Here is a 71,696-nt window from a genome sequence, read left to right as displayed (position 1 = left end):
CCGACCCCCTTTAGATCCGCGCATGTATTCAGTCCTACTATTCTTGTACGACGACCCATCTCATTTTTTTTTAAATTCCGCCCACTTGAATCATCACTGAATTAATGTGGTTAAAAGAGATGAAAATAGTTATTACTAATTTTGATTTATTATTAATTCAAATATAATCCTGAAATGCGAAGGCAAATCTCTAAGGAATGATTTTAATAATACCTATAAATTGACGGGTTTTTTTTTTCGTCGCCAGAGAGACCAAGCATTTAGAGGGATCACATTTTTGGCGAAAAGTTATGAAGGAGCTAACAATTAAGTAACTTATTATTACTTCATTGAATGGGATATTTTTTTGAGGTGGAGCCTGAGCAAAATTGAGCGGAAGTATATAATCCCTACCTTTATTTCTTCTTCTTGTTTTTTTAGAGTTGCATAAAGCAGACTGAGGTAGAGTACGAAAAAAGAAAGGAAATAACAGGTAAAAAAATATAATTAATTGCTGGGGATCATAGCAATAGGAAAGTTATTTAATAAAATACTTGACATTCGACTTGATAAATTTTTAGAAAAACATCATATAATGAGTGATTATCAGATCGGCTTCACTCCAAAAGCAAGAATATCAGACCATATGTATATACTCAAGACAATTATTGATACGTACTGCCTGCTTTGTTGATTTTCAAAAAGGCTTTGATACTGTTATACACACAGGAATCAAAATTAAACTCCTCAAAATAGGGGTAGGAACAAATTTTTATGAAGTAGTGAAAAGTATGTATACATCAAGTAAATCCTGTGTCAGAGTCGATAATAAGATTACTAACTTTTTTCCAATAACTTTGGGAGTGAAGCAAGGGGACAATCTTATTCCCAATTTATTTAAGATTTTTATTAATGATCTTCCAGATTACCTGAACTCAGCTACTGACCCTGTTTCTATAAATTCATATTCAGTTAAATGTTTGATGTATGCTGATGACATAATTCTACTCTCCTCCACAGCGGAAGGTTTACAACAAGAACTTAATATTCTACAGCAATACTGCAACGATTGGTGTCTCTGTGTTAATGCATCTAAAACAATGATAATTGTTTTTAACAAAGCAGATAGACTCTCCAAAACAAAATTTTATCTCGATGATGTCGAACTGGAATGTGTGTCTGAATACAAATATCTAGGTGTGACATTTTGTTCCTCGGGTTCTTTCTCCCTTGCTCAAAAGCAGCTTTATCAAAAAACATTACAATCATTTTTTAAACTCAGAAAATATTTCATTTCCCTGAATCCTGAGGTTAAAACCACTATTCATATTTTTGACCATACAATTAAACCTATGTTATTGTATGCATCTGAAGTTTGGGGTTGTTTTATTCCATTTGCTAAAAAAAAAAATAGCATACCCAATTGTACTATTGATAAAATATACTCCAACTTATTCTGTGAAAAACTCCACTTGAAATTTTGTAAATCAGTACTAGGTGTGCATAAAACTGCAACTAATTTTGCTGTATTGTCTGATTTAGGTAGATTTCCCCTGCTCTTTGACATTGTAAGATCAATGATAAGGTACTGGTATTGGTTTGAAAATCTAGGCCATTCTTTCCCAATTTTAAAAGATGCATATTGTGAATCCAAATCATTGTTTGAAAAAAAATCCCTTCTTGGTACAGCTCCATTAATTTTCTTATTACCAATATCGAGGGTATTCGTTATTTAACTTCAGTCAAAATGCACAAATTCAAACGTGAACTTAAAGATTGTTTATTTAGATATTATATCCAAGAGTACAATTCACAACTTAAATCACACTCTGATAAAAAGCTGAGATGCTATAGCACCTTTAAACAAAATTTTGGTCAAGAAAAGTATCTTAACTTAATTAAGAATTTTGAGCAGAGGAGAAGTTTTACTCGTTTTCGCATATCAGCTCACAGACTTAATATTGAAAGGGGTCGATATATAGGTATTCCTAGGGAAGAAAGACACTGCAATAGATGCAATAACAAAACAGTTGATGATGAGAAACATTTTCTCCTTTCATGTAATCACATTAAGGATGAAAGAAAAGTCTTGTATGAATTAATAAACAAATCCTGTAAGAATTTCCACAATTCGGACAGTAATAATATGTTAAATTGGCTCATAAGTAATGAGGATTTGCAAATACTGATTCAAGTCAGTAAAATGATTATGAGAGCTGAAGTATGAAAAGTATTAGTAAACCTAGGAAAAATTCTTTTTTTTTTCTTCTGTAAATTAAATGTGCCCCCCCCCCCCATTCACTTCTTAAATGTACAGAACCAGTCAGAATGGGTGTCTTGGATACTTAGAGTACGGGTTTGCCAGTATAATCAACTGTGCAGAGGCATCGTCCCCTGGTACCCTCTGTATCCAAGTTACCTTTTCCTTAAATTAATTGTATGCTACCTTTAAGATCACATGCAGATTTACATTTATACACGATAGTACCATCTGTTTATATATATACTATATATACATATATTTGTATGTAAATTATTATTTTTGTATGCTTGGATATGTGTAACAATAAGTGTATGTTGTGTATGTGGGTATGCATATGTCAAATATCTATTGAACTAACTCCAAGAGATTAGTTTGCATCAAGTCTATAATTATATGCTAAGTACTTATTAATTTCTGTTTATATTTATTACTTGACCATCTTCAATACTTAGGGTCTGGCTCTGGCGGTGTATAGGTATTATTCCCTGGTGCCCCTTGTATTCAAGATGCATTTTTTATATATCAAAGTACTGCCATTACTACAAGAATTTTCCCCTTTTTTATTTACCTTATATCTATCATTTTTATATAATGTGTTTTCTTCTTATCATCCTATGGTTTTCTATGCTTTTGATCCAGTGTGGTGATGCACTTCTCAATGTCAAACTTAATCACTAGTCATGTACATTATCCTATATCCTAATATAGAATTGTAATCAATGTTATCATTTTGTAATAATTGATCATGCCCCCCGTGGGCCCTTGTTTGGTGAATAAACATATAGACTTGTTGATTAGAATTTACAGAAACTGCAGGAAGTGGGATATCGTAACTTTTCATTATCTTAAATTAAAAGAGGTTTTTAATAGAAATGTTCCCCCCTCCCCTCCTAAAAAGCCTAAGTCTGCAGAAGTTTCTTTTTTTAATTCACTGTAATATTGTTCTTTTTAGCTGTATTTCGTATTTTTGTGCCCAAGAAATTCAAAAATTTAATCTCTTAGACAGCACATCCCTGTCTTGGTGAATAGAAAATGCAATACTTAAATCAAAAGATTAACGTTTCTGCAATCCTCCCCCCCCCCCCCCCCCCGGATCTCTCTTTAGAAAGGGACACAGATCTATGAAGACATCCGGTCGATTAAAAAACACATTTGAATAGGAAGAAGAGCAGCAAAAATAAAAAATAACCGGAAAAATATATATACTGATTTATTTTATATTTTCCCTATAGTTTAACGATGAAGAGTGCTTGTAAATGCACTTAATACTGTGATGGTGAGTTTGTTGATTATAACACCCCACTTCAGAATATTTCACTGATAACTGTACACATCATTCGCCGCGGAGAGATTCAATTTGAGCAATGATCATTTTCGTGCCAACAAGGAATGGCAGCAACCTGACATTCAACTTTTCTTGCATTCAGCAGCTAGTCCATGAAAGGATTAAGATGAAGCTTTTGAAATGAGGGTAGGAATATATGTATATTGCCTTAGGAAAACGAGATAACTCGTGCGTATTCTGGAGAGATAACTCATGCCGGCCACCCTGTGAGCGGTACTATAAATGGTAGCAAAAACGATTTAGAATATATTCAACACCTTTCACAATAAATCATGCGGAATACATGTACACTTACATACAATTGAAAAATAAGCAATATAAATCATGTTTAAGAGAAAGGAAAATAGTTTTAATTTGGATCAATCTTGACACAAATTTTACAGCCTTTAGGGAGAGAAAAAGATTTATACTTTGACTGACATTTTGATTTACAAAATACATAAAATGAAAGTTCTAATTAAAAACAAGAGGCCCAGGGGCCACAGTGCTCACCTGAGCACATCAGCTAGGAAAATACACATATCAGATCAGAACTGAAAGTTAACTTAAGTTGGGGGGGGGGGGGGGGGGGCTTGAATTTTAACCCCCAAGGGGATCATAATTTAAATGGACTAGAATCTACATTACCTGAGGATGATTCCATATAAATATTACTAATCCTGGCTTTGAAGTACTTGAAAAGAAGATTTATAAAGGTTTCCTTATACATTTCTATGTAAAACTTTGGTCGGCCATAATGGCCACACCCTTACCCCGGGGTCATGATTTGAACAAACTTGAATCTACACTACCAGAGGATAATTTCACATGAGTTTCATCTTTCCTGTTTCAATGTTTCTTGAGAAGAAGATTTTTAGAAGATTTTTCCTATATATTCCTATATAAAACTTTGATCGACCATTTTGGCCCCGCACAACCCCCCGGGGGTCATGACTTGTACACACTTGAATCTACACTACATGAGGATAATTCCGCATGAGTTTCATCTTTCCTGACTTAGTGGTTCTTGAGAAGAAATTTTTTAAAGATTTTTCCTATATATACCTATATAAAACTTTGATCGGCCATTTTGGCCCCGCCCTACCCCCCGGGGGTCATGACTTGAACAAACTTGAATCTACACTACCTGAGGATGATTCCACATGTGTTTCATCTTTACTGGCCCAATGGTTCTTGAGAAGAAGATTTTTTTCTCTATATTCCTATGTAAAACTTTGATCGGCCATTTTGGCCCCGCCCTACCCCCGGGGGTCATGACTTGAACAAAATTGAATCTACACTACCTGAGGATGATTCCACATGAGTTTCATCTTTACTGGCCCAGTAGTTCTTGAGAAGAAGATTTTTAAAGATTTTTCCTATATATCCCTATGTAAAACTTTGATCGGCCATTTTGGCCCCGCCCTACCCCCGGGGGTCATGACTTGAACAAATTTCAATTTACACTACCTGAGGATGATTCCACATGAGTTTCATCTTTTCTGGCCCAGTGGTTCTTGAGAAGAAGATTTTTTAAAAATGCTAATATTTTTTCTCTAATTCATGATTATCTCCCCTTGGAAAAGGGCGTTGCCCTTCATTTGAACAAACTTGAATCCCCTTTACCCAAGGATACTTTGTGCCAAGTTTGGTTGAAATTGGCCAAGTGGTTCATGAGAAGAACATGTAAATGTGAAAAGTTTACAACACCGACAACGACGACAACGACATACAAAGGACAAATTTTGATCAGAAAAGCTCACTTGAGCCTTCGGCTCAGGTGAGCTAAAAATTATTGCGTCGGAACAGGAGATAAGGGGGGGGGGGGTACTTTTTTAAAACGATAATCAGGTAAAAAAAACATTGGGACGTTCGTTATCCCCCTCTTCCCAATTTCAATACCTACGCTGCAGTGTATTTAGAGTTGAAGAAAAGTAAGTGGTAGTGTGTGAAGAAAATAAATATGATAATGAAAGAACTTCTATCTCCACGAAAACCACTCCCTTTTTAAGCAGAAAAATTTGACCTCCGTCATTTCTTAATTTATTCAGAATACTTTAACAAATTGGGCAGCGGGTAAACTGCATATAAATTACTTTTCTATACAAGGTCACGGGTAACAAATATATAATGAACTAATTAAAAATAGATTTATATTATGATATGAAATAACATTTATTTTACTTGAGTTTTTCTACAAAATCAAACTTGTCCATTCTTACTTGTCTTTCTGTGAGATTTGTTGTCGATGATGTAGATGTCACAGTGTGGGTGTAGACCTATACAGGATCTCACGATGTCAGGTCTACCGTATCTGTGGAGCCATGTCACGTGATCTATACTGTCCTGTGATCTTCTTCTGTAATGTACAGCCTCCCCCTCTCTTCTTAGTTCCGTTAAAAATTCTTCTCGTTCAACTTTACCCCTCTTGATTTTATTTTTTGAGATATTCACTGCAAAAAGAAAGATTAAACAATTTACATATAATCATTTAAACTTACTGTAGAAACGCTTACATGTATATATTTGTAAAAATACAGCTTAAACTATTGATTTAGGCACGTAACAAAGGAAAAAAGTGGCTGCCCTCATTTTTTTAAGCATAACTTTTTGTTAACCTTCCTCTACACGAAGTGGGATGCTGGGCTAATGCTTTCCTTTTTTATTGTTGATAACTTAAATTTCCTCTCAGGTAAGTATCTTTTTTTTCTCTGGCTGCCCTTCCATTCCCCACTTTCAAAAACGATGCTACACTGTAAGTCACTGGGATAAATTACGTATGTTCCGTCAGTTTAAATTTCTTTTGATATATAGTTAATCTTGTAACGTTAAATTATAATCTAGGAATCAAACAAAAAAAAAAAAAAGAAAGAAAACAAGATGAAAAGAAATTAATATCAAGGTTACTTTTTTCTCCTTATATACTTTATCACTTTTTAAAATTTCAAACAGATATTCAAAGAAAATCCGAGAAAACATTACAGTTAATCACAATTATTTTACACTGACTTACATATCTTGTGTATCCATTTATATATATTCGTGTCCTCCATGGTGACGTGAGTCAGTATGTTCATCTGTAAACGGAGTATCAGTAAGTGATCACAGTTACTAATGACACACATGTGTAGTCGTCTTCTTTTGTATCCTGATGATCTCAGGTACACCCTGGCTGTGTCATAACTACTGTAAAGGAATGGTATATCACTGTTTATTGATGCTATCCTATACATTGTCTCATCCTTTGTGTCCTCCGTTATCTTGTCCTGGTCTTCCAAAAAGTAATCACGTGACTTCAGTCTGTCCAGAGTCTGCTGTGCTTCCTCGCGTGTTACAGGATTCTCTTTACCGTACATTTTCTGTCGTATCCTATTAAGCATGTCCAGCCATTCTGTGTCAGTGAAGTCAGGAGGACCGGAGTCAGAACACAGAAAACAGAATAACACGGACACCTCGTCATCAGTCAGTGTGGAGAACTGATCTACAGCATAAACGGACTAGTTTTATTATTCCATGAAGATTTCCCCTTAAGATAGCTTTATTTTGTAGTGTAAAAGTGTTATAAATTAAAAATTACATATTCATAATTTTTTGTACAATTGACTAATTTCATTTCATTGCTATGTCATAATGAGAAATGCAATTACATGTATTTTATATAAAGAAGAAAAAATAATCGTTTTAAAAATTCTCAAATAAAAGAAAAAAGAGAGCGGTAATGTAACTTCAAACTTTCCTTTACCGAACTAATATATATATATATATATATATAAAGGATATTCCATGCTTTATATAAATTGCATAAACTGTGAGTTCAGTCGAAGGTTTGTAGCCGACACAGGTTTAAGTTAAAGTAACATTTCTTTCAATAGATAGCAGTTGTAATATTTTAAACTTACAGAGAGTGGGGGTCTGGGGGTTATGACGGTCGTAAATTACTTTTTTACAATAATTATTGTACATACAAGATAGTCTTGTCTTCCATGGATTGTAATCTCCCACAGAATGTAAGCTGTAACCTGTAATAAAAAAGAAAAAATAATCGTTTTAAAAATTCTCAAATAAAAGAAGAAAGAGAGCGGTAATGTAACTTCAAACTTTCCTTTACCGAACTAATATATATATATATATATATAAAGGATATTCCATGCTTTATATAAATTGCATAAACTGTGAGTTCAGTCGAAGGTTTGTAGCCGACACAGGTTTAAGTTAAAGTAACATTTCTTTCAATAGATAGCAGTTGTAATATTTTAAACTTACAGAGAGTGGGGGTCTGGGGGTTATGACGGTCGTAAATTACTTTTTTACAATAATTATTGTACATACAAGATAGTCTTGTCTTCCATGGATTGTAATCTCCCACAGAATGTAAGCTGTAACCTGTAATAAAAAAGAAAAAAGCTGTTTCCTAGAATAGACAATTTTAATATTCCCATTGCAACCTTGCAACTTAAATCTAAATAATTTCTTAGAAGCTTGAGCTTTAATTTTAGACATGAGAGTCCTAGCTATATTCTCTTTTCCTACATACATATATACGTATTTAAGGGGGATTAACGTTCATTGTAAACAAATAAGAATAAACAATTGCATAGAAAGCGCGAGGCCTAGGCCCATAGGCTAAATCGCTAACCTGAGCGCTTTGGCTGTGAAAAAAACACAAATCAATATTATATTGAAAAGGCTCCAGGGTAATTACAAAGTAATTCCAAACCACCCTCGGATGCTTCCATTTTGATATAAGAAATGTTACACTTAACTACATGCAAAATTGATCAATTATACTGAATGTTTTTATAAATAAACATATAACAGTGAATTGTACGTGCATAATTTCTGCACAGTTGCTATTTTTTGGAACATCAGCCGTCGTCAAGCATTGTTGACTTTGCTACGCTGGAGGGTGTGACTTCATTATTCAACGGACTGTCCCTCAGTTGACATCCAAGGTTTTTTGTTTTTTGTTTTGTTTTTTTTTGGGGGGGGGATTTTCCATGTTACCCTCATCTACATGCAATATTTTTTTTAATATCAACCTATCCCCTACTCATGCCATGACCTGGCCAGAAAAAAATCTATATATGTACTCCCTGAGAATGTTTTCATTTCACTATGATTAAAATGTATGGTGTCCATTAGGGCCACATGATAAAACTCAACAGCGCAGATCAGGAGAACACGGTGTCACGCTAACACTCAACACGCCTCCGCGCTAACACTCAACACGCTGCCAACCTATAATACAATTTCCAATAACACGCTGAGGCGCTGTCATTCCAACACGAGTTCGCACATTACGCATATTTTCCAGATTTTCACTATTCTCTAATTATTTCCCCTTGAATTCAAATGTGACCCTTCTTCGGAAAAAAAAAAATCGATTGTTCTTTACAAAAGGATTGGTTGATAATGTCCCATTGGTTCTTGAAAGGAAGTAAAACTGTGAAAAGTTTAAAGACAGATGGACAGACTGCTAAATAGAACGAAATGTTTTTATTCTTACTTTAAAAAAATTAAAACCCTAACAGTAACACAATTAGTTTGGGGTATTTCCCTTACACTTTTATGTCTTTAAGCCTCATTTTTATGAAAGTTCCTACTAATTAACTTTACTTTACAGGGATCTCTTTTTATCTTATTGTACATGTAAGTACAAACATAACTCCGAAAACTCTAGGAGTGTGTGTAGAGGAGATAATGGAACCCTCGGCCAGTACTTATTCCTCCTCTGTATGTGCGCACAGAGTCAGTCTAGACATTTCCTTCACAATATAGCGACTTCAGCTGTATATTTTACTTCCAGTGTCTTTTTACAAGATATCAAAGTTTTGCATAGGGATTAAGGTAATATTTTCTGGCTTTTCAATTCGAGGTTGTTTCGACTTTTGGTGTTTTTATTTTTGCACGAAAAGAAATATTTAAATAGTATTAATTGAAATCAAAATAACATTTTCGGCAAATTAATTGTGATATAAACTATGTATTTAAAAAAATTATATTTTTCCACCGAAATCTTTATTATTTCCTCAAAATCCATTGCCATGTTTCTTTTTAAAAAATATATTTTCATAAAACACTGATTCCTTCATATGGCAACAAAGCATAATTATATAAAATTTTCTCAAATGCAAACCCATCATGTTCTGACCAAAAGTAAGGCTTTCTTACAAGAAATACAAAAATTAATGTGAAATATTAAACCCCTTTCACAAACTCTTCAAAATCTATGGAAAGGGTTAACAATTTATAAATGTAAGTCATGTGTGAAGTATGAAAGTTCGCGTATTCGAAAGTTCCAGCCATTTCAGTTCAAAGTCAGTTTTTAATAGCCATTCTCTGTAATCACTTTAAATTCGTTGCCACGCATGGTCACCGAATTTGATGAAACTTCACCCATGCTTAGTATTTGACACCCGAAACAAATTTCCAATCAAAATTTCGTTGCTAAGTGTCTCGGTTGCTATGGCAACAGCCGGAAATGTTTGAAAAATCGAGATTTTCAGCCTCTTTAAATCTTTACTCTGGCTTAATAAAAACTAGAGAAAGCAAACAAACCATTCTCACAAAAGCATGACACTTTGATGCCACTTATACTGTAATAAAGAAACTTTTTAGAATATATCTTTAAGTTTCTGGTAACCAAGGGTACATTTGGAATACATTTAAAATGCGGAAATATCATATGCTGAAAAACACTCTGTGTTCAAAAATGGTAGGTGTTACATGCTCAAACTCAATCAATGACTTCAGAAAAACAATAAAATGTTTGACCTTAAGTATATAAGTATAAGCAATATTAGTCTATAAATAACTTTTATGGTTGCCACAGTGTAGCCATGCAAAACCATTAACTAAGATTGGGTTAATGCTACTGTCGTGAGGAAAACCATGAAAATTCACGACAGACAAATATGCATCATTAGGACATTGCAACACCAAAAGCATAAGGAAAATTGGATATAATTGCTACTTTGCAGTATTACCATGGAAACAAAGTACCAGTGCCTAAAAAAAATTATTTTTCGCTGCATTAAGAATTAAATTGCCATAAAATCAAGAAACAAATTAAAAGACTCAGCTTGAATAGTACCTATCTGTTAGAACTGAAGTTGAATGTCATATATTGATAAAATTTGATGAAGAAAACAACACTGTTGCTATGGTTACCAAGAGGGGAAAATGTTCGATTTTGTGAAGTTTATATCAATATTAGAACCTGTGTGCCAACATCCACTACGAGATTGGAGGATAGTCAAAATTTAAAGTCAGGTTACCTGTTAATAAATATTAATCATAAAAGTTTTGGGAATCTACATTTAAAGACGTACAACAAACTGGGGAGATAACTCTTGCGATTTGAATTGAACGTTTGACGTGACGTCAAATTTAACGTAAAAAATAAAGCGTCAAAATGACGAGTAAAACGATCCCAATGTGTATCAATCATAAAAGAGAAATGGATGTAGGGCTTGATTGTGATTAAGAGTACCATACTCAATCAATAAGTTTTTTTTTTAATTAAACTCCGTAAAAAGACATAAAATACTATCCCTTAATGTTTATTTCATTTCATATATAATAAATTGTATTCGTCTTGATCAAAGCATAATTTTTTTTTATTTATTTTACAATGCCGAAATTCTCATTATGCAAAACTGGCTACTAGTATATAATAACATTCCGATTAATGGTCCTTATAATTTGTGCATTTATCATGTTTACGGTATATATAAATATAGTTTTTCTTCTTTAATTAGAAAAAACAACAATTATCAAACAATTTTTTTACAATAGTAATAAAATCGATGTTGTTCTCAGACCCTTACTGATCAAAGAGGAACAACGCTAAAAATGTAGAAGATGTTCGTTTTCCTCGCTTTAGTCACTGTTTTCCGCATACATACAAAGAATCAGATACATTTACAGCAAGACCTGATTGATTACTATAGACATCATACAAACAACGTAAGTATAGAATTGAAAAGAATTGTTTAAAGTCCTGAAATTATCTGAATTTATGAATTGCAGCAAGTCGTTTGACTTTCTGTCACTGTCAACAATGTCGGTTCGCATTTCCTCGAATCAAAACAAAACTTAGCCTAGGCCTATAAATTTTTTATCTTTTTTAAAAAATCAATGTGCGATTTGATATAAATTGAAATAGATGAAGAGTTAAATGTTTAATATTTTGAAGTTAATGTGGACGAATACGGAATTTTCATTTTAACTTTAGAAGCAACGACATTGAAAATATGCGTACAATATCGTGAGGGGTGTACATGTACGTGCAAATGTCGATCATGTCGATGTATCCCCACGGGCACATACTGTCTCGTTTTAAATAATGACATGAGAGAATTTTTAAACTATAATTATTCCATTTATATCACAGGAGAGTTGAAAGTATACCATTTTTGATATATGAAATTAAAGAAATCAAATTAAACATATTCAACATAACTTCATGTGATACATCGTCGCATACCACGGGTTTTGGGTGATATGGAATGCATACATATAGGCCTATGTGCTAAACACTAAAATCCTACAGTATTTTTTCCTGATACATGTAAAACCAGTAGTCAATGTTTATTTTGCATCCATGAATTTAATTTAACTAATGCATACACCCGGGATTCAAATGACGAAATAGCAAAATATTTCACAATTCCAAGTTGTAAACGACGTTTCGTCAAACGCTATTTATACATGGTCTGCGACGCAAAAAAGGAAGGGGTGGGGGGTGGTAGGGGTATTCAAAACCAAACATTTAAATACGCTTTACATATGAGAACTTTTAAATATGTAAGTTAATATATTTTTGAAGCAAAAGCAATATTCCAATTTGATTTTTTTTGAATTGTGTATTTGTAGATTCATAGCAAAGCGATCGACCCCCGTCTGAAAGACGCGCGGGAACGTGATTAATTTAGAAAGGGGAAGGGGGTAATTTTCCGCTATTAAATCAAAACTGGTCCTACAAAAACTACACAAAAAATTATGAAGATTATTTTTACTACCAACTACCTAAAAAAAGTTTTTTACGAAAATTAAACGACAGGTTTTTTCACAAAAAAATTTTATATTTGAAAAATACACAATTTTCAAGGCTTAGATAATTAATAGTTTTTTCAGTTTAAGGTCTTTAAAAATTGTTTTGTTGATATGTATATCAAAAAGATGACAATGTTTTTGTGTTAAATGGTTAAAAGAATAGGTCAAAGAAATTTGAGAGTTATAGCTAACCTGGCTTTTTTAAAAATCAAGGTTTAATTAGTCCATTGATTAAATATTTTCGCTCCTCGAAATCAACTAAAGGGGGGTAACTTTTGGAATTTCCTGCCAAAAAACCACTCGAACGATTTTGTACAAAATGTGCATACATGCAGTAGATATAGTCAGGTACTAAAAATACAAAAATAACGAAAATTAAACAACAGGAAATTTTTGGGGTAGGTGTGTTGTACATCCTTAAGGGTACGTATCCAAGGAAAGAAAATATTTTTTTTTAGGTTTCTAAGCATATATTTTCTGGCAGGCTTATTTCCATAGCACCACTCATTTTATAGAATATAATCAGAATTTATTCAAATGGGAGAACTAGGAATACACCAACATCTTTGAGGGCTCTCTGTGGTATAAAAAACTTGGCAACCATTGCCAACCAAAATAAAATATCATATTCTGTTCTTGGTATATGTTTCAAGGCCCTTTTTTCTATTATTTGGTCACAATTCATCCTATAATTATTTTTTTTTATTTAAACGTGTATGACTTTATAAAGTTCAATGAATATTTTTTTTTTACTTTTGAATACTTTGTTACCATAGTATCGTTAAAATAGTTGATTTACCAAACATGTTTATCATGCATTTGAAACATCTGACCTTTAACTTTTGGAAGCAGTCATTGCCAATTGTTTGCTTTGCCGCAAATGTTAAATGCGGGGCTCTAAACATGCTAAAATATGCCATTTTTTAAACTTTAGGACATGTTGCCATGGTAACTATAAATCATAGCAACCAAGTTTTGCCTGATTTCAGTTTAGGGTATCAATGACTTTTATCATAGAGAGTTTGGAGAAATTCTGAGACTATGCGTGTCACAGCACCTATATAAAAGTTGAAGTCATTACAGAGAATGGCTCTTAATAGGTCAATCTCGAAGATCAAAGTTATTGGTGTCCTAAGAATTTTTTTTGTCACAAAAATACGTATGTGATGTATAACAGTTCTAGACCTTACAGTTTAAAAGTTATTGCCGAGGTTAATTTTTTTGAAAGTAGAAAAAAAGTCAAGGTCAAAAGGTCTAAGTTGTTGGTATCCAATAAAAGGCCTTTTCACAAGGACTATATTTGTGAAGTATTGAGGCCCTTACCATTCAAAGGTTATGATCAAAGTTAAAGCAGCTGATAAAGTAAGTCAATCTCCAAGGTCAAGATCAAAGTGTCAAGGTTCTTAGTATCAATTGAAGAGTCCTTATACAAGGATCACTCACAAGAATCAAGTTCGGGAAATATGAAAGCATTAGCCCTTACCTGTACCGTTCAAAAGTAGTGGCAAATGTTAAAGTGTTTCGTACGTAGAAATATATTCACGGTCAAAAGGTAAAGAATGTTAGCATCCAAAGAAAGCTGTTGCCACAAAGAATGTTAAGTTTGGAAACCCTAGCGCTAACATTTCAAATGGACATAGTAAAAAAAATTTAAAAAGTAGATCAAACTCTAAGTTCAAAGTAAAAGGTTCAAATTTGGTGGTATTTTGAAAAAGGTCTTGTCACAGGAAATACTCATTTGAAAAATAAAATTCATAACCTTTAGAGTTCAAAAGTGAAAACAAATGTTAAAGAACTTTTATAAGTACGAAAATCTCAAAGTCCAAGGTCAATAGGTCAATTCAGTGTGTTGGTATCCAGTGAAAGGCTTTGCTAAAAATCCATATATGAAGCATTAAACCCCTGGTACATGTACATGTATCTACTGTTCAAAACATATTGCCGAAGTAAAAGTCCGATTTAAAAAAAAAAAATGGATCAAACTTCAAGGTAAAAGTAAAAGGTCAAATTTGTTGGAATCGTATGAAAGGGCTTGTCACAAGGAATGCACATGTGAATATGAAAGTCATAGCTTCATTAAATCAAAAAGTTATGGGCAAAATATTTGCAAACAAATAGATAGAAAGACAGAGACACACGGACAAAAAATATATAGCCTTGAATTTCCACGGGGCATAAAAAGCATTATTTAATACCTATAGCTAATACTATTAAAAACAAGATGTGATTGTTAAACACCGATGCACGTGCACCCGAAAGGTACATGTAACATTGCAAAGATATTGAACCTTTCTCAAATGTCAATATAATACATGTATGTTGGTACCAAATGTAAGGTACAGTTTTAAAATATGAAAGTATGCCAAGGTTAATTTTTTTATAAGTACAAAAATCTCTATGTCCAAGGTAAACAAGAGGCCCTTGAGCCACATCGCTTACCTGAGCACTGTGGCTAGGAAAAAGTAGAAATTGGTTTATAATCGAAAAGTTTAAATCCAACAGTAAATCTTTGACCAGTTATGGTTTTGCTTTTCTTTAACGGAATTTTCCAACATATTTCTATTTAAAACTTTGGTCTGTAATCGTGGCCCCGCCCTATGCCTAGGGGTGATGATTTGAAGAAACTTAAATCGACAATACCTGAGGATGCTTCCATATGAATATAATCATTCATGGCTTTGTTATTCTTTAGAAGATTTTTATAGAGTTTTCCTATATATTTCTATTTAAAACTTTGGTCTGTCATTGTGGCCCAATCTTACCCCCGGCGGTCATGATTTGAACGAACAAAATTTGACCAAACTTGAACCAACATTACCTGAGGATGCTTCAATATAAATTTGATCAATAATGGCTTTGGTATTCTTGAGAAGAAGATTTTAAAAGAATGTATCTATACATCTCTATGTAAAACCTGGCCCCGCCCTACCCCTGGGGGTCATGATATGAAAAAATCGAATCTGCACTACCTGAGGATGTTTCCATATAAAAATGATCAATCATGGCTATGTTATTCTTCAGAACAAGATTTTTAAAGAACTTTCCTATATATTTCTTTGTAAAACTTGGCCCCGCCCTACCCCTGGATCCGGAGGTCATGATATGAACAAACTTGTCTACACTACCTGAGGATGCCTCCATATAAATATGATCAATCATGGCTATGTTATTCTTGAGAAGAACATTTTTAAAGAACTTTCCTATATATTTCTATGTAAAACTTTGGTCGGCCATTGTGGCCCCGCCCTACCCCCAGGGGTCATGATTTGAACAAACTTGAATCTACTCTTCCTGAAGATGTTGCCCCATAATTTTCATTTTTCCTAGCACAGTGGTTCTTTAGAAGAATATTTTTAAACATATCACAAAATTTTCATAAATTCTCAATTATCTCCCTGAGGGAATGGCCCTTCATTTGAACAACCTTGAATTTCCTTCACCCAAGGATGCTTTGTGGCAAGTTTGGTTGAAACTGTCCCAGCAGTTCTTAAGATGAAGTCGAAAATGTGAAATGTTTACAGACAGACGAGCAGACAGCTTGACAGAGGGGCAGACTGACGCCGGACAAAATGTGATCAGAAAAGCTCACATGAGCCTTCGGATCAGGTGAGCTAAAATGTTCAAGGTAACTGTTATCAAATGAAAGTTTTTTGCCATAAAGAAAACATATGTAAAGTATAAGAGGCATTGCACCAACCCTTCAAAAATTATAATCAATTTTAACAATTTCAAAAAGTAGATCAAACTTAAAGGTCGAGGTAAAAGGGTCAAAAGTCTTTATATCAAATAAAAACCCTTGTCATAAGGATTAAATTAGTAAATTATGAAAACAGTAACACTAACTCTTCAAAACGTGTTGTTATGTATTTTTGAAGTAATTCAAACTCCGAGGTCAAGGTCAAAGACTCGAAGTTCTTGGTATCAAAGCACAACCCTTTAGTGTTCAAAAGATATGACCAAGGTTAAAGTTTTTTTTAATAAGTATGGAACTAGCCAATGTCAAGGATAAATGGTAAAGGTAATTGGTATGCAATAACAAGAGGCCCATGGGCCACATCGCTCACCCGAGCATTTTTGACTAGGAAAAGATTAAATCTGAAAGTTCGGCCCCTCCCTAACCCCGGGGGTCATGATATGAACAAACTTGAATCTACACTACCTGAGGATACATCCATATAAATATGAGCAATTATGGCTTTGCTATTCTTGAGAAGAAGATTTTTGAAGAATTTTCCTATATATTTCTATGTAAAACTTTGGTCGGCAATTGTGGTCCCTCCCTACCCCCGGGGGTCTTGATTTGAACAAACTTGAATCTACACTACCTGGGGATGCTTCCATATAAATATGAGCAATTATGGCTTTGCTGTTCTTGAGAAGATGATTTTTAAAGAAATGTCCTAAATATTTCTATATTAAACTTTGGTCGGCCATTGTGGCCCCGCCCTATCCCCGGAGGTCGTGATTTGAACAAACTTGAATCTTCACTACAAGAGGATGCTTCCATATAAATATGAACAAATAATGGCTTTGCTGTTCTTGAGAAGAAGATTTTTAAAGAATTTTCCTATTCATTTCTATATAAAACTTTGGTCGGCCATTGTGGCCCGCCCTACGCCCGGGGGTCATGATTTGAACAAACTTGAATCTACACTACCTGGGGATGCTTCCATATAAATATGAGCAATATTGCTTTGCTGTTCTTGAGAAGAACATTTATAAAGAATTTTCCTATATATTTCAATATAAAAAGACAATGGCCGACTAAATTTTTATATAGAAGGGGCAGACGGACAGACAGACGGCTGGACAGATGGACAGACGGACACCGGACAAAATGTGATCAGAAAAGCTCACTTGAGCCTTCGGCTCAGGTGAGCTAAAAAGTCTTGCTTCAAAGAAGACTTGAAATACCATCGTGAAACATGAAAGCCCTATTTGCATCTGTTACCAAATTATGGGCAGGTTTCTCAATAAGTAAAGAAATTATTGATATCAAGCTCAGAAGGTCAACGTTATTGGTATTGGATGAAAGGACCTGTCACAAAGAAAACATATGTGAAGAATGGAAGCCCTTGACTAAATAGTTATAAATAATGGCCAAGTTTAAAAAGATTTAAAAGTAAGTCAATTTTCAGGATCAAGGTCAAAAGGTCAATGATATTTATATTCAATTATTGTTTTTGTGATAGAGATAACACAAGTGAAGAACGAAAGTCCTAGCCTTTAATATTCAAAAGTTACTGCCAATGTTAAAGTTTGATTCATAAGTCCGGTCATCTTTAAAGTCAAGGGAACAAGTCAGTGTTATTGGTAGCCAATTAAAGTTCTCGCCACAAAGAAAATATATGTGGACCATGAAAATCTTTTCCTACCTAACCGTTCAAAAGTTATTCCAAAATAATTTTCATAAGTAAAAAATTTCCAATGTCAAAAAGGTTAAGGTTAGTAGATGACATATACGGCAATGCAACAAAGGATACATAGTTGAAGTATGGAAGCCTCAGCCATAACCCTTCAAAAGTTATTGCCAAATTTAATGTTTACCCTCTAAGTCCAAAATTCTCTGAAGTCAAGGTCAAAAGGTCAATTTTTTTGGTACAAGTACCCAAGAAAAGGTCTTGCCACAAAAAAGACATTATGTTTAAAATGGGAGCCCTATCCCTTACCACTCAAAAGGTATTTTAAAAATTTGTTAAGAGAAATTTGATATATTGATGCCAGATTAAATGTACATTTTCGAAAAATGAAAGTAAGTCCTCAGCAAAAATAGTTCTTGTTCGTCGGACACGCGCGCTCGTATTTCAGAGAAATGTAAAATATAATATTATCTTAAATTTTACGCTTCCGGAAATTTTCGTTCCATTTCCTGCTCCATTTTCATTTTATTTTAAATACTCGGTACATGTAATGTCTACGCTTGGAATTAAGAAGAAAACTTCACATTTCCTTAAAAAAAATACAAGACAACATTCAATTTGCATGAGAAAGTACATTTGACATTTTAATGTTTTATATGCATTGACTATTGAATTAAATTGACAGTATATGCCGTTAAAAATTGGTCCGAAGAGGTGATTGGGGTGAAACCACCCACATTCGTCATAAGGTCCAATGATGCACAAACTTTTTAAAGCATGCTTTTAGAGTAACGACACGCAAACAAGTAAACCTTATAACTAACTCCAACGTGATCGTGTTGATTTTTGAAGATTGGATAGAGCAGATCTGTTTTGTTTAAGCAGAAAAGCCTATCATGGACATAAACGAAATTCTGGAGATGCCATAATGTAAATTCAATGTAAATGTATTAACATTATTAGCATTATTATACCCGCACTTTCGAAAGAAAGTTCGGGTATATTGTTGTTACTCATGTCCGTCCGTCCGTCTGTCACACTTTTCTTCCCTGAACTCCTCCTACATTTTACACAGTAGCCTAATCATCTTTTGGGAGATGGCTGGTGGTGTCATTTAGATGTGCAGTAAGGTTTCTGAATTTAGATTTTGCCCCGGGGGGTCAAATGGGGGTCGAAAAATGACGTTTTTTATGCTAAAAGCCCCGTCTTCCCTGAACTCCTCCTACATTTTACAAAGTAGCCTAGTCATCTTTTGGGAGATGGTTAGTGGTGTCATGTAGATGTGCAGTAAGGCTTCGGAATTTTGATTTTGCCCTGGGGGGTCAAATGGGGGTCGAAAAATGATGTTTTTTATCCTAAAAGCCCCGTCTTCCCTGAACATTTCCTACATTTTACTCAAAAGCCTAATCATCTTTTAGGAGAGGTAAATATTTAGAAAATTTGGTAAAACATCAACGTCCAGGGGTAAAAAAGCATCACAAGCTGGGAAACATCTTGAATTCTTATGAGTAATTAATGAACATGTCAAATGTGAAAGTCTGACATATCTCTTCTCTATCAAAAGTTATAAGCAAATGCAACATTTTTGAAAAGTAGGTTAAGCTTCAAGGTCAAGGTCACAGAGTCAAAAGTCATGATTTATTTGGAATGGTCTTATCATAGGTAATAATATACATGCATGTATAATAATGATTAACCTAAGTTTTCTCACTCAAAATGATGAATTAAAAAAAAAATGTTTTTTTTGCAAGTAGATCAAAATTCTAGGTGACATTAAAAAAAAATCATGCCATTCTCACAAATAAATACTTATACATAAGTTTAATATGAATGCCTTGTCTCTTCTCATTCAATAGATATGACCGTGATGACCAAGGATAAATTTATTGAGACAGATGGACAGATTGACATACAAATGTACATATATTTCTATGTGAACTGGGTAAAATTGGTCCAGTGGTTCCAGAGAACTTAAAAATGTAAAAAGATTTCAGATGAACAGATGGACAACAGACGTTATTTTATAAGGAAACCAGAAAAGCTCATATGAGTGTTTTGAAAGGGTTACAATGGTTACAGTATTTAAAAAGCTGGGTTTTTTTCATGCAGAGATATGACCAACATATTCCTGTTTTATATTTTCTCATTAGTAATTAGTTTGTATGTTGTGAAAACATCTCTCTCGGGAATTTTTCCCTCATACATGTCATATGGAGACGCCACCAAATAAAAATGAAGACAAGATGTGTTTATGAAACACTGATGCCCCTGTATGGAATCCTATGGCTTTGAAGATTCTCAAATATATGTTAAACTCAAAGGTCAAGGTCAAGGGTTTCAAATTTTTGGTATCAGAAGAAAGTCTTGTCACAAGGAATACACAATCATGTGAAATAAAAAATCCATAGTACTTCCTGTTCAAAAGTTTATTGCCAAGGTTAACATGTAAGTGGTTCAAACTCAAGGGTCAAGGTCAAACATATTTATATCTGTTGACAGTTCACAATGAATCCGCGTCTTAAGCATGAAAGCCCTTGCACCTACTGATCAGTTTTTAGGTTAAGTTAACTTTAAAGTTGGGTATTTTTCTTGTAAAAATGTTTAAAAACCCAAGGTCAAGTGTTCAACAGGCCAAAGTTCATGGTACTACTCAAATAAAAGGTCTTATGTCACAAGGAATTAACCTATGAAATATGCAAGCCATGTGTATAGCCCATCCCACTTAACTCTTATAGCAGTTATAGGGAAGGTAAAAGTTTCTGCAGACAAAAAGACAGACATGATGTAAACACAAGAAACAAAATATTTATATGTAATTAGGCAAATATATTGGAGTCATAGAATTTATTGTAATTTCAAGGACAGGGAGTGACTAGGGAGATTGGACCCCCCCCCCCCTTGACTTTGCATTGTTATTTAAACAAGACTATACACTCAGGCGCAGATCCTGGAATTAAAGTTAGAGGGTGCACCAAAGTTAGCCTTGAGGTCCCCAGTGGGTCCAGAGCAAAGCCCTGGTGAGGGCCTAGGGTCAGGGTTATGGAAGCTCTTGGATTCTAGAGTTTTTTGTAGGGTGAAAATGAGGTATACCAAGTAGAAATATTTACTTTACATTTTCCAGACGAAACTGTGATCCCCCCTTAAATCCGCCACTTACACTGAAACAAATAAAAAAAATGACTCTGGAAATCATTCCCTTAACTTAGAAAAAATTGAGCCCACGACCCCACTACAATTGTTTTTATTTTGTTTATTTGTTTTCAGTTTTTTTCTCCTGCTTGTCAGGAAATTCTGGGCTGGAATATTTTGACTGAGATGTGAACTATCATCCCCACTCCTGGAAAAAAATTTCTAGATCTGCACAAGTAACATCGTCGCAAACCACGGCCAAAATGTACGCTTGTCTCCGGTAAGAGAGAGCTACATGTATATGCAGACTCCGGACCGTGGCTTGAGACGATGCTCAAGTAATGACAGTCACATTGACAACGGGAGATAACTTCACAATATGACATTCGTCTATTGTGGCAAGCGATGATCTTTGACCCGTTTTGAACTTTAACCTAATCCTTTTGGTTTGTTTTACCCCACTATACTTACATTTGTACTTACCAACTGTTATAGGTCCTGTCAACTTCATGAAATATAATCCAATTATAATAACACAAAATGAATTAATCCATTGCACATCAAACTGCAGAATGCTAATGCTATCTCATTCGAGACACCTTGGTCGATTCCCTCGCCTTATCGGATAAAGATGAAGATGATGGAATAGGCCGAGGAGTCCAAATGGCGCTTAATCTAAAAATATGATAATGGGTGACGCAACCCAATGTGATGTAGAAATTTTCCATAAGGTGGTTACTTGTAAACATGTATAGTACAAGAACAGATTTTAAATTATTTCATGAAAAACGATGTTTTAACATAACTTTTCCATCTAGCCTATTCCAAAAAAATTATGTGCCGTGTTTTTCTTTTTTTTTTTTTTTTTTTTTTTTTTGCCGAAGGGGGTATTAGTAAATTTAAACATAATGAACGATGTTTTAACATAACTTTTCCATCTAGCGTATTCCCAAAAAGTACGTGCCGTAGTCTTTTGCTGTCCAGGAGGGGGGGGGGGGGGGGGAGATTAGTAAATTTAGAAAGGTCCTATTATGAGCAAAACAATTTTATTAAAATCTAATTTACATCATTGATTAAATTCAAACTGGTAATGAATCGAGCATGTGAAATACATATAAGAGATCCTTAGTCATAGATCACATGGTCACAGGGACTGAGAATTTCATAACTCAAATTTGAGGAATACATGTAAGTTATAGAATTATTTTGACTTTTTCCTTGGAAAACCGCCCAATATGTAGGAGTGTGTATTTATAGGCAAACACCTTAGTGCGGGTATTACTGTCTCATGACAGCATCTAGTTAAGATTAGTAAAAGATGCATATATACTATTTTTTTCTGAATAAGTATTTATCAAAAACTTTTAACAAGTATAAAGTTGCCTCTTTTTTTTTTATTTTAGGGAGACTTCTAAGCTGTTTGATGTACAGCGCTATGACAAAAGTATTCGCGATTTTTTACGGAATGGCGTCTTTCTTGCGCTGCAGCTCGCTCGGGGAATGGGCAATAACTCTAATTAGATGCCGTGTTGACATACGAAATTTTTACAGAGTTGTCTTCACATTGGAAGTGACGTTATATGTATAGTCTGTCCCACGACCGGAACGTCACTACTTTTTGCAAAATATCTCAAAATAAATAAATACCTTAGCTTTCAACCTATGTCCGATTGGTAGATTGATTTTTTTCCAAACTTTCTGCATTTATCCGAACCCTCGAGGTCAACCGGTGTAAACACACGGCGGCAAATTCATAGTCTACTGGGATTTAACATGGTAAACTCGTCTATAAGCGTCTAGATCACGGGGCCGCGAACCAGTTTTCAAAGGGAGTAGTCGTTCTTTGCACAATAAATTTCAGAAAAATCTTTAAAAATTAAAGGAATAAATTTAAATTGTTTTTATTGGTAATTTAACTTTTACTTTCAATTAAAATAAATTTTAACAGCAATTAACAAGTTTGATTATAAATTTCGAGAAAATAGTCTTGTGGATAATGGATGGCTGACATGATGATGCAAGCTCACCGGTGTTTAAAACGTATGTTGTTTATTGATCCTATGGTATTTCTGTGCTGTTGTTGTTTTACTTAAGGAATGTTTTTCAGTTTTCTGTGAGTTATTGGTGTGTGAATCACACAGACTTGTCACGTGGGCATATTTCATGAAGCGCGCTAGCGCTTCTTGAAAAAAAATGCCTACGTGCAAGTCTGTGTGATTCATACACCAATAATTCACAATAAACTGAAAAACATTCCTTATATTTACATTTTACATGTTCGGAAGCAACTAAAATATGCTAAATATTTGTATTTTTTGCTGCCCTATATCGTTGCATTTTTACTAACGTCGCTGAAGCTTCATTGTGACATCACATTAGCGCACGTTTCTCTGTGTATATTTCTACGCGTGAGTATACACGAAAATGTTTTCAAATGAATTTCACAGTTGGCTTAGTAGAAAAGCACAGCGAATGTAAATATTAGCTCTTATACACACAAGAAAAACGTGTCTACTATTGTGTACTAATTTCAAAACGCGTGATATTGATGACATTAGATACAACGATTTCAGCTATTTGGTTAGTCTTCATCAGTTCATGGTTAATGGTTTTAGTGCTCTGTAACGGTCTGTAAGTAAGCCTTTGTGTGAAAAATACTACGGGGTATTTCAATGATTATAATAGAATAAGAAGACAGGTAGGTGAAATAATACCAAAAAGAAAACAACAGCTGATTATCATAGTGACTATATAAAGTTTTAAAATTTTATTTCTACTTTCATTTTCTGTATACATTTGGCAGATATATAACATGTATAAGTTATAACAAGCTAGAGATCTAACGTGGATTTTTACTTTTACAATTATGTGTAGTATCAACACCTTGGGGGTATCAAAACAGTTTTCAATAGATAGCACATTTTAGTATCATTTTTCAAAACTTTATATGAATACTAAGATACATGTATATGTGCATGCATGTATTTTTTTTTTTAATCAAGTCTTTAATTTCAATTAAACAGGCTTGAGTTCTAATGGTCATTTATGTACATGCATGCATATTGATGAATTAATTAGCAGAACCAGACATAAGGTAGATGAATATGCATGTACTAGCTGTTTCAGCCAGTTCGATCGGGAAACAATTTTCAGTTTGAAGGAGAAAGTAATTAAGCAGTATTCATGAAAGGAAAACAGAAAGAACATGTCTGTACAATTTGATCAGCATATAAAGTTAGTATACTGGCTGAATCGTTTCATCTGAGTATAGACTTTAAAATAAATTTTATATACATTAAAAAATTTTGTACATGTACGTATTACACCAGAGACAAATTTCCAATGATACTGTCAAGCACATAGAGTTTCAATTCTCAGTCAGGCCATCTTTAAAAAATGTTTGATTGTCCTGTCCCAATCAGCTGGCTGAAATGACCCAAAACTTTTTTTTTTAAATCACCAAGACTCATTTTTTTTTTCGGGGGTATTCTGGAGAATAAAATTTATTATTAAATTTTCGGAGAATAATTTTCTCATCTACAAACATGTATCAACCTAATCCTGAGTTGGGAGAGGAAGTGTCAACACTATTATCAAGCTGCACATAGCTTCAACAGCATATCTGTAAAGTCTTACACTGCTTCAATGTGAGCATAATTTAAGAATTTCCGTTTCCTTAATTCTTGGAAGATTATCAACCAAGTATTTCTTTTTAAAAACTGACCACTCTTAGATTAAGATATATCTTAATAAAGAAGCTAAAAGCAACACATTTGTTCCTTGGAACACTCTAGTTTATAATGAAATTGATGTCCTGTTATACACTTTTATGACACTTTATTTTATCTTCTTTCAGCAATATTAGCTTGGTTTACTGTTTAGACACTGCAGTTTAAGGAGAGAAGCAGACCAGAGACATTGGGTGAAACAAAAATGATATGCACATAAAAAAAGAAGTAAGTCCACTATAAAATTCAAGATAATCAAAATATCCTGTCTCTATTAGATATACAGTGGAGCCTCATTTATCCGGTTACTTTGGTTTCTAGTCAACTGTTCCGGATATGTGAAGCGTCCGCATATCTGAATTATCTGCTAAAGAAGACAAAATATTAAAAAAATTCGTTCCGATGAAAAATCCTCTGGATACTGAAGCACCCAGTTATCTGGCGTTTGGATATCTGAAGGTCCACTTTACATGTATTGAGAATGAATTTTTGACTCTCTGAGCAACTGATGTCTACATGTTACAATTTTCCCTCTAATCTTTTGAGTGTATATTTTTCTCTCAGTATCCTGAATTTTGTTAATTCTTATGAACCACTGTAACAGAAAAGCTGAAACTTATGAGGAAGCATCCTGGGGTAGAGAAGATTCTAATTTGTTCAAATTATGACCCCTGGGGGTAGGGTGGGGCCACAATAGGGAACCCAGCATTTACATTGAAATATCAAATTCTATATAAAAAAAATCTTGGGAATTACGGGTTAAGCAAAGCTGAAACTTATGCAAAATTATTGTGGGGTAATGTAGATTTTAAATTGTCCAAATTATGACCCCGGGGATCACACAAGGTATAACTGCATGGTCAAAGCCATTCAGGTAAGCTATGTGGCCCATGTGCCTCTTGTAATATTTTTGTGTGAAATGCTATTGCAATATATAAGTGAGTCTTAGAAAAAAATATGTTTGTTTCTGCTTTCAGCCTGAAAAAATATAGGGTAGGTAGGTACGTAGGCAATTTTTTTTTCAAACAATTTTTTTTTTGGCTTCTTTAATCAAAACATGTTTAGAAGTAACATTAATGACAAAAGAAATAGGTTTTCAAGCATTTCTGTGACTTAAACTGATAATAGAAAGGTGACCTAAACATCTTTTCTGTCTTGAAAAGCTTGCAAAGTTGGAGACTATATTTCCCTGGGTGAAATCTTGCACATCAAGGGGAAAAAAAAGCATTAAAAAATATTTACAGTCGGCACTATAAATAAGGGTTGTTCTGGAAAGCAGAAACAGACATTTTTTTCTAGGCCTGATAGTCATGATATTTTAATACAGAATATATGAGAAAATATTAACTGCAAATTTGTGTTGAAGCACCTTTAATAACGCACAATTTCACCACTTAAAAGAACAAACAAACATTGATCAAAAAATGTAATAATGACTGAAGTATAGAAAATATTTGATTATACTTTTATTACTTACAAAATGATGATTTTATAGGTTACATAATTCACAAGTGTGCGAAGTTATGATGACCATGCATAGTCGAGATACTGTATTGTAACAAAGACATGCCTGCATGAAGAAGACCGTTCACTCGATTTTGCAGAATAATGTGTCAGATATAAAATCATCTCATGTCGGACAAAACAAGGAGGACATTCTTCTGGATCACATAAAGCAAGTATTTATATGAATGAAAAAGATTTTGCTCTTCCCATGTATACTTCAGATTGGAACCTGAAAATGAGAATTAACCAAGTATATGTATTTTTGATAGGTAAACAATTCATGTTAATAAGATGATCATGATCTTAATTTTTAATGTATCTTTCAACCCTTCACTTTGCACAAATTTAGAAGTATTTTTATGCACTGAATCTATTACTCTTACAACAAAATAAAATGTTTTATCTTCAATTATTTCAGGCACAAATTAAAGTATTGACAAAACCAAAGATTACCAGTTATTCTGTCAATGAAGTTATCATTGGATGATATAGACAACACCATTTTCCTCAGAAATTTAGGATAGAGATTTGATTTCCATCTTCATTCCTAGACGACTGATGTTGACATTTTCTCACTTCTGTTTCATGTCTTTTGTACTACATGGACTCCACACTCCAGCATCAGTGGGCACTTGACTTTTAAAAACATTTATTCCTCTGAAATTCATTCATTTAATATCCTTAAATTTAGGACAAACAAATCATTCATCTTGTAAAATTTTTTTTAATTTTATTTAATAAAGCAATGAAAACAATTCAAACAAACTGGTTTATCCTATAATCTAAAACTGTTTTATGTTTGAAGCAATTTATACATTGCAGACAGGAAGGATAACTCTTTAATTTATAATTTAATTCAGTCTCAAATTCAATTTTTTTGTGCAATGATTTTCATTTTATCATGATAATGTTCATAACTTCTCAGTGTCCTTTAAAGTTGTTTGAAGTTCTCAGAAAGGTCTAATAAAAAGTTGCAATTTTTAGTTTTAACTTATAACTTGGATAAATAGCGAAGTCAATGGAACCTATGAAAATTCTTTGCTGTAACCATAATTTCTTTAATCCATATAAGGAATTCATTATATACATTTACATAGCTGGGATCCAAGATAACTTCGCTATATCCATGAACTCGCAATATCGGTGTTTGTACTAAACAAGTTTTACTGTTACAGTTATGATATATATCAAAATTACTTAGCCTACTTTATAAAACATGTAAAATAATTCCAAGGTATTTTACAGTTTTAGAAACAGTTTTCTCAATGTTCTAGCACAATTAAATAATTTCTAAAGATTTCAGTCAATTTTTTTTAATCATTAAAATCTGTCTTTAATTATTTCTTAAATATAAATCTGATTCTTAATTCACAAACGTAATATACAGGAATGATTTGAAATAAGAGGGCAAGACCATCCCTTGACAATGTGCCGAGACAGAGGTATCTCAGCTCTGAGAGCCCTACTTCCCATATGCAACCTCGCCTTATCCAAACAGGGCTGTCAGATACACTATTAGGTATTATGATATAGGCGAATTTAGGAATATATGTAACATGTATATGTTTTTGTATTAAGGAATTGTCAATGAATAAAACTACCTAGAAAATTTACAAATACTTAACTGCTTAACAAAAAAAAAAAAAAAAAATAGCTGGGACTAAAAACCAAACTCAACTTACTCAAGATATCTGCATTATTTCATACCTATAAAATATAACTGCAGGGCCCTTGGCTTATCATATAATGTTCACGGACATGTTTGTGCTTTTCCATCTTTTGTCTTCACCAGGTAGCTATTCAATATCCTACAATATTTTTTTTTGTTCTGAAAGCTCATAAAATGTAATATCTGAATCTCATGACTTGTTGACGAAAAAAATTATTTTGAAAAAAATCATAATATCCTTCACTCTTGTGTTATGTACTTTAATTTTGTGTGTATAGGAATATTTTAACTTTTGGTATTCTGTTATATTTGTGGTAAAGAAAAATGTATATCCTGGGTCTGAATTTACCTATCACTGATATTACAGGAGGTTTTGGAAAATCAAGGTCAAAATATTCATTGGTGACGTAGTAGTTGGATGCAGACAACAAATGCTGTTTTGCGCTGGGATTTAAAATAGAATATGAACAAAGGATTTATGTGTTTTTAAAAGCGTTGGATGTATAACAAAGTCAGGAAATCTGTAGCATGTGCATGTAAGAACAACACTTGTTTACGTAAAAAGGATATGTTTCTTATTTTGACTGTGTGTTACAGTTTACATCAAACTTACTTACTATAAGGGGTTGGATTTATATGGAGAGCTAGAGAGAAACGTTAAAGTAAGGCAGTACTTTTTTGAAATCTGAATACTGCTGTAGTAAACTATAAAAAGCAGTCATTTCCTTGCCTTGCTTCGATTTTTTTATATAGCAAGGTGAAAATTTCAGTTTACCTAAGCCTTACGCTGTTATGTATGAATTGAGTCATACCTCTTTGCTTTATGCAGTGTATAACCCTTTTATGAATCTTTGATCCCGTCGTTCTCAGTCTGGGTCTGAAAGTTTTGTTGAAGACGTAATTTATGTACTTGGCAGTCTCGGGCGTTATATGTTATTCCGACGTCGATAACCATAGAGTACTCCCGAACGTGCGTAACGTCGTTTCCTTACTGACGGCAATGTACGGAAAATTACGAACAATGTATGATCCCCTTCCGAAGCGGTGGCCATTTGACAATGTTAAATCCCCGTAGACTTTGAATTTGCCGCCGTGTGTTTACACCGGTTGACCTCGAGGGTTCGGATAAATGCAGAAAGTTTGGAAAAAAGTCAGTCTACCAATCGGACATAGGTTGAAAGCCAAGGTATTTATTTATTTTGAGATATTTTGCAAAAAGTAGTGACGTTCCGGTCGTGGGACAGACTATAAGTATTTTTATCGTCTGCTGTATTGGGTTTTATGTAAACACACAGATATTACGATGGGTAGGAAATCTACAGAAATATCAAATGATGTCAAAAAATTAATTGTGGAAATGAAAAAGGAGGGTCAAAAAACATCAGTAATTGTGAATTTATTACAAATACCTGAGTCAACCATCAGTTCTATTTGGAAAAAATATTTGTCAACTGGTGAAGTCAAAACATTGAAAAGAAAAGGACGCCCTCGGACGCTGTCAAAACGAGATCAGAACTGGATTATTAGACATACTAAAACTAACAGAGGACGGGTTTTAAAGGATATAACTAATGAATTTAATGAAAGCAGGGATGCTAATGACTTTGTTAATCCACGGACAGTCCAAAGATTTTTGCGTGATCATGATTATAAGCGAAGAGTTGTTAGAAAAAAATGGTCGTTTCCGAGATCAATAGAAAAAAAGTGTGTTGCATGGTGTTTAGAGAAAAGAAAACTCACAGTGAATAATTATTGGAACACAATTATATTTTCGGATGAAAGTCAGACAGTTTAGGAGAGAATCATAAAGTGTATGTGTGGAGAACATCTAAAGAATCGTACTTGCCGCAGTGTGCCCCCCTCGGCAGAGAAAGATTTCGGTAATGGTGTGGGGATGCATCACTTACCACGGGGTTGGTACACTTTGCATGGACAATGGAAATATTAATGCCGTAAAATACATATCCATTTTAGAAGATCAAATGTGGCCCGTCATTTTCTCAACAAAACCTATCGTTTTCAAGACGACAACGCCCCCGTCCTTAGAGCTCGTATTACTGTAGATTACAAACAACAAAATGACATTCCTACAATTGTATGGCCATCTCAATCACCGGACATTAATATTATAGGGAATTTAAAAATCAAGAGAACTCAAAAATCGAGCTCCAAACATAAGAACTCCGGAAGAATTGTTCGATGCTATTTTACACATCTGGACTTCCTTCGACGAAAATTATTTCAAATCCTTGTATGAATCTATTCCCCGCCGACTATTAGCAGTAATAAAGTCTAAGGGCCACCTCACCAAGTATTAATAAAGGTAAGTCTGTTATTTGTTTCACAATTTACTGTTTATTTTTACGAAGCGCATCGTGTTTACGTCCGCCATTTTGAAAAATCGCGAATACTTTTGTCATAGCGCTGTACTTTTGGGGGATGTTCAGTGTTAAAGCAACTAGTCCCAGCGAGATTCGGCGGTTTTTCCTGAATTTTCAAAATAGAAAATAAGTTGGACTAAGACAATGAGAACTGTTCATATATTAAAATGCAGACTCATATCAGTCATTACAGAAGGTTTTCAGTTAAACCACACTGATAGTCCTTGAACATTGTAGTTAGATAATATTTCCATGAAACCAATGTATTATCGGTTCCATTTCAGATACATATAATACTTTAACAGATTCCAGGTTTACATGATTAATTCCAAGCTGTTGTGGATCAGACAGAAGAAATATAAAATACATGGTTACTGTCTTGAAATATGTGATATTTCTGCGAGGGTAAGAAAATGTTATAGAGGGCGAGGTTTGCCGAGGCATCTTACGTTTTCGACCCGATCACAAATATCGCTTATATTTCAAGAGATTGATCATGTATTTTGTTAATCCTGCAAAAAAATCTACATCTGAACTTCCAAAACAAGCCATTTTCGTCGGATTTGGGCACGTCTCTGCAGTGGGAACTATGACGCCATGGCGTAAACATTGCAGTATACGTGACGTCACAATGCTTTTAGAAAGTCGGAATACATGCAAAAGGCTTTATTAGGGCAGTGGTCGGATAAAGCTTTGGATTATTAGGTTACATTTATTAGGTCAATGCAAGGGGTATAGTTGCAGGATAAATTAAAGTATCAATCGTCCTAAATGATCCGCTGAGCTTCCCACAATTGACATGATCTTTCAATATCATTGATACTTTATTTCAAAATATATATATCAGTCAACTCTTAAGAATAAAAAAAAACTGATATGAGTTGAACTCATTTTTGGGCTAATTATATCTTATTACATGTATATATTTGTGAATTACTATAATATAGTATGTACTACAATAATAACTTACCACTGCTGCCATGAATTGTAAATGATAAATAATAATGAGACATACTTGCATTTGTCGACGGTTCTACAATATCTAATTCTTTATTATGTGAATTAAAATTTGAGGCCATGTTAAGCTATTGATATTGTGCATAAATACAGATAAATAATGATAGTAGTAGTGCTCCTGGAATTGACCTGTTTTATGTGATTGTACATAGTCTTGATCATTTCATATTTTGTTATTACTGTTCTCAAATATACATATTAAAGATGGAGGTAACTATCACTTTTTAACAGGGATAAATCTCATAAATGTACATTTAGTGAACAGAGCAAATCTTGCACAGGGCAAAAACATGGACCCCTGATAACACCAAATGATTGGGGTGCATAGAAGAGCTATTTGTTTCTATAATGTTAGGAGATTTATTTACAGAATTTTGTACATGTATGAAATGAAAAACTTGTATCAAAAAACCTTATCGTGCTAATGATACTCTAAACATGTAAACAAATGGTAAAGGAATAATTGTATATTTTAAACAAATATATATATTTTTTTTATTTTACTCATATGGAGTCAATGCATTAATATGTAATTAAAGTGAGAAACCATACTAACAGTATTGTTACATGTATGACTGTTTTGTTCATATTCGGATAAGGAATATTGACTGTGTTTCATGATTAGAGGAATTTGAAAATATTTCATAGTGATTTACTCTAGAAATGTAAAGGAAAACAAACAATATATATAATCACTCGCTCCGTCATTTTACTTTACCGCCTGTAATTATGTTGATTAGAAATAATAATTTTATAATTATCAAATCAATTTTTGGGTCGTCAGTTGTCCGAAGAAATGTTATTGGCCTATGCCAAGTTTATTGTTGTTTTCATAGGATGAGAAACCTCAAAGGTCAATCTCAAAAGGTCAAGGTTATTGGTATCTAATAATAAACAATACTCCAGAAAAAAAAATACGAATGTGTGGTATGGAAGCCCTTGTCCTAACCGTTAAAAACTTATTGACAAGGTTCAACATTTTCAAAAGTAGGTCAGACTCCAAGGCCAAAGAGTGATAGGTCTTGATATCAAATGAAAAAAAAAATCTTGTCACAAGGATAAACTAAATATAGTTAAAGGATTATTGATACTGATCATGTAAATATTGTAATAGTCTTTCCAAAGCTTGGCACAACTTCAATGAACACAGTGAAAAGTATTTTTTCCTCCAAGTAAACTAAAGCAGTACGGACTTAATTAACAAATGAATACACATAAATATTTTTTGACGAAATCATCTGATCAGATTTTAATTTGCTTATATTTTTTTATTGCTGTTGTCTATAAAAATATGTTAATTGCATTTTTTTTCTTTGGTTTGTTTTGGAAAATGAACTAAAATGGCAAAAAATTATATTTTTCACGTATGAAATGCTTGCTTGTCTGGTTCACTATTAATATCAGCGTTTGTAAAACCATAGAAATTTCCTTTTGGTATTTGTATGGGGTGAATTAAGGACCGTGATTAGGCGGCATGCGCTCTATTTTCTGGTTTACTATTGAGGCTGGTCTATGGATCACAATAAACATTTGCCAGCTTACTATTGAAGCGAGTCTGTCTGGTATACATGTTCTTCTTAGGCCTTGTTTTGACATGGATCTCAGCGATACCCTTTTCTCTCTCCTTTGGTTTAATATTGGCTACAACATATGTAAATACCCATGTTTAATTACGGAGATGAATGTTGGGGAAATCATAAATGTTCTTTTTTTTATTATTTTATTCAAACTTGACAGATGTATCTTGTACATCCATCGTATATTAATGTATCAAGCAAAAACCCTTTTAGAATCTTTTAATTGATATTTCTAAAATTTCTTGAATTATTCTATACATGTGAACTGTGTTCCTTATTCACTTAAAATTCATCTTAATGGATTTAATTTGATTTTAATGATAACTTTTAACTTTCAAAGATTAATATCATTGAATTTTAAATGTATTTTTTTTTTTTTTGCTTAAAATTTATTTTAAGAAATAATCACCCTCAGTAATATCTGTAGAGGTCAGCAACGGACGTTCATTATCAGGTGCTGAAGAAATTATCTCTCCTAGGTGTATTCTGATATCACAATCTTCTGCTTCAGCAGCTAATAATAAAAAAGAAAAATCGACTCGTTATAATCCCGCGTGAATTTTATGGGTTATATGGTGGTCTGCATGTCCGTCCGTCTGTCTGTTTCACTTTTGGGCATCCATCTATTATTCCCAACTTTAATAATTAATTGGGCTTTACAGAAACATTGTTACATAGAGCCAAAGTTAACCTATTATTTTTACTTTTCGATCTGATTCACATTTTTTGCTTGGGTCTCCCAAAGCAAAAGACAAACATTGTCGATAAAATCATATGAGAGCCGGGGAGTTTAATTATTGGGGCAAGTGCACGCAGCACTGTTAAGGCTTACTAAGAGAAATCAACGGAAAATAAAAGTGCAAAAACGGGAATTGTTTTTAAAATTGAATTTATTTTTATTCAGCTAAACTATTATCACAGAACCTAAATACTTATGGAAATAGCATAGTATAACATACTCAGTACTGTATAGAGTTTGGTCCCATCGATGGACAGTCACGTGATGAACGCATAGTAGGTGCCCGGAATGTAGGTCAATAAAAAAATTTCAATATTGCAAGGGCATACCCTAATTGAAATTAAGAATTCAAGCTATTAATTGTTTCTGTATACATTGTAGTTTGTAAAAAGTCCTGCTGCTTTAAATAGAATTTGCGTTTTAATACTTAAATGTTTAAGTAAATAGGCCAATGTCGAAATATGTTAGACTTTTACCAAATATTTTTTTGTACTTATAAAATCACGACCTCGATTTAAAGAAAGCAGCAGCACTTTTCAAGTTAAGGAATATATCCTTTATCTATATTTAAAAAATGGTTCAGATCTATGCAGTGTATGCCCTTGCGAAAGTAAGATTTTATTAGTCATCTCGATGTAAAATATACGTAACCTGTACATAAAACACGACATAATTAATTAAATACATTCTCTTTGTAGTTAACTAACAATCGCACTAAACAAAGGCTATACCTTGGTACTAATCGACTATTTAAAATCTGTAAATAATATTCTGTTTAATAATAAAACGCACTTTATTTTAAAACTTTGTTTTATTGTTAAACAATTTCTCAATTTACCTCTCACAGCACATAAAGTACGTCATTTTTACCAGTATGACGTCATGTTTACAAGTTCCTTGCGATGAATGATTAGTTTTTAACCAGCTACATGGGATTTAACTAGCAACTTTTTTAATGCATTGATAAGTTAAAATGTTGTTTATTATGCTAATACTGTTAAGAGTTGCAAATTATTTCATTTCCACGTATTATAAGAATAACATAAATGTCATATTTTTGTGTGACGTCATAGTATACTTTTCCCGTATAAATTAGGCCCCGCCCGCTTATTCAAGCCTTAACAATGCTGCATGCTCACAGAACCTCTTGTTCATATTTATTCTATTTAACATAGATCTTCGAACTTTATCTCCTTCCCTTGAAATGAGCAATATATAAATAAAAAAATAAACGGAGCCACATGAGCGTTAACCTAAAATTCAGTTGCATGATTATAATTGATTGATTCATTGATATTGTTTAACGCCCCTCATTTTTATTTATATAGAGTCGCCTCTACTTGCCGTTGGAGAGGTGAAAACGTTGTTTTGTACTTGGCACTCAAGGCTATTTTTTTGTACCAGCACTCAGTGCGACAGGGAACCTCAGTTTATTATATGAGGACCGGTCTCAACGTCCGACAATTCGATCGAACGGCGTACGAATCAATTCATCATATCCAGACTCTAGAACATACCATATAACCACTGTTCCTCGCTGGGGACTATGAAGATGAAGTACCATTAATCAAGTGAAATCTTTAGTTCCTTATTATTTTATTCATTCAGCATCTTCAGAATATGATAATTGTTATCATTTCAAAGTTTTAAAAAAAAAATCAGCTGAAGGTCGTTGGTTTTTAGTCCTTTTGATCCCGAGTATGCAACATGCCAACGGGATATTCACGGATGAACAAAAAATCACAGAAACAACCCATTTCCTAGAGAGCTTCTACAGAGTTTTATCAAGTGATTGAATTAAAATATAATAATGGCAAACATAGCATATGTCCATGCGATTAAATAGATACAATATTCAGTTAAGAGTTAGTTTAAAAAGATCACAGAATGTCATTTAAATATTTTATTCGTTTGAACCTATTCACTAGCGAAAGGAAATTGACATGTAAATTATATTTTTAATGATCCATGTAATACTTATTCATCTGCTTAATCTTCATGACTGTACATGTAAATTGAAATACAGACTTGATATGTATTGGATTATGCCGAATACAGTTCTGTATTAAAAAATATCAGACAGTTTGAGGCCCGTTAATTTTTGAAACAGAATTGTATGAGGCATATATCGTACTGAAACGTTGCTTTTGATTTACATGAAACAGTCCGATATAAGAACTAAAGACAAAGATGTTAATGACAACTGAAGCAATTCTTTCAGGAATGCAAGCATTAATGATTGATTGATTGATTGTATGTTGTTTAACGCCCAACTCGAACATTTTTCAATCATATGGAGACGCCACTACTTGACGTTTGAGGGCTACAAATTTTGTCCTATGCTCGGCACTCACGGTCATTGAACTGCGACACGGGGCCTCGGTTTATACGGTCTCATCCGAATGACCGGTCTTCACGTCCCGCAGCAGGAATAAATGAAAAGTACTCGGTATTTAAGGGGGCCGACTATAGTTTCCATTGCGCAATATTCCGCGCATCATAGTAAAATGAAGCGTATTTACTGCAATTTTTTTCGCGTAATTATTAAAATTAAAGAAAATTAAGAAATTATAGGTATAAAAATGTAATCACAATTTGATATTACAGATTTTTTAACCGTTTTGCAATTGATAGGTAGGTTGACGTCGTTGTAGTGTGTTTTTGACGTTATGATAACCTGTTACTCTTAAAGAAAGGGGTAATAAAAAATATTATTACAGAAAAAGTAATGAACACTCGCTCTTGAAATTTAAAAAATAGAAATTTTTGAAAATCTCCATTATTTTTATTGTTTTCATGTAAATCCGTTGTGACGTCATATTTAGTATTGCTCTATAAAAATAGCAAAATTTGCTATTTTTTTGCATTTTGAGATGCCCTTATCTGGTAACAAGACGGTAGGATTTTGTGTTTCTTCCATATATTGTATAATATAGTATTGCTCATCAAATATTATAGTTTGAACAAAATGTCTATTGTAGTATTTGTATAATTTGATTTAAAGTACTAAAAATTGGCATTTTCCTATATAATCCTATAGTAAAAGTCTCTGTATTTTGAGACGGTCCCTCAAAAATACCTGGACGGTAGATTTCCCCCTAACTTTGCATGTTCACTGAAGTAAATGTAAGCTATATATGGTATAAAAATGAAAAGTTTCGAATTCGCTATTGTAGTTTTCACACAATAAAACTATAGTCGGCCCCCTTAATGATTTGACTACCCGAAGAAGGTATTTGAAAGAATCTTATAAGGAGAATGGAGTCAATATTTTCTTCATTAAATCATACACGGAGATTAGAACAGTAGAACTTATCATCATGTATACAATCTAGTGATTGATGAATTTGGAATGAAATTGAAAATCCCGGTATGAAGAATATCCACAGAAAATTAAGCAGATGCTTAAGGTACATTAGTCCATTTCATTCCTTTTATATTAATCCTCTTCATATACTTTTGTTTTTAATGTTTCATTACAGAAAAAAAAAACCGAACATTATAAATAATCCAGTAGTTTTGAGGGAAACGTTAAAAATCTTCAAAATTCTTTTGAAATTTGCGAATTTGACAGATTAAGTATCAGAAACAAGGCCTAGATACCTTAATTTTGCATCTGGGCATTTTTTTTATGAGATAAATAAAATCAAATTCTTTGAATGCTGCACTTTATAGTATCTAAACTTTGTGTTTTATTACGAATTTCTTTTGGGGGCTTTGAAATTTCATGTGGTTCTTTAGTGACCCCCATTGTGCCCATTTTTTTTTCAAAATCCAGAGAAAAGGGTTGAAACACTACTTCATTTTTATAAAAGTTTATCAGAAGTTTATCCGATTTCTTGGGGGTTTTGTTTTATGTGTTTTTTTTTTTATTTGCATTATCTGGTCTATCGCGTGTTCCTCTTCCTGTTACAGTATATTCAATATAATTGAAAGTTTTTTTTTAGTATTGCAATTCTGTAAGATTAATGTTTCTTAGTCATCATTATTTATGAAAATTTTTAATTGCTGTTTGTTGAATTATTACATTTTTTATTTCTTTTATTCAGTAGCAGTCCGATTATGAAGGATATTAGCACTGAGGCAGTCTAATATTACGACTAATATCAGACTGCTAACTAATATCGGACTGCCTTAAGGTAGAACCTATATTGGAAAAGTCTTTGTCACAAGATTTTCAAACTTTTCAAAATGATAAATTATCACTCGCTTTCCAATCAGTCAAAAGCACAAGACACGTTTCCTTGTTATTTAATATAGTGTAGGCTGTGGAACATGAATGGTATTTATATGCTGCGGCTAGACATTTTCAGTCATTTTTAGGGGTACTTGTCATAAAGAGAATATGAAGAATCTCAAAAATACTTATTTAAACATCTTCGTTCGTTGACTTTATTAACTGAACAGTATCAAACAATATTTCTCAATTATAGATTTTTTTTTATTTCATCGACATAAAGGATTAGTCCACATCTAAGCAAATATACGCAAATGAACTCTATTATTTTTAGTCAATTTTCGACCCTAAATTTGTCAATATTTTTCAGAAATATTTGTCACCATGTTTTCTAACTTTAATATGATAAAGAAGATACCCCAATGACTATAATAAGTGATAAAAATATATATCGTTCCCCTTTAATTAATGAGAGATAGGTAATTTACCGATCCTAATATCCTTGACCTTTTTGCACTGACACGGGATTTAATTATTAAATGACTGTTTGGGGTTACTTTAAGATTAAAAATATTTACCGGGTATCTTAAATTGTACTTTTAATTCAAAAAGATCATATTCAATAGAATGTAATCAAACACAAAGAACTGTCAGATATTACAAAAAATGAACACACGATCAGTCTATCCACAGTACGTACATCTTTGACTTGGACACATTTCATTTAGATATAAAACTATTTTGTTGGCAGCTGAAGTATTTTGAGGATTTTTCATTTCTTCAAAATACATGTATTTACATACCATTCACATTTTACAGTGAGTTGTATAAAATGTACATTGTAATATTATTACACAGGATAAACTTGAATTTGTTAACTTTATTAAGGCCAAGGTCGAGTAAATGAAAGGTGCATACAGGTTTCTCTAATTCCAGAAATATAATGTAATTAAGCATTTTTACCAAAAAATATATATAAATTGGATTAATATTATTTCGGCATGATTTTAAGTTGTGTGAATTTCAAAATGCAACATTTTCTACCGTCTCTATTGAGGACGTAAAGTACGGGAAAAAGTGACATTGAATTAATTATCACGTCATAATGGATCTATAGCAGAGGCTAAACACATTCACTATTTATGATGTCATACGACGTAAGTTCTACGTTAAGGGGAGACAGGGCACATGTCATTTGACTAAAAAGACATATAATGTCATAATCAGTGATGATATACATAAAAAAAATAAAAAAAACGTTATTGAAATCAACAGTTCTTGAGTAATTTTATTTTAAATTCTGACCTGATTTGTTTTTTAAACATTTAATTTTAGAAATTTTCATCAATGAAATTTATAAAGATCTTCATATTTTTTAGATATTGTGAAGTTGCCCGATCCTCATATTTGTTTCTCTTTATCCAGCAGTCTGACGTCAGTGACGTCATAGACATAGTGTTTAAATTCTCAGTGCAGCGAGACCAAGTACACACATACGTCATGATCATTTCATTATAAACGGGTCACTGTCAATGTATCGTGATAAATTTCAGAAGATGATTGTTTTAATTAATATTTTTTCGTGTTTAGTAGCAGAAATTCTCTCTATTTAGATAATATTGAATCTTTACGTTTTCGTGCGACGTCTGTTACAACGCACTTTGAAAAATTACGCACTTTGAAAAAAATTTTCAAAGTGCGTTAAAATTTGGGACCAAGCTAACGCACTTTGAAAAAAACAATTTTTTTTCAAAGTGCGTTAATATCGACCATATTAACGCACTTTGAAAAAAAAATGTAAACATTGATCAATATTCCTTCAAATAATCGGTATGATAAATAACAGATCCTGGTTTGATAACTTTTTTATGATAAAGTCACTGTAGGACCTGAGATATTAACGTTTTAAATATTTAAGGTTTTGATAAAATAAAATGAAAAATTAAAGGGTCTTGAAAAAAAGAGTGACGATTGTTTAAGTTCATTAATTCGTTTTTTTTTTAATTCTAGTCTTTGATAAGTAGATGTAAAGGTGTATAGGTGGCACTAACAGAGGACAGCTTCAAGCCACTTAGCATTTATCATAATAAAAAGGGGCCAATTTGATTGTTCAAATCTACGAAAATTCTTTCTCTCTCATACGTTTAATGTACTTAAAAACTTCTAGTTTTCATCTGTTTTAATTAACTCATTTATTGTTGAAAGTTTTCAACGCCATACCAGTTAGGTAAATACATAGTTATATGAATGCTTTGAGTATAGCATAGTCATCGAGACTGGGCGAAGGGCCAGGGGAGGGGATGGGGGGCTAAGCCCCCCACTTATTTTGGAAAGATATATTCATCGTATAAGCATTGAAAATGCAGCGTACCCTTTTTAGGTTTATTGCTCCCCTCCCCTGTTTTTTACCGACACGTATTGGAAAGATAAAGATTTGGACTGAGGGATCTTATACCCGTCTTCTCCTCTTTTCGACGGGAGTAAACTCAATTCATTTTTGAGGTTAGGGTTAGGCTTAGTTTTTTGAAAGATAAATAACAAATAAATTCTTTCCATGACTAAAATATGATTTTTTTTTCAAAGTGCGTTAAGTGTCTCCATGGTAAAATATATTGATGTAGACTCTTAACGCACTTTGAAAATTTTTTTCAAAGTGCGTTGAGTTGGTCCCAAATTTAACGCACTTTGAAAAAAATTTTCAAAGTGCGTTGATTTTGTCCCAATTTTAACGCACTTTGAAAATTTTTTTCAAAGTGCGTAATTTTTTCAAAGTGCGTTGCCACAGACGTCACAATTGATTTTCCGCACTCGGAAAATTCAGACGTGAAGCGTTTTTATCATGCTTACATCTAATTCATCGATGCCCTGTGCGATATTGAGGTAAGCTTCACCTTGTGATATTTATGCTGTAAATAATATCGATGAAGAACTGACATTCAATCGTAAATTTAGAAATATTTATTGACAGAATTCCAAATGAGGTTTTTGTCGTGGAAGCTGCCTTGAAAAATGCAGAAATTAACCCACCGAAATACTATATAAAATGAAAACAATTGCTTTCAGATAATTTAAACACTATGAATATCCTGACATATTTGAGTAAATAGTGCTATCTATCATATTTATAATTTGTGCGTAAAAATTCGCATTATGGACTCAGTTATGGGCCCGTAAACATGAAGTATCTTAACTACATACAGACTCTAAACAGTGCTGTATTTGTTGGGCGATATCTTTTAAATAAGTCAAAAAATCCCATGACAGGACCTTTCTAAAATGTTTAGTACATATTACATTGGTAATATAATAAATACGAGAAAAATTCGTCGACAGGTTTTTTTTTCTTCTAAAGGTCCTATTCCTCCTAGAGTAGATTTTTAGATTGCAAGAACAAAGGCATGGCGTCACAGCAATGTTTAAATATACAAATATAATTGTGCACACTTTTTAAACATATCATCACCTGTTGGACACTTATATTAGCAGCATAACTAGTAAAGGCATATCTTTGGTCATTTAAGACTAGTTTAATATTAATCTGATTTGAATCGTCAACAAGAGGTTAATCTAAAGTAAAATTTTGCTCTTTCAACAATCTTAATTAATGTTAATGTTAATCATCTTTAATAAACATTTTATCTGTACCTTCAGTCCAAGTTGTGTTGTTGCGTGTGCCATCTTTAAAACTATTTTTTTCTGGTATCCTTTTTTTCCTATTGCCTTTCTTTGCAATTTTCCTAGCTAAAATATTTTAATCTTCAATTAAAACATATGCAACGTTAAAACAATACACTAAACCTATGAGAACATGAGTAAAGTGGTAGATTCAATCTACCGGTATGCATAAAATGACCCTGTCCTTAAATAGGATTATTTATTAAGACATTTATTTTTATATATTTCAATGTAACATGATTCAGACATGAAGTAAGTTTCCCATAAAAAATTCTTTTTAGAATGAAAAGTGTATTATTGCTATATGACACCCCTTTTCCAAAAATAAAAATAATTGAATAAATGTAGAATCAACTGTTTTTCAACATATAAACAACGTTGATTGTCAATGTTGATTCAATATTAAGACTTCAACGTTGATACAAATTTCAGAATCTAACATAAAATCAATGTTGAATCAACGTAGAAAAAAAGACAACGTTGATTCAAAGGTTTATTCAATGTTGTATGACTGCTGGGATGGTGCTTCAGATGTTTTGTTTTGTTTACAAGCTACTATCCCGGTCTCTTCAGCTTAGGTAATAACTAGCATTAAATGTTTTGTTATATCTTAAGTATTGTTGATCAAATATTAGTATTTTGTGTGTTTTACAAATATTGTGATTTAACCACTTAAGGTTAAATCCATTTATCAAAGTGCCATTAAGCGTTTTAATACTGCGGCTTTTGGAGGTATCATTCCGGTCCTGTACTTGTATTTAGTGCAATCCTGTTCTCAGGGTTTTGGGGTTATTAGTCGAACCCAAGCACCAAAACCTGTGACGTCAAGCGCAAAAAATCAAGTTTCTGCAAAATTTCAACGAGGTAAGACGTTTTTTCAGCATTGAATTCTTTTCCCACGTGCTCAACTGCCTTTGGCGAAATTTCTTTATTGTCTTGCGAAGCATCGTAGATCGTGTTCGCTCCCTGTTAAATATTTTGAGCACGATTATTGCTTTGATCGTATTTTTTCTTAGTTTTACTTTAATTAGGGCCTAGGCCTACATTTTTTTTCCGCCTAGCTACACGTGGTCTTAGATACATAGGCATAATTCCAGTAATTGTTTCCATAACCCGACTGTTTTTTGTCAGAGTTTAATGTTTTGTTTTTTGTGTGTATTTCATAACGAGCCATAACGCCAACAAGAATGCCAAAAACATTCAGCGTGATTCGACGCCTTTGCACAGAAGACGCGCCAAGCGCAACGCAACGATGGCGCTCCTCCATCTCAGGCCAGGCAAGGTCAACCCGGAACCAGGGGAAGCAGGAGCCAGCCGTCTTAGTTCATCTAATGAGCAGTTGCAACAGGCTTCAGAAGCCGTGCATAGCAAATAACCTAAGCAAACAGAGTGAGACCCCCCCCCCCCCAATGCCCATAGAGCCACTGGAAACCCCCAATGGCCATGCGGGAAAAGAGTCAAGGTACAGAACCCGTTTTTGATAAGTGACAATTACTCTGCATTAACTTTAAGCTACATAATGACCATAAAATGTCATTAAAAAATAATAATAATAATTTAAAAAAAAACTATTGCTTAAAATTTTTGTTTGTTAAAATTCATATGGTGTCAATCCAAATGATGAGACTAAGTGTTTCTCCATGAAAGAGGGTAGCCTCACCCTGGCCCCGGAAGCTAAAGCAAGATAATTGAAGACATTCAGACAGATCGCATCCATATACGCCTCAGCCAATCCCAAGAGCAGAGTTCAGTTGTTCAATATATTTATACTATTAGGTGAGACAGGGGCAAATAGAGTAAAGACACTGGTGGCGCAGCTATAACATCCAGTTCAGGTTCAAGAAAGAGGCTAACCCATATCTTTCTCATTTGCTGTTGTCGATTATGAGCTATGACTCTTGTATATATATATAGTGCCCCTAGCACACATATTTCCTCACCTCACCCCCTCCTCCTTATGTGTTGTGAATTCAATTACAAGGGTATATGTAATAAACTCGTATGTAAATACAAACATGAATGTTGATATGTTCATATAACCATCCCTACATTAAACACAAGACATTCCCAAGCTCTAGTTTGAATTTTAGGTCAACTGGCCTGCAAGCAACATGGCGGCCTCAGCTACCAGGGAGACCCACAGCACTGTGTTAAGCTATTAGAGCACCTTATACCCAGCCAGCTAGACCTCAGTAATATTGCAGCAAGTCCTATCAATGTACCTACATGTAGATTAGGCAAAATGTTAGCATATCACCCACTTGGCTTGGTAGCCTTAGAACTTTTGCGGGATTTTACATACCATAATGGTTTTAGGTTATGTTACGAAGGGCCTTGAGTGGCCACTGACTGTAATAATTTTAAATCCATGTCTGGGTTACAGTGTATGAAGCTGTTCAGTTGGTCGTCAATGAAATCATGTTTAGCAGAGTTGCAGGTCCAGGTGATCAGCCCCCTCTACTGAACCTTAGGTCGTCTCCAGTGGGCATGGTACAAAAGAAAGGGGGGTTAAAATTCTTACATATTGATTCATCACTTGTCTTACCCCCAGGGTCCAGCGTCAAAGATTTTATTAGTAAGGATCATTGCTCAGTTACTTGCTCGTCATTTGATGATGCATTAGACATGCTTGCAATAGGTCCAGGCACAAAAATTGCTAGATTAGACGCAAAATGCACTTAGCTTATTAGTGATTCACAGAGCAGATTATGAATTTTTAGGCTTCAAATTCAGTGTATAATATTTTTAGGTAAGGACTTGCCCTTTGGATTTTCTATTTAAGCTGTTCCAAGTTTGAGAAATTTTCTACCTTTTTAGAATGGGTACTTAAGTAGCAGGCCAAAAGCAACAATGTGGTTCATTATTTAGATGTTTCCTTGGTAGCAGGAAGGGAGGGCAGCCAAGATTGTGCTAGGCTTATACATGTATATGTCGGCGTTCAGTTCCATCCCCTTAGCTCATGAAAAACTTTGGGACCTACAAACATTTGACTTTTGGGGGTTAGAAATTAACACTCAAGAAATGATAATTTGCATACCATCAGACAAATTGGGGCAGCTTAAGGACCAGTTACTTATATATTATTCAAAAAGAATTTTGACACAGAAGAGTGGCCTCACCATTACAATTTATTAGTCATTTTTGTCTCCTACCTATCGTGTAAGCAGTACTCCCCAACACGGTTAAGTCGTACATTTCTGGGATATATTATTTTTGTAAACTCTGCAATCTTCCTGATTCAACACAATTATTATTACTCAGAAAACCCTGGTAGGTTTGGGCAAAAAAAAAGTCCCCACCGACTAAGGTAAACCAGTCACTTCCACAATGTTGTCCAGACTCCTTAAGTTGCTGCCAACAATATGCAAACCTCTTTTTGAATCTGTGCTGTTCTCAGCCATATTCACTACAGCATTTTTTGGTCATTTTAGAATGGGGGAGCTGGCTCAGAATCCAGCACATGACCCTGGTCACACTATTCAAGCTGGGGGTGTAACTTATCTAAAACAGAATAATCAAATCCTTATTGTCCTTAAACACTCCAAAACTGAGCAAGAGGGGAGGGGCCAACAATTCCACTAACGGCCACTTTTCAGGCAGTATTCCCAGTGTGTCTAATTTTATCATTTATGCACTTGAGACATAGCATCTATTAAGCATTTTTTAGCCACATCTCAGGTAGTCCAGTGAAAAAGGTATCAGGTGTCATCTGTTTTCAAATGGCCTCTGTAAAATTTGGGGTCAAGCAAGCAAACTCGTAAAACTCGCTCCTTCCGCATAGGCGCAGCCTCAACTCCCTGGGCCAACGGACCCAATGCAAAAGACATTGCCATTAGGGGTAGATTGAAATCTCAGTGTCTGTACAAGTACATTAGGAGTTAACATGTCAATAAATCTAGCATCATACATCTCGTATTTTTCCTTTGTTAAATCTTTATAGGTGTAAAGAGAATATGGATCATTGGGTCTTCCATTGTTAAACATAAATTTTATTTCACAAGAAAATCAGTATTGTATTTGGCACCAACCTAGAATTAAAGCGGCACAATGCTATCATATTCTGGCAAGGCAAAGGGGGTATAAAATTGGAAGACATTTTATCCAAAATTAGAACATTACTCAAGGTAGAAAATGTTCCTCACATATTAGTTATTCATGCGGGGGGAAATAACATTCCATGGTATAGTGGTTTAAGTCAGCTGATTTACGTTTCAGATTAAAAGAAGTATTACAAAAATTAGCAAATTGCTACCATCAACTTCATTAATGTGGTCACAAATACTGCCACATCTTTATTGGAAAGGGGGGAGGGGTATTAACCAGTCTGAGAGAATGAGTCAGAGTAAATAGCCATGTGGCTACCCACTTGTTAAGGTCAGGGGATAAGTACACCAGGTATCCAGAGTTACATAGGGTCAACACAGGCATTTTTTCTAAACATAAGGTTCACCTTTTTCATTTATCTGAGATGGGTAATAACTCTTTTTTTGTATAGGTTGCAACAGGCTTGGTAAGTATTCTTGATTACCAACTCAGTTAACGTGTCCCCAAGAGATGGGGGAATTGGGCCATGGCTGCGCCATGACTAGATTTTAGTCATGGTACTATTTTATTTACTGTCCATAGACTATTGAGAGTCTATGTATTTGTACTGTCATGCACCAAGTCAATTTTTTGCTCTTGCCCATAGACTGTTGAGGGTCTATGTATTTGTATTGACATAAAGTCTTTATTTTCTTGGTCATTTTATTTTTACCAAGTATTGATTAATGATTATTGTCATAAATTCCACTATTGGAGGACATAAACAAGAGTCAGGTAATTATCTGTTTTTATATTGACCCTCTTTTTGCCCATAGACTGTGGAGGGTCTATGTATTTGCATTGATATAAAGTCTTTATTTTCTTGGTCTTTTTATATTACCAAGTATTAATTATTGTCATAAATTACACTATTGGAGGATGTAAACATGAGTCAGGTAATTACCAATTTTAAATACCGGCCCCCTTTTCTTCCTCCCTACTGCCCTACTGGTGGCGCAGCCAATGCTCGAAGCGTAGGCTCGTGGCGGATATTTGGCTCACCAGTAGTACCTAACCTATGATCTTAATATATGACTTGGTGCACAATTTATTGAATTTTGCAATTATTGTCCAAGCAGGCGAGCATCTGTTCCCAGGGCTCACCATTCATGCTTGTTTATTTGTGGGGACGCCACCAAGGCAAGAATTGATGCTGGGCTCCCTTATTTGTTTAATGCAGCCGTGGCCCATATCGCCAAATAAATATAAATAATTAGATAGAAGTATTTTGTCATCTTTAGTATAAAGGCTCAAGGTTAGGGCATCTTTTGATAATGTGATTTAACCACTTAAGGTTAAATCCATTTATCAAAGTGCCATTAAGCTTTTTAGTACTGCGGCTTTTGGAGGTATCATTCCGGTCCTGTACTTGTATTTAGTGCAATCCTGTTCTCAGGGTTTTGGGGTTATTAGTCGAACCCAAGCACCAAAACCTGTGACGTCGAGCGCAAAAAATCAAGTTTCTGCAAAATTTCACCCCCCACCTCACCCCTTAATAAAAGTAATATGTTAGTCCACACCAATAAAATTTATTGTTCGTCGGACCCCGCACGCTCGTATTTTAACAAAACTATACAAATAATATTAATTTAAAATTCCCGCACTATTGGAATTCTGTGCTGTTTTCTTTTACATTTCCGCTCTATTTATTGTCCTTTTAATCTACTTACTCTGCAAATCAGAAAAAATATAATTATCCGCTCAATTTTTTTTTTTTTTTTTGCACACACCGCCTTAAAATTTTGCCTTTAAAAAAGTAATAATATTATCATTTAACCGCTAGCCCGCTCGTACTTTTCTCATCAAATGTCCGACGAACAAGAAATTAAATTGGTATGGCCTTAATGGAATTTATCTGCTGCTTTCTCGTGTTTTGTTCTGTTTTCTTTTCCAGATAATATAAAGCCTTAATCCATACCAGCAGCAAGGACTTGCCCAAATCGTCACAGCTGAAATCGGATCCTACCTGGAGGAACATATTGCCCAAGCGGATATTTGGCTCACCAGTAGTACCTAACCTATAATCTTAATATATGACTTGGTGCACAATTTATTGAATTTTGCAATTATTGTCCAAGCAGGCGAGCATCTGTTCCCAGGGCTCACCATTCATGCTTGTTTATTTGTGGGGACGCCACCAAGGCAAGAATTGATGCTGGGCTCCCTTATTTGTTTAATGCAGCCGTGGCCCATATCGCCAAATAAATATAAATAATTAGATAGAAGTATTTTGTTATCTTTAGTATAAAGGCTCAAGGTTAGGGCATCTTTTGATAATGTGATTTAACCACTTAAGGTTAAATCCATTTATCAAAGTGCCATTAAGCTTTTTAGTACTGCGGCTTTTGAAGGTATCATTCCGGTCCTGTACTTGTATTTAGTGCAATCCTGTTCTCAGGGTTTTGGGGTTATTAGTCGAACCCAAGCACCAAAACCTGTGACGTCGAGCGCAAAAAATCAAGTTTCTGCAAAATTTCAACCCCCCCCCCCTCCCCCCACCTCACCCCTTAATAAAAGTAATATGTTAGTCCACACCAATAAAATTTATTGTTCGTCGGACCCCGCGCTCTCGTATTTTAACAAAACTATACAAATAATATTAATTTGAAATTCCCGCACTATTGGAATTCTGTGCTGTTTTCTTTTACATTTCCGCTCTATTTATTGTCCTTTTAATCTACTTACTCTGCAAATCAGAAAAAATATAATTATCCGCACAAATTTTTTGCACACACCGCTTTAAAATTTTGCCTTTAAAAAGCAATAATATTATTATTTAACCGCTAGCCCGCTCGTACATTTTCTCATCAAATGTCCGACGAACAAGAAATTAAATTGGTGTGGCCTTAATGGAATTTATCTGCTGCTTTCTCGTGTTTTGTTCTGTTTTCTTTTCCAGATAATATAAAGCCTTAATCCATACCAGCAGCAAGGACTTGCCCAAATCGTCACAGCTGAAATCGGATCCTACCTGGAGGAACATATTGCCCAAGCGGATGTTTGGCTCACCAGTAGTGCCTAACCTATAATCTTAATATATGACTTGGTGCACAATTTATTGAATTTTGCAATTATTGTCCAAGCAGGCGAGCATCTGTCCCCAGGGCTCACCATTCATGCTTGTTTATTTGTGGGGACGCCACCAAGGCAAGAATTGATGCTGGGCTCCCTTATTTGTTTAATGCAGCCGTGGCCCATATCGCCAAATAAATATAAATAAATAGAAGTATTTTGTTATCTTTAGTATAAAGGCTCAAGGTTAGGGCATCTTTTGATAAATACATCTTTTTATTCTATGCATCAAAAATCGCAGAAATGAATAATACAGACCTGCCCTGTTCCAGCTAGAGTTGAGAATATCTATCACGTCGGAATGGTCTGCGTAATATAGAGCATTGCAAATACTTTGTCTTGTGAGTGATAGTCTGTCTTCTTGGACTCTGGATAAAGCTCTCAGAATTTTTTCCTGAGTAGTTCTATTATCTCTCTCAATCTGATCTATATCACACTGTTTCAAACCAAGAAACCGCAATACGTGATTAGATTTCATGGCTAAATTTTGACTCATAAGGATAAAGTCAGAAGACTGGGCTTGTTCTTTTGGATTGAATAAAGATTCTTTATAATAAAAGCTGTCTTTAGAGAACATATCTATATTCTCAATCAAATCTTGTCTCTCCATAGAGGAAAAAATTTCCTTCAACTTAGCTTTGTGGTCTATGCGTGGATATTTACATCGCCACATATGGAAAACCTTGCAGTAGGTTTCAGAGGGATTCCCGTCGATGTAAGCCGTCTCTGCCAATTGAGGTTCACCAATATATGTAGAAACAAAGGGAAGGTCCGTGAAAGACAATTGTCTGGACACAAAGTCGAAAAGGAGTTCCAAATCTGAAAACATTTTTTTTCGATAAGCAAATAATGATTTAATAACAGTTATTATAACAGTTTTACATATTTTATTCCATTATTTATTTAATAATAATTGGGATATTCAGTTTTTGAGCAAACACAGGTTCGCGAATTAAAATCCCCCACCCCACACACGCACCCAAATCGTATCATTTTTCAATCATGCCAGGTTTTAGTCATTAAAAATCATTGCACAATCCAGAACCTCCAAGTACATGAAGTATTTAATAATAATTATGATAAGATAAAGAAAAAAAATCTAGAAGTAAAAGAAAATTATCAGATGTTTAAGTTTTTTAAAATATTTTCTTTGGTGTGTTAGCATTAAAAGGTGTTTCTTAATTTTCAATTTATCTTTATGCATTCATCAACGAAGCAACCTTTATGTAGAGCTGCAAAAATCGTTGATAGCCTCTTCATACATTTTTTATTGATAGTACATGTCATCTCATTCTATTGCTCTATTCCTCTCTCTCTCTCAACGTTGATGAAAAGATATATTTTATTCGTTTCCATGTCATACATGTCGTAAAGCAGTTAAAATGGTACATACTAGTAGATTCTTCAATAGCAGTCCTCTCTGACATTTCAGGTTCACAATAAAAATTATATTTTCCTGCACCATGTTCGCTTTTCATTGATTCATGTTCAATCTTGACAGATGTTTCTTGCTTCCTTGCAGGTCCTTTAAACAAGTAGGGGTAAAAATTACTCCTTTTTGTGCTACACTTTTGCTAAATGCAACGGTAGCTCTCTATACCATATGAGTACATCACATGTAATTCGCAATGTTTAAAATTAATACGTATGAAGACAATTCAAAAATAATTTGCACAATTGATTAAAAATTTTGAGGTTTATAAAAAAATGGATGGATAAATACATGTTTATGATACTAATAAGAAATATATTTAAAAATTTCTAATTCTGACAATCAATTGCTTACTTACGTATGGGGACAAGTTCATTGTCAATGTTACAAGTTTCAACCTCTTCCTTGGGCTTGTGTTGCTTTTGTATAAGGCTGATGTCCTTCTCTGTTGATTTAACTGAAAAAGAATGAACATGCTATTTAATCCCCTGCATGTTATAGATCTAACTATCTTGTCATTATCTAGACAAATTAACTCGTGACATTTTAGAATGTACATGATATGTGTAATTGAAGACTCTTATTTAGAACTGAAAACTTCGAGTACAAGATGTTGTTTTAATCGTGTATTTCATTCACTCTAGGGATAAAGAAATTAGCATTTTTTGAAAGGCTTCTAAAGACTTTTTTCTTATTTAAACAAAATTTGTAACACCATTCTCTTATATGCAGTAAATACCTGATATTGTACTACAGTGTATCCTTTAGAAAAAACAGTAATAATGTAAGACATTTTTTTTTAAAATGAGTAGATTTCTCTCGTTGGAATCTTGCTCAAATAAATAACGACTGGTATTAAAAAAATCGGGTGTCATCAGACCTGTGTTAAATAATTCATGACCATATTCAATTTGTGTAAAGAGGGATAAGAAAAGATCCAGGATAATACAATCTAGTGTTTGGATAAGTTTTAGAAATTTTCCGAAATATCTCTAAATAAATGCTTCGAATTAAAGATCAGACGATATGATCCTCAAATATATGTTTTGAATCTCTTGGTATTATTCATATTTGTCAATCTCTTCTGATTTCTAAGTTTTTTTTTAATGATTCAAAATATAAGTACACCAAAAACTGTGATATACCTGGTAGTTCATTCAGAAAACTCTCACAAGGGTTACATGCATATAGAAAAATATGACCCTGTGATGTCTTGTCGAAATGCATATTAAGGTATGCTATTTTTGTGAGGAAACGTGTTTAATATATCTATACACACTGACAAATTCTTGGGAAAGTTTATATATACTGTAGAAGTGGAAAACATTACGATGTTTTTCATTTCACTATGTTCACTGTTTAAGAATTTTCCGCAAACTTGAAACCATCGTGATTATTATTTCACGTCATTTCTACCTAGAAACAGTCTCAGTACCTGGATATTTACAAACAATTCTCCCTGAAATTAAAACCACCATTAAAGGTTACTTTTTAACAAACTATGAAATTTTAGACACGTGAAATTAAAGACGTCTACAGTATTTAAGAACGTGAAGTCTGATCTTATTGAAATTCACGTTCTGCAGAAATGTTTGTAGTTTTAAATTTAGTTTGCATATGTATATGTAGCTAGACAGACTACTACATGTAACATTTGTAATGATACAACCAAAGTACAATATAAATGATGTATACGTAAATTCACTCACTTGTGCTACAAGACCGACATTTTTTCGAATAAAGAAAGAGGAAAATCACGAAAATAACCACTAGCACGATCAATGATGAGACTACCCCAGTAATTATGGGTACGGTATCAATCCCTGGCTGCGAATCAGAAGTACTGTTTGGTAACACCCAGGTAAGATTAAAGCTGTCTGTGGACAGAGTATATGCTGAGGAAGCAGTAGGTTGAATAAAAGTTGTGGATTTTGGTATCTCGTGACTCCTTAAATAAAACAAAATCATCCAATAAAATAACAGTTTGATTCAATCCGTCGTAACTTCTAACGAAAGAATGAAACAGATCACACAGATTCACTTACTTTTTGTTTATACAGATTCCATCTGCCAAGTAGTAGCTTTTCTGTGGATTTATTTCCAAGCAGGTTGGATCTGAAAGAATAATGACCCACATTATTTCGAATAGTTTTTTTTTTTACTTACAGCCCTTCATCACTTAGGTTTCTATTCCATCAGAAATAAGAGTGGTTCTTACATTTGTAAACTTCATTGGTAAGATAAGGTTCTTTCAGACAACCTTTGAGAAAACTGGAGCAGTTGATGGCGTCTAAGTGTCCCGAAGATACAGCAAAAGGGCAAGTTTCTAAAGAAATAGGGAGAAATATTCAAAGTACTATATGTTTGTTCACATCCCAAAGTCATAATTAAAAGCCTTATTATTAGAATTTTTTTTTTATTTCATGTTATTTTTTTTCGCTAAACTGCTTAACATTTATTACACTTGCAACTGATAATGAAAAAAAGAATATGAAAAAAATTACCATTCTCTTAAATTAAACAGCCACATATAATTATAGTATTAAACAATATGATTTATTAAACACTGTATATTTTCTCCCTTCTGTTTCCGTGAACATAACAGAGGGTTGCTTGGGCATATTTTTAACTTAGAATTGGTGTTCAATATATCTTAATTTCGAGTTAAATGTAGCATGAAACAGGAAACGTCTCAGTTTCATGTATGTAAAATGACATGACATGTGGGCTAAAGTACGCATCGGAACTCCAACCTAAGGGTTAGAATATATATCTTATTTTATAAATTATTGATATTTCCACAACTTAAAGAAATTGTTTAGACGTAATCAAAATAAAGATAAATGATTAGAATTTATTGTTTTACAATTAACATTGACTCACCTGCTTCATATCTGCCAATACTCCCTCGAAGACAAAACTCCACAAGTGAAGATCTGTCATCGTTAGGTACACACTGGTACAGGCTCCTTCCTAGTGTATCATTAGGACACTGTAACTTAAAGCTGTTGCTCAGCCAAGTGAGACCATCCTTAGGACAAGCAGTCACGGGACTGAATTTTACATCCATTTTTCAACTACAACAATTTATGTAAATGTAGTAAATCAATTCAAATTAATAAATTGAAAACATTCCGGGACTTAAAGAAAGTTAAATTTGTTTGCTTCTTCCTTTTCTTTTTCTCTATGATTCCGTAGTACTTACAAATTCATTTATTTTTATTTTAAAATTCTTTAAAAATAAGATTTTTGTTCATTTTATCTTAAACTATAATGGGTGATGATATTTATCTCCATTGTTACTCCATGATATATTACTTGACGTCAAAACTATAGTTCAACATCTTGTTCATTAAAATTGTCATTTGGATGGCGTAATTTGTCGTAACTCATCAGAAAATAATATAAGAAAATATAAAAAAAGAATTTAAGTTTTGAACATTCATGAGTTGCTTGAACTACAACACTTCACGCCGGCCTATATATCATGAAGCGCCTTCACGATTTATGACATATGCTGGCGTGAAGTGTCGTAGTTCATGTCATAATGAATCTTCGAAACTTAAAGACAGATGATACAAACAAGAATGGACGCCTGGATAGGAATATATTTTTGGGCTTAAATTATATGAAAATGAGGCAAATAGTAAATTTCTAGAATATAAAGATTTTGTAAACCTTCGGTGACGTTTAAATTCTTTTGCTTCTCTGAAACGATCCTTATTTATCTTTACAAATATTTTTTCACTTTAAATACCATTTTTGTGAAAATTTGAATTAAATGTTAAAAACTATGCGGTGAAAGTTATTTATGTATTTATAAAAACATGGCTCTAGTTGTCATTTCCATATTTGTTGACAAAAGTTTGTTTGTATCATCTGTCCTTAAATGGATTTCTTAATTAGATCGAAGAAATGAGATGCTATTCATAAAAGGCACAACGCAAAATGTATCCATCAAAAATGTAGTAAACATGGATTATGAAACTTTGTGTAATTACATTTTGCTTCGAAATTAATGCATGATGTAATAACGAAAAATGTAATAACACACTTCTTAGGATTATTACATTTTGCGATATTATATTTTGCGCCTAGATCAATGCAAAATGTATTAATGAAAAATGTAATAACGCGAGTTTTAGACTAAGACATTTCGCGTTGTTACATTTTGTGTCGACTGATTGATTGATTGTATATTGTTTAACGTCTTTCTCGAGAAATTTTCACTCATATAAAGACGTCCCTTATGTCGGTGAAGGGCTTCTTGACACTCGGGGCCATTGAGCAGTGATGGATCTTTATCGCCAACGCCTACCGCTGACACAGGTCCTCGGTTTTTAAGGTCTCATCCGAAGGACGTGTAACTTTCACTTATACCAGTCGGGGCCCTGATTAATCACGATCTCCAGATCACGGAGCGAGAGCTCCACCGAATGACCTACCGTGAACGGTCATTTTGAATTGAAATGAAGCAAAAGGCAAGAACGAAAAATATAATTTAACTCTCTTTGGTCAGCCAGATCGAAAAAATTACAGTAGAGGATTGGCTGATGAACAGACGATAATACAAAAGAACAAATAGATATGAGACGTTGCTCACGGCGTTGGTACACATATAACTTAATGTAATTTAAGTTATAACGTTGTTTTAATGTTTTGAACCTTAAACAGGCATATTCTCTTAGACCTTAGAATGACTTTCATTTTTCAAATATATTGAAATAGAATAACAGGACATAAAATATTTCATGTTTGAACCTTTGTGGGAAATATTAAGATGTTAATTAATAAATTTTATACATGATTAATTGTAAAATTTTATACACTGAAATATCGAAGGCTCTCAGTGAATATACAGTTTATTCCTCTTTCTTTATTTTCTCACTTTGAAATGCCTGTCTTTTAAAGAAATAATACTGATGTAGCTTTCCGTTTCAATCATTTCTTTGTCATTTATTCTTTCAGTTAAGTCATCACAAGTTTTTTTTTTTTTTAAATATATTATAGTTTGCAGTTCAGTGTAAAGTTTCACGTCAGTCACAATCTAGCTGACAGTTGCACACATGATAATTCGACACGCCTCCAAACCGCATACTTTACGACTGGAACTTTCCTTTTATCCCTGATTGATTGCTTGTGCAAAAGATTTTTTCTTTAATGTTGATACCCTGAGTTGACCAATCAAGTGAATTATTTACGCTTGTTGCATCTGACAAAAAGATCGTGGCGTTACGTGTAACTTTACACTGAACTGCAAACTAGAATAACGTCCACATGCACCTTGGTTGCATAGAGAATAATGAGACCTATCGGTAAAATTTTAACACCATAACTTCCTACGTTTCAATGGAACTGTCGAATACAAAAAAATTATGCCGAGTACACGACCGGATTTTTTTTATTATAATACTCGTGCTGATGTATCTTTGTGAAGTGAATCGGTTCTTTTATGAATGGTTATCGTTATCTAATGTTATATGTCTTTTATTGGGTTAAAAATTGTCTTGCTTTTGTCAGCCCAAGTATTAGGCTACTGATTAGATTAGTGTTGTAAACTATGGAACAAAAATGAAAAAAAAATTATAGTAAAGCTTAAAAATCAATTTAATGAAATAGAGATGGATAAATAGGGGGTACGTACTAGACGTTTCATCATTATTAAATTTCTGCTTAATAACTAAAATTTTAAAATCTTTTTTATTTTTTTTAAAGAAAGGGTTGCTCTTATAATGCATATTTTTAATACAATATTGTATTTTTCTGTGGAGCGATATTTGGGTAATTATTGTTTTTTTTTCCTATAGTACACATGATGTTTACCGTAAGTGAAATAAAAATTATTTGTAAAATCAAATGTCCAACAAGCTCAAGAATAGAATATTAGAAGGGGTGTCCTGTCCTCATGTACCTAGGAGCTGCTAATAATAACCCGCAGGGGAAAATCACGCCGATAATACCTTGAAGCTCTCTACGTCAAATGTATATGTGGTTTAAAAAATGACGTTTTTTACACATATGACAAAATGGCTACACTTTATTGATGCTTGCATTTATTTTATGTAGATATGGATTCATACTGTAAAAATTCTTCTTTTACATAAATATTTATAATATTTTTGATAATTATCTATCTGAGACATATAAAGTAATAATTCTGCGAATTGTGCGTGCATAACAAAGTGGCTACACGTAAGAAAGCCTTCCTACAATGTACATGTAATATTTACGTTGGAAAAGTAATATGATATGTATCAACTCAGTTACTCAGTAATCCTTACAACAATATGTACTAAAGGATTATTCTCAAAATGTTTATTTATTTTGAATTTCATTGTAGTTCGGTGTATTTTGAATTAATTTGTGTACTTGTTTTACAAGGTAATAGTTTATATCTACTACTGAGCATATAATTACCCAAAATGAATGCGTTTAAAAGATATTATAGAATAGCAACAAGTGACAAAATGGCCGCCTATTACAGTGTCAATAACGCAGAGGGTGAGGATTTGAGTTGTCGCTGGTGGCGTTACACAGTTGGCCGTATAATCCAGTTATAATTTTTAGGAAAAATCGTCATATGAAGTTAAAGAAGCCGCTGACCGCGAGTGGCCATTCATTTCGGGTGACCGCTTACACAAGTTTGACTGTATTTTTATTCATTTATTTATTTTTGGAAGAGAGGTGGGGGGGGGGGTGAAAGTTATTACTTACTTTGCTGTTTATACAACATGTTATTAATAAACACAAAATTCTATTCTTAAGGCTCTAGATCTGACCAAAATATAGAAAAATAAAAGTGATTGATACTAGACGTACATATTTTCAATACTGACTTTCAGTATTGAAAAAAAAATACATCTCATGAAAAATCAGTGAAGTTCAGTAGTGATAAATATTGTATTGATGATATTAAACAAACATAAAATCAGTTACATATTGATAAGCTATCTCTACTTATAGAGTAGCGGTAACCACGTGTGTATCAATTTTAGAACATCTAGATTTCATAGTCTGGCTATCACATTGCTGTAAAAAATGTTATTAGACGAAGACTAAATATGAAAATTTAATGAAACTTAGGAGGATGAAAATTCATCTTCCGTCCAAACACAAACCAAACGATGCTTAAACTTAAGTGGTTTTCGAGAAGACTGACATAATTATTTCTTGAATGAAATATTTCAATTGGAGAAAAGTTAAATTAGAATGAAATATTTTATACAGTTAAATATGAATGAGAATATTTTACTTACAGGTACTGTATAAATTGTTGAAAGAAAAATGACGCTAAGATTGCTTCATAGACTTTTTCAAAGATTAAAACACTATCCCAAGAAATCATGTTTACAGATTAAACGTCAATTTTCATTTCAGAGAATAATTCGCTGAAAATTAGGTGTACATAGTAATTGACATTGATGTTTAAAGAATCCAAACATAAATGTTACCACAAAGTTGCTGATAATTATAATGCTAGCAATAAAAATGTTGTTAATATAACTTTACTACAATCAAAAGTAAATGTTTTCGACAAATGTGTAGCAAGGTAGATTAAAACAGGATACATGTTTAAATCTTAGTATTGAAACCTGTAGTTACTGTAGTTCTTTATAAATTACATATAACATAATTTTCGCATGGTCTTAAACATATACATTTTTCAAACAATTACAAATGTCGATGGTAAAAGGTTACAATCCATAAAAAATACAGCAGTAAAGATGTATAAAAATATATAGCATAATTTGATTTAACTATCATTTCAAATACAGTAAAACTCGTTTAGTACGAACACGGATATAGCGAATTCACGGATATAGCGAAGTTTTTCAGAGTCCCCGGCAAAATTCTTAACAAATCTTTGTAAAATTTTACGGTTATAACGAACTTTGATATAACGAATTTACGGATATAGCGAACTGATTTTGAGTCCCGTTGAGATTAAATATAATGAAATTTACATCTTTTATAACGAACTTTCCAACATTATAAAAAAAAAATGAAAAATTGATTTGATTTAATTTACTTTTAGCATTTGTATATAAAATTTAATTCATAATAAAACCTTAGTTATCGAAGATATGTTTTGTTATATTTGCTTCCTTAACATATTTGGTAGTAAAACCTGAAGGAAAACACGCATATTGCGAATTCGCTTTATATGGTTTTACGAATTCGTTATACGGATATAACGAATTACGGATATAGCGAAGTAAATTCACAGGTCCCCAGGACTTCGCTATAACCGAGTTTTACTGTAATTATAATGCATCTACTATAAAAAAAAAGTAAGACATTTGAAGAAGAAAAAATCGGTACGGTGCATATGCATCACTGCTAATTTAACAAAAGCTTATCGAAAAGTACTTGACTTAAGTTCATGCAAATAATTGATTTTTGTTGTCTTGGTTGTTTTAAAAATCATACCTGCAAAACTGTGATTGTCTTGCTAAAAAAACCTTTTCTAGATTTCCGAACTTAATTTTTCATCTCATAATGAAAAAAAGAAATGAAACGTATATTTTCTAATAAGAGAAAGACAACCCATGACGATCTGAAATTCATGGTAAAAATATTCAAATTTACTGCAATAAGACCTGAAAACCGACTGCTGTATTTTTTATGGATTGTAACCTTTTACCATCGACATTTGTAATTGTTTGAAAAATGTATATGTTTAAGACCATGCGAAAATTATGTTATATACATCTTTATAAAAAAGGGGCAGGTAATTGCAGGACCATAAAAAAATTTGATGTATCTCAATGTTACATGTACATTGCGTTGTTTGCAATAGTATCCCTTCCCAAGTTTTAACATCGAAGTACAATAAGCATTATGATACTTCTATCTTCTTTCCACATTAATAAAGTAACTTAATGATTTATAATTTGAGTTTCTGTATAAACAATATGTAGTAGTATAGCAGGAATTACAATTTCAAGACTGGTAGATAGTGTCTGTCTTATCAAATGATAAAAATGGAAGATGCACGACAAACCTATAAAATAAAGAATCAGAAAGCAGGGATATTATAAGTATAAGTGTTTTTTTTAAATATAATTTTTCCAAATGGTGCACGAGGAAGCACAAGTTCAACGAAAAAGTAGATCAGTAAAATCAATGATCATCGTTCAAATTAAAAATAAGGACGGAAATCGTATAGGCTCCCTGGAAAAAAGGGGGAGTTTTGTAGAGTTTCCCCCTAAATGGCTGACAATGTAACAATGAAGATTTATACATGTAGTCTTTGTAAAAGTCGACAGAATGACAGGTGACAAATTTTACATGTATAACTCCTATCCATTAAAATAATAATTGTGTCCTAAACACGAGGTACATGTTACAATATCGAAAGATTAATTTGATAGGCTTTAATACAAAAGTTTCCTATTCTTGTGTGTAATATAGAGCCTATATCTGCTGTTTAAAGAAGTTTTCTTTACTGTCAATGTCTACAATATCGCAAAGATATCATTTTATCATTGTTCAGAGGATTATGGTTTCTCGTCTTGATATTTGGGTTTTTAACATGTAAATTACTCGAAAACTTGAATAAAGATTACATTGTACAGTATAAAGATAAATATTTCGAAATCAAATTGCTAAATCCTTTTACAATAATGGACGACAGATCGACAGTTAAATTATGATACTATATTCCCACTTAAAACGAATTCGACAAGTCAACAGTTGATACCCATTCAATTTCTTTTATATCCCAAAACAAAAGTTGATAGATGGACAGTTGACTACCCATTGGAAATATTTTTAGCCTCATAATTTTCTCTTGAATAAAAAAAACTTTGTTTTGCATCAACTAACACAAGGCTTTACGGTAAGGTTTATTAAATAACTTGATTTATCGATACAATCGGAAATAAAGGTTAGTCCTTGAACAAGGTAAAAAGATAAGAGTTAATTGTCTATCCCTCCCCAGGGACAAGTTTTAGTCCGCGAACCCAACAGAAAGATGTTTAATACAAAACAAAGATAAAATATATCAGTGTGAGTGGGTTTGAGGTTTAATCCAAAACAAACATAAAATATCAGTGTGAGTGGGTTTAAGGTTTAATCTAAAACAAACATGAAATATCAGTGTAAGTGCTCAAACCTGCACAGGATTATAATATGTCCAGCACGTCAACTTTTCTATTCATCGACCTCTAAACCCGTCAATCTGTCGACATTTTATATCGTCGTCTCGTCCTTTTTCTATTTGTAAACCCATCGACTTTCTTCTATAATATGATGTAATGTACACATATTAATCAAACAATCTGTCAGCTTGATACCCGTTGAACTGTCTTCCTGAAAAACTAACCTGTGAAGAAAACAATACGTCAACATGTCAACCCCATGGCCTGTTAACTTGTCTATCTGTCAATCCCTCGACCTGTCATGTTGTGTATCTTTCAATCCATCGACCTGTCAACTGATTATCATGTCAACCCATTGAATTGTAATCCTGTGAATATGTTAATCGGTCTACATGTGTACATGTATATGTCAAAAAAATTACCAAGAAAGCTTTCAAGCTATAGAAATCCTCTCCAATTTTCTTTATATTATTTATTATTGCACGTTAAATCTTAACTCCTTTTTCGTGTGAAAAATATTTACCGGTACTCCCTAGTTATACTGTACATCCATGCTTTGCAACATTTTGTATGTTTTGAGGAAAAGTTTGCTTTTGTGCCGAACTGCATTTAATGAAGATTCCCCGTTCAAATTATGTATATATTCATGACAATTTTCACTTTTTAATGCAAGCGAAAGCATGTGGAGCATTTCTTTAGAATAATTAAAATTTAAAACTGAGATTTTAAGTCTCACTCGCCTTAAAACAAATTTGATGAAAGTTTGGATTGTGTTGATGCAACGATGCATCACTGTCGGGAAGTTACAGATGCATATTAGAGAACTTTTTGTTTTCATTTGAAAGCATCTGTGTTATGAAAGATGATAACACGAGATGTAAATTTCCTCAAATTTAATTCGATATTCTCACATGACAGGATATCACGTGATTAACTCTCTGAAATAAACGCACTTATACTTTAAGATTTCTCAGGAAAAGCAAAAAGGAAATTAAGGAAAACTCGAGATGAATTTGTTTTGCCGTTTTTAACGTCCTTTCTTTAAGTGCTAAAATGATCAAGATTAAGAACACTTAATATAAAAACAAATACAACAAATTCCATGAGCCAGGTGATGTAAACAACCGGAATTACAAGTATGCATATTAAGGAAGCTGACAAAGTTGATAATAGTGTAATAGTTACCAAAAGATAAATAAAACCTAGCGAGTATGTATGTAGAACATTTACCAGACAATCGCACAAAAATAGCAAAATGAGCCATTAGGACTTAAAGTCATCTGTTTGCTTTTTTAAACTCTGTAGAAATAAAGTAATGAAAGTAAAATCAGAAGTATCGGGAAGTTATGCCTACAGTAATAAAGCTCTACAATTTTGGTAAAACAGGTCTCTTCACAGCAGAACTCAATAGAAGTTTTTTTTAAATCTTCCTTCAGCTACATGTATAGTAAATTGCTACGTGCATTCGACAAATACATCCCCAAGGTTTTATCGATTATTGAAAGAGGGGGTATCTTTGCAGAGAAATATATATTTGATTTTATTTGAGTATGTATCCATATCCATATTTAAAAAAAGTTGTAATTAAGAACAATTAACAATTTGACACCGCATTAATACAATAATTTAATAATTATATATAGTGAACGCATGTTTGCCTTAGAATTCTCTTTTTTTAACTCATAGGGTGTTGAATGTTGGATGGAATCGAAAGTTAGTATGCGTAGTTCTCTGCCATGGACCTATGACCTTCTTTTGAAACTTGTTGATAACAGATTATAATATATGTTTGAGTACACAACAGGTTTTGGGGAATTTTCAGGTTGAAATTTCTGAAATCTGCAGGCAATCCATTTTATTTTATAATAAAACCAAAGTAAATAAAGGGGACATTTGATGTCAGAAACGACCAGGCATTGCACATGTACATGTACATCAACTCGTGGCACCACTCACGCTAGAGCGATCGCCCAGTGATCGGGATGTCGGAAGATCGAATCTAGGCATCGACTAACCTAAGTCAATATAAATTGGGTAGTAATTGTTTATTTTGCACGTGCTCGGCGATACAATTTATTGTTATAAATTGTTTTTCGAATTTAAAAAGTAGCTTTTTTTTTGGAAATACTAGATAAAACATTAAGCCAGGAATTTAAAAAAAAAAGTTTTTTTCTTTAGGAGATTGCAAAAGTCTATCAAATTTTCCATGTTTGATTAAAAAAAACAAGCACAGAATAACAAAAGTATACCCGGTAATAAATGTTTTGAACTTGACTCGAGTGCTTTTCCATTTGTGTTTGTCAAATTATGCGTATGAGTCGTACTGCACTTTATCAAATCGTTTTCATCTTTTAAAAGTAATTGTATTATTATTTCTTGATATGATAGTTCAATCAAATGAATCATTTTTTTCATAAATATTTACATTTGTATATGTTTTCCTTCATACAACACTTAGTCTACTGAAAGCAAGCGTTTTTATAACTTTTCAAATAGAGGTACGGGGTCAAAAATTCTTAGATGTTCGTATGGATAAACGTTCGACATACTTTCTCAGTGACATCAAAAAGGGTCGACGCGTCTTCTGTGGATTACATACATGCCGTTGGGTTTGAAAAATATTTCATATCACACGTTTAAAGATTTAATCAGGCAAATTTAATGTATGAATAAGTCACTAATGAAAATATAAGTAATACGGTATCATTTTTTGAGTTTTCTTGGGATGTAAGACGGGTTGGCACATGATCAAATCTTCAATAAAGGCCTTAGGGCTTTTTACGATTTGATAACGTGACCAACCCGTTTTACGTCACATTAAAACTCGAAAAAATGATGCCTTATTTCTTAATTAAAACCTGTGTTTGCACAATATCAAGTAGTATAGCAGGATTCACAGATTTAAGATTGGTTCCATCTATTGTAGAGTCTTTGGTATCAGAACATAAAAACCAAGAGATGCAAGACAGAACTATAAAAAAAGAAATCAGAAAAACCAAAACAGCAAGGACAGTACATGTATTTTAAGCATGCAGTTTTTATAATTTTCCAGAGTAGTGCACAAGGAAGTAGAGCTTCATCAAGGGTGAACGTAAATTAGATCAATAAAACCAGTTGTCATCGTTAAAGTTAAAAATAAGGAATGAAATACATATAGTGTCACTGAAAAAAAGTGAATGTTTTGCAGTGTTTTTCCTTAAATGATCGAAAATGTTACACTTGTAATGAAGGTTTATAAACTTTCTTAAAAGTCGACAGTCTGACAGTTGACATATAACTAGTTACGTGTATAACGGTATAAGAGTTGGATATATTTTGTTATACGAGGGTTATATCCTAAAATGTCATATACTGAGCTCATATCTCTTAAAGAAATTAATGTATCTTTATAAAATTTTCAGGGTGGATAAAGCATGTTCTTGGAAAATAGATTACGAAATTTCACCCTGTTTACTTGAAGACTTTTTTTAGTTATAAGATTTAAAGTGATATTGTTCTCTACCACCTGGAGCGATCTGCAACGTCAAAAATTACAAATGTCAACGATTCAATTTTTTTTTGAGAAAATATTTCAATTACCAAAATCAAATTCTTAAATTAAACGAAAAGCTATAGTTATTAATGTTAAATACCTTAATTACTATCATATGATCAAACATTAAATATATAAACAAAGTATATGCATGTACAGGTTTATAATATTAATAATCTGAAAACACTATTTTTCAACGGGAATTTTCTAGGGTTTTTTTTCTTACTAATGAAGTTGCATAATTGAATGAATTCTCGCCAATTTCGTAGCCTTATCTTTTAGTTTAGTTTCTGTTATTCACATATACATTTAGAAACTGTGTTAGTCATTTTAATTATTAAGGAGAAAATGTTTCATAGTGCACTTAACATATATGAATGGTACCTATCTGTAAGCTTGAATTTAGGATCAAAACCTTGAAAATAATTCAGAGCGGCGCCTGTGCCAACGCAGCCACCATTTTTCAAAAAGTTGGATTTCAACCCAATGTATATAAAATCCATATTTATGAAAGCATACACACCAAAATTTTAAGAAATACAGTCAAGAACACAATATTGATTGTTTATTGTTTAACGTCCCACTAGAGAATTTTTCACTCATATGGAGACGTCACCGTATGCCGGTGAAGGACTACAAAATTGGACCATAACTCGGCACTCAGGGCCATTGAGCAGTGAGGGATCTTTATCATGACAACGCCTGCAGCTGACATGGGGCCTCTATTATTAAGGTCTTATCCGAAGGACCCGCAACTTTCACTTCAAAATGCAGAGCGCATGACGAAGGAACAGTTGCTACCAATTTTAACGACTAGGTCAGTCGCGGCCGAGATTTGAACTCACGTCCTTCCGATTACAAAGCGAGCGATCTACCGACTGAGCTACCGTGAACGGTCCACAATATTGAGAATTGTCATATCCACTTAAAAAAATACAGGGTAGTAATCACTTTTCCGTAAGATTTTGTATACAATATACCAAATTCTAATCGTAATTTTTGGACATTGCGCCAGAAACCCTACAATGAAATGTATCTTTTAAATTAGAATAATTTATGTAGTTACTCCATAGTTGTACATAAATTTATTAGTGTTTGTTTAATCTATATACGAAGTTTCATTAATGTATGACATAGAGTTCTTACAAAACAACGCTTGTCAATGAATTTAGGGACAACCCTCGTACATTGTTTTTTAATATTTGTTATAAGAATTGTGTCCTAGACACGAGGTACATGTTGTTTCAATATCGACAGATTTGACAGAGTTTAAATACATTAGTCCCCTATTCTTGTATGTAATATAGATTCTATACCTTCTGTTTTAAGAAGTTTTGCTTACTGTCAATATCCACAAAATCGCACCGATATTATTTTTTCGTTGTACAAAGGACTATGGTTTCCCATCTTAATATGTGGATTTTTAATATGTGAGTTAGAGGAAGACTTGAAAAAAAAATACAGGTCAATAGTTCGATATTAGATTGCTAAATTCTTTCCCAATAATGGACGACAGATCGACAGTTGACTACAATTTCCAAGTCGTCAAGTAAAGAGTTGATACTCATTCAATTTCTTTATTGCCTAAAACAAAAGTTGACTGATAGACAATTAACTACCAATTGGAAATATGTTTACCCTAATATCATTCTTTCAAATGAAAAAAAAAACAAGTGAACATAACTTTGTTTTGCAACAATTAACATCAGACATTAGGGTTAGTTTTGTTAAATAACTTGATTTATCGATACAGTCCGAAATAAGGGTTAGTCCTTGAACACAGCTGAAAGATTAGGGTTGATTCTCGAGCCCTCCCCAGAGAGAGGGTTTAGTCCATGAACCGGCCGGGAAGATACGGTTTAATCCACAACAAACCTAAAATATCACTGTAAGTGCTCAAACCCACTCGGGAAAATAATTTGTCAACCTGTCGACCTGCCAGCCCGTCAACCTTACTATTTGTCGACCTGTAAACTCGTCAATCTGTCGACCTTTTATCCCGTCGAATCGTCCCCTTTCGACTTGTAAACCCTTCGACTTTCTTCTATAATATGACATAATGTACCCCTGTTAATCAAACAACCTTCCATCCCGTCGAACTGTCTTCCTGAAAAGGCCAACCTGTCAAGAAAACAATACGTCAACATGTCAACACCTGGGCCTGTCAACTTGTCTATCTTTCAACACTGAGCCATATTTGTATGTTTTGACGAAATGTTTGCGTTTTTGCAGACCTACATTTTAAGAAATCTCCCCGTTAAAAATATGTATATATTCATGACGATTTTCAATTTTTAATGCAAGTGAAAAAATGTGGAGCATGCCTTGAGATTAATGAACATTTAAAAATAATTTAATTTCACTTGTATCAAGCTTTTTCATTGGCTGAATCATTCAGAGGAACATATAATATTTTGGATAACATAACTTGCCTACGTCACAATGAGTTACGTCAAAAACATATTACTCTGCTTGACGTTTCTTTTTAAATCATGCTCAATTTGAAACCTTATTCTGGAGGAAAAATTGTCTTAATGTCTATACTGAAATTAAATTATAAGGAATGAAGCTAATTTCAACTTATGTTATACGATATAACAAAACATGGGGCAGTTTACGCTTTTTTATAAATCGCTTCGCATAACATAAGTTGAAATTAGCTTCATTCCTTAAATAAGATTGAAAATCTAACTCACCTTAATATAAATCTGATGAAATTTTGGACAGTTTTGATGCGACCAGCACGGTTGAAAAGTTACAGATGCATATTAGAGAATGTTATTTTTCTTCTTTTGTTATGGAAGATGATAACACGACAAGTAAATTTCCTCAAATTTTATTCGATACTCTTACATGACAGGATATCACGTGATTAATTGCCTGAAATAAACGCAATTATACATTAAGATTTCTCAGGAAAAGAAAAAAGGAAGTTAAAAAAAATTCAAGATGAATTTATTTGCCCCTTTTTTAAAAGTCCTTTCTTATAGTGCTAAAATGATCATGATTAAGAACACTTTAATATTAAAAATATAGCTTTAAATGTATATTTTAACTAAAACAAATTCCATGAGCCAGGCGGTGAGGCTTGTCCCCAGTACGTATACACTGAAAACAACCACAAGCAGCCGTCGACGGGGAGCAAAATTTCCTTTCAAACTTATACCCCTGTGACTTTCAAGTATTTGGAGAGCATTTCAAACTATCTGAGCAGGCTATAACAATGTGCTTTGGTGGTTGTGTGGCAGCGGAACGTCTTCACTACGCTAAGAGTGTAAGTTTATTGGGAAATATGTTGATTAAACCGATATCATTATGTAGAATTTGTTGTCGGACATAAAATCTGATAAAGAAGGTTTAACGTGATGTAACGAAAACAGTTTGTCTTATAGTAAAATGCAAGTTGTTTATATTAGATAAAATCTTTGTTTTACTCCCGAGATTATATAATATATTGAGATAAAGCATCACTGTAATTTAATGCTTACAATGAAAGGTCAGCAGAATATAGACGAGCAGCAGGTGGGAATTTTTTTTAAACTGTATTATTTTTATTAACATGTTGCTGCTTTATTTTCAAATAACTTACATACTTATTGAAATTACATAGTAAAATTCAAGTTTGGACCTGTCCATGAACAGACATCTGATGAATGCATAATATTTGTACTGAATGGTCAGGTACAAATTTCAATTTCACAACGGTATACCCTAGATAAAACAAAAAAAATATCAATCTTTTCTGCATTCCTTGTACCTTTTGGAAAAGTTTTTGCTTTCAATAGCTTTCGCAATTGATTAGTTAAAATTTTATTTAATTGGTCTTATATCAAAATATGCTTGACCTTTGATGAGTATTTTATGTCCTCATTTAGTAACCCTCTGGATTTACATAAAGCAGCGGCAATTTTCAAGTCAAGAATTAAATCCTTTATCCAAATTAAAATATGGTTAAGATCTATTAAGTGTACAGTGTATGCCCTTGTACACAGAATCTGTACACAAAACAGAAAAAATTTAAATAAATTATACTCTCAATAATCAATGAGTAATTGCACTAATCAAAGATTTCATATTGGTATTACATGTAATACACCTATTCTCATATAATCCGTCCAAATGCGCTATTTGGATGTCGCAAGCACTTTAAATTACATTAGTATAAAAATAACTAGTAAATTTTGTAGTATTTTGTTTGTGATACGTCTATATTTACCAAATTAAACCAACACAGTAAAATGTTAATACACAGGTTAAAACCTCCCTGGGATCCAAGTATATAGTCTAAAAAGTGGCTTTTTAGTCTGTCGCTCAAGCAAAGGTCAATGTTTAGACCACTGAATAAAACACAGCAATTATATTCTTATGTTAAAAGGTATGACTTTTGCATGTAATAATGCATAAATACGAGGGGTTATCAAAAAGTTCGTGGACTGACGCTATAAAATTAATACCATAATGTTTGAGCTTACAAAATTTAAAAGGAACATAAAACAACAAAAAATAAAGAAATGTTGAAAATTTTAGCTTGATACGTTCATTATTTCCCAAATTATCATAAAATTAAGACGACATTATATGATCACCCGGCGCCGTCGCCGCTTAGTTTCATGACGTCCGACAAAGTCATTATTTTTTAATGTCCGTTTAATTCCTGCCTCGTATATTTATTTTGATAAGATTCTCTAGAGCTGAGTAATGACTTCAACCCGTCTTGTTTTTATCATCTAACAATGTCATGAACAGCAGCTTTCAGTGCATATATTATTGCAAATATACACTGGGAGACAATCTTGCTTGATTGTGCCAGCATATTTTGTTTTCTGGAGTTCGATATAGCTATAAAACACATGATCATCGTCATTATTTGACATGAGAAATTTTTAAACCTTGACTACAAATCACATTAACTTTGCATCCCTTTTCTCTCTGAATCTGTTTTGGCAATAAAAAACAAGTAATCTGGATGCAATTTTATTCTTCGTAGCCAATTAAAAGATTTCCTAGGTGTATATCAGTTTTTTTAAGGGACAAAACTTTATAGAATGTTGAAAAATGAAACCCCTCCCTCTTTTGACGTCGTTTTCAAGGCAATATTTGTTTCGATATTCCATGTAAAATTTACAATAAAATTTCATAGAATTTCCAGAATAAGGTAAAAAATTAATATTTTATGGAACAATATTGTCCCAACACAGACCTGAATTAACGGAATTTTGGGATGTCAAATGTCCATATCAAAATAGTTTATCTAAGTTATACTTAGGTCGAAAAAATGTCGTTTTCGAGGTTGCTCCGCCTGGACATACCACTGCTTACAAAAACCTTACTAACTTATTTAATAATAAAAATCATGATTTGTGGTTTATTTCATACATAGAAAAGATGATGATCACTAAATATTTTAAAATCCATTGATGTAGCTAAAGCGGCTTTAATTTTATGGCGCTAGTCCACGAACTTTTTGATAGCCCCTTGTAGATGTATACTGAATTTCCTCACCTTAAAATATGTCTACAGTAAAATTTAAAAAAATTGTAAAATAACTATAATGCATTTTTGCCTGAATTTTAATTGTTTTTAAAATAATGTGTTCTTCTTTATATTTGAAGCAATTGTTCACGCATAAATCTCTGTTCATTGGTGATTTACTGAAGCAAAACTTTCATAAGGTAAATTACAGTAATGATAACGTAAATTAAATATACTTTAAATGCCTTTCTCTGTAATTATATTTCATTAACTTCGTTTAACAGAGATGGTAAAGTCAAAAGAAGAAATTTAAAAAGCATATTATTAGGGAGTAAAAGAAGATAAAATAGGGAGAGACTTAACTAGAAAAAGAAAAGAAAAAATAAATTTGACAGCAGATCTTACGTTATCATTATATCTAACTGTGAATCTCTCAAAAAGATGAACAATAATCAGTATTGGTGGCATTTTATGGGTGTATGAAAATACTGTATGTTATTTAGATGGGTGGGGGAAAAATTCCAGAAAATATTATTTTTTGGTTTGAATTGCTATGAAATTGTAAATTACGTTATCAATATATTTCTTTAGGAGAAATGATTTAGAATTTTCACAGTTTCTTGCCAAAGTAAATTTTAAAATCCTTTTCTCTTCAGGATTCAAAATCATAAAATTAAGTCGCACAGAAATTCAGATTAAAAATTTTTAGCGAAAAAGAAAAGAATTATTCCATTTTAAAATTAAGATTAAAGCAAACAGCATTTGTTAATTATAAATTAAGAGAAAAACACTGGTGCAGAAACAAAATTGTTGATATATTTTTTAGTACAGACACAGTTCTAAAAAACCCAGATAAATTTTAATATTCATTTTGGCAATAAAAAAAACTTTAAGAGGGGGTCAAATCGACCTAAGACAATAACGTAAATTACAAAGGAAAATACCCTACCTATATAACTTATTGAATAGTTTTGTTATCGAGCATGGTTGAGTTCTGATTTAAAAAAAAAAAAATAATAATTCTCCAATGTTTTGTTTGCTTAAAAACACCAAATAATGACTTTATCTTTTTCATAAAAGTCAGGCTGCATGCGTCTAAAGTCTGTAAATATTATTTTGTTAAAAATGAAAAGCTATTTCCACTGTAAAAAATACTTCATATGCCTCTCACAGCAAATAGAATACGTCATTTTTATCAAAATGACATCAAGTCGACAAGTTTCTTGCGAATCAGTGATTTCTTTATAACCTGTTGTGTGGAATTTACATAGCAACTTTTTAAATGAATTCTATCGGTAAGGTTTAATGAAGTTTATTATGCTTACCGGGGGTATACAGTTCAAAGTTGCAAATTATTTTATTTTATGGTAGTATGAGGAATAACTATTTCATTTTTTATGTCTGATGTCAAATCGAATATTTCCCATATAAATTAGGCCCGGTCTCCTTTTCGTGGCCTTAGCAGTGCTGCAAAACATACAAAGCATGATAACACTTATGTAGATTTAGCGATCATCTCTCATTCATTTATGAATGTTCAGCATCATCTAACAATAGGGGTCGAAAGAGCTTTTGAAAATTACATACCTCCGCTCTACAAGATCCGTATTATTGTTCCTTGATAAATGACAGTTTCAACCAACCTCCCAAGGATAAAAAAAAAATAATGTGAGTATAACACGTACACGAAATGGGAATTGATAAAACATCACATAAAGTATAGGCGTTCAATTCTGCACCAACGACAATTAATCTTCGAAAAGCAGAATAAAAAGTATTGAGAAAAGTATTGAGAGGAAAGAAAACAGTCAATATACACAAGTCAACATGATTCACCAAGAAAAGAAAAAAATCTAGAGGTTGAAATTCGACAAACTACTGTATATAAATAAATATAAATTTAAAGTTATATAGATATGATCGAGGGCTAAATGGATGTATGAAAATGAAAGGAATACCTCTAATTTTCTATGGCTGGAAAACAAGCATCAATCACATTACAATAAGAAACAATAAGTAACAATAAGAAAAAGACGAACAGATATATAATTAGAGTGATGACATATTAAATCAGCTTTGTTTTTGTAGATGAAAATCTATATGCGTTTATCGACATTCTGAACGAGGGCATTGATAGCTATGTAAATAAAATTGACTTCGTAAACAAAATTACAAATTAGGAAATAAAATGAAATGTGATCAATTTCCTTCCTTAAAAGAATGCACAGAGGTAGTTTATCTATCGAAACAAGTCGCCCGCGTGGCGCAGTAGTTAGAGCGTCTGCTCTAGAGTCGCGAAGTATGTTGATCCTTAAGTCGCGGGTTCGAATCCCAGTGATACGTGGAGACCGGTACTTCGGATGAGCCCGTATAAACCGGGGTCCCTTGTCAAAGTAGGTAATAGCTCGATAAATATCTCTC

General features: G+C 33.1%; 1 protein-coding gene across 1 annotated transcript; it reads right to left on the bottom strand.

Annotated features, from left to right (window-relative positions):
• Positions 1–41,519: 41,519 nt before the first annotated feature.
• LOC134245729 (uncharacterized) lies at positions 41,520–66,589 on the bottom strand. The gene is made up of 9 exons (XM_062727989.1): positions 66,500–66,589; positions 53,052–53,245; positions 52,387–52,494; positions 52,214–52,283; positions 51,878–52,116; positions 50,527–50,625; positions 50,130–50,261; positions 48,995–49,555; positions 41,520–41,647 (listed from the first exon to the last, which is right to left on the bottom strand). Exons 2-9 carry the CDS (start codon positions 53,236–53,238, stop codon positions 41,520–41,522), a joined length of 1,524 nt encoding a protein of 507 aa, XP_062583973.1. The 5' UTR covers positions 53,239–53,245; positions 66,500–66,589.
• Between the last annotated feature and the right edge of the window lie 5,107 nt (positions 66,590–71,696).

This window comes from Saccostrea cucullata, unplaced genomic scaffold, assembly GCF_032062105.1.
Source record: "Saccostrea cucullata isolate Sc308-1 unplaced genomic scaffold, CSIRO_AGI_Scuc_v1 ctg4078, whole genome shotgun sequence".
NCBI classification, from domain to species: domain Eukaryota; kingdom Metazoa; phylum Mollusca; class Bivalvia; order Ostreida; family Ostreidae; genus Saccostrea; species Saccostrea cuccullata.
The sequence above is the reverse complement of the archived record's forward strand: the minus strand, read 5'-3'. Positions and strand labels throughout refer to the sequence as shown.

Excerpts from the sequence above, each read along its gene's own strand:
- LOC134245729 (XM_062727989.1), bottom strand. The coding sequence starts at position 53,238 with ATGGATGTAAAATTCAGTCCCGTGACTGCTTGTCCTAAGGATGGTCTC. Across the intron at positions 52,495-53,051 it reads TATTGGCAGATATGAAGCAG|AAACTTGCCCTTTTGCTGTA; the intron begins GTGAGTCAATGT and ends CTATTTCTTTAG. Across the intron at positions 50,626-51,877 it reads ATGTCGGTCTTGTAGCACAA|TTAAATCAACAGAGAAGGAC; the intron begins GTGAGTGAATTT and ends ATTCTTTTTCAG.